The 72,089-nt window shown below is 39.6% G+C and overlaps 3 protein-coding genes across 3 annotated transcripts in view; all 3 read left to right on the top strand.

Moving 5' to 3' along the window:
• Positions 1–8,176, top strand: part of TNFSF13B (TNF superfamily member 13b) — an 11,981-nt gene extending 3,805 nt beyond the window's left edge. The window contains exons 3-6 of the mRNA XM_036384579.1: positions 4,356–4,412; positions 4,776–4,888; positions 4,986–5,136; positions 6,831–8,176. Coding sequence (XP_036240472.1) covers positions 4,356–4,412; positions 4,776–4,888; positions 4,986–5,136; positions 6,831–6,943 — 434 coding nt within the window. The 3' untranslated portion in view covers positions 6,944–8,176. The remainder of the gene's footprint in view (positions 1–4,355; positions 4,413–4,775; positions 4,889–4,985; positions 5,137–6,830) is intronic.
• Positions 8,177–23,990: 15,814 nt separating this feature from the next.
• On the top strand, positions 23,991–38,501 carry LOC118686826 (arylsulfatase D-like). The gene is made up of 11 exons (XM_036383236.2): positions 23,991–24,115; positions 25,937–25,986; positions 26,523–26,672; positions 28,587–28,708; positions 30,133–30,255; positions 33,375–33,798; positions 34,534–34,670; positions 35,894–36,028; positions 36,406–36,568; positions 36,860–36,981; positions 37,660–38,501. Exons 2-11 carry the CDS (start codon positions 25,961–25,963, stop codon positions 38,028–38,030), a joined length of 1,773 nt encoding a protein of 590 aa, XP_036239129.1. The 5' UTR covers positions 23,991–24,115; positions 25,937–25,960; the 3' UTR covers positions 38,031–38,501.
• A 13,381-nt stretch (positions 38,502–51,882) lies between these two features.
• LOC118701030 (arylsulfatase D-like) lies at positions 51,883–66,703 on the top strand. The gene is made up of 10 exons (XM_036405947.2): positions 51,883–51,925; positions 52,869–53,009; positions 53,761–53,882; positions 54,790–54,912; positions 55,737–56,160; positions 57,023–57,159; positions 58,971–59,105; positions 60,509–60,671; positions 61,469–61,590; positions 66,030–66,703. Exons 1-10 carry the CDS (start codon positions 51,891–51,893, stop codon positions 66,383–66,385), a joined length of 1,758 nt encoding a protein of 585 aa, XP_036261840.1. The 5' UTR covers positions 51,883–51,890; the 3' UTR covers positions 66,386–66,703.
• Positions 66,704–72,089: the final 5,386 nt, after the last annotated feature.

Here is a 72,089-nt window from a genome sequence, read left to right as displayed (position 1 = left end):
CTGTGGTGTACAGAGGTTGCCCAACTCCTTGCATGTATGAAGGAGCTGAGGAGCTATTCTATGTAATTCTATAAATCAGTGGGGCTGGGTCACCTGGCGTGTGATTTGGCAATTTATTTTTTTACTAGCAATTTTCAGGTTCTACTCCAATAGCAGTCGTGTCCATGGGAAGTAACTCTTATCTTCCAAGCATGGTGATGGAATTTTGCCTTTGCTCTCAATAAAGTTACTGTACTGGAAAATTGATACATTTGTTGGTTGGAAGTGTTTTGACTGTGTATGTTGTTACTTTAGATATCTGTGAGAAAGGGATGGCAAGAGGTTTTACAAGTGGTACTTGACTTTAGTAATCTTTGAATTGAGATGTAAGCTTTTTTTACTAGCTTAAACAAATGCCACATATAAAATTCCCTTACCAATTATTCACAATACTTCATATTGTATTGTTTGAAGAGGTCAAAGAAAGGCCTACTTCTTGAAAATATATGTTATCCTTATTTGTTTCTGCTGGCAAAAGTGTAACTCAAAAGGAAATAGACCCTTCTATGAAAAAGGAGAGAAAATTACTTGATGCAATTCCTGCAATTTTACATGAAGAATTTCACTGAATGAATGAGTGAATAAATCAGTGCTGTGTATTATGCAGAACATTATACAGTCAAAAATACACCAAATATGCTCTAATTTTTAAACCCAACATTCTGCTATATTCTGTATAATAGAAGTCTTAATTCCTAGTAAACAATTCCTTTGTTTTTCTAAAGGTAACGTGTTATTGGCAATTCTGTGAAGGCCAAAATAATGCTATTAATTCTTTGAAGATGTTTGTTAGCTCTTAGTCGTACATGCAACTATAATCAAGGAATTTTAATGCAGGGACAGACTGAATCCATAATTAATGCCATACAAAGACATCTCTATTAAAAAATTCCAGATTAACCAGTTGTCCAGGTTTCTACTGTGATAGAGTTCATGAAAACCAGTTTATAAATATGCACAAAAAAAAACTAGAAGACGTCTTGTGATGAGAAATCAAGAAGTTAAGGGAAGAAAAACTGCAAATGCTTCAAGAAAATGCTTGTCATTATAAATTAAATTGTCTGGTGTTTAAATGTGCTTTGGGAAACCTATAGAGAACAGATCTAGACAAAAAAGGAACCTGTATAAGGAGGTCTGGGTTTGTTAGTTTTTTTTTCAAGATTAGGGTTTTTCCTAGGTTTTATTTCAGCAAAAATGAGCACAAATGTCTCAGACCTCAGATATCAAAACTTAACATTTTATACATGAGCTTACAAATATTAAACTTGAAATTTTGTTTGGATGGATCATTAAGTGAGATTGCAAAATACTAAAATTATTATGCAATTTAAAAAATAACAAAGTTTGCATGTGAGGGAAAATTTTATTTTACCAATATAAGTTCTTAAAGCATGGAGATATGCTGTCCTTCAGCAAAAGATAGTAGAGATTCTTTAAAATTGTGACTACATTGCTCAACCAGTAGAGAACACATCATTGCATATGCTGGCTGTGGTTTATAAAGGCATCTGGACTGTCTAATATCTTCAAGACACTTTTATACAGATAGATCTCATGGTGACATTCAGTTTAGGTATTTTTACACATTTTCAAGTTGTATTGCATTAATCCTGCATTTTGCTTTCATTATTAATCAAAAATCCTCTAGACTACAAAGATGTTGCTCAGGTTTGACTTACTCTGGGCTAAAAGACATTAAATAGCAACTATTCAATGTGTATTTTGTAATACATGTAATCTTCATCTTGTACTTAAGATTAGGATACTTCTTGGAATACAATTGCTGGTGTTTTTTAGCAACATTTACTTTTTACTGAAAATTCCTGTTAATTTACGCAGAAAATGTACTTTGTATATCCATATATTCTCCTTCTTAGTAGTAGTGTTTACTTGGAATTTTTTCAACAAATTACTTAATTTTAGGCATGTAAATAGTTCCACTGAAGTCAAAGTACTTGTATATACTGGAAATAGTTATGTGTCAATTTTGGCTTCTGAACATATTTTTGAAGCACGTTGTTGTTCAGTCCTTCAAGCACTTTTTTAGATATTGTCTTTTGTAGCTTTAGGGAAAATGGCCACTGTGCTAGTTTCTATTGTCATGAAGGACACAATTGCATGCATTTTCTCCAAAAACAAGCTTACTATATTCTGTGGGGGCTTGTTGCTATCTGCATATATTAAAAGAAAAGAGACAGATCTTTTTTTAGAGATTAAGTGCAGATCTGATGTCTTTAGAATGAAGTAGAGTTGCTATGTTTTTTAAAAAAGATGGAGATGATCTCAAACTGTACTGATCTTGCAGATTTTAATTACTATGAGCAGTTCTCAGCAATGCTGACTAGAATTTCAGTGCTGCAACCAGCTGAAACAGAAATCCACACTTGCAAACTGAGAATTAGGATAGCTTGAAGAATGCCCACCAAGTTTGCAGGCAAGTTTAACAAGAGTTGCTAAAGCAGCCATAGCTTTCACTGCTTGTATACACTGCTCACTGGCATACAGCTGGATAGCAGCTGGTTAGTGGGAATCATCACAAATCTTGTTTGGTTAGTGAAAAATTTGGTGTCCACATTAGTGAGTTCTTTTAAAAGCAAGAATTAAAATTTTGTTTTAGCTTACTGAAATACTAGGTGATCACCAAATTCCATTCACTATGAAGACATCTTGTTCCAAAATGAATTAAAAATTTTGAAACTTATTTCCTGATGTGCTGTGTTGTGTGTCTCCATAAAATCATATTTTCATTTTATTTAGAAGTTTATTTTCCAGAAAATTATTTTGCTCACAAGTGTGATAGAAAAATGTATGAAGTATAATACCTTTATTAATTTTGTGGTTTTTATTTCTTACCAGAAGGTAGATAATTCAGATGCCTTCAAATTCTTGGTTTGAAAAATCTATAAATTGTAGCACATCATTGATGTATATTGATAAGACTCGAGGACACATTTCAGTGTAGGAGACAGGAGTTTGGATGACAGAATTCCTATTACCATGAGGGCTTGCAGGTTGTGTGATCATTCTGGAGTTGGTTCATTCCCAGATGTGCACTTGAATCCTTCTGTGCTGCCAGTTGGCTCTGCTGAGTGCTGGTGAGCATCCAGCCCTCCTCTGCTGTTTTCAAGAAGGACTCCTTAAAAAGGAGATTTAGAAACATCAAGAGACTTCTTTATACCCAAATCCTTTGGCTACCTGCTGTGCACAAAGAGGTTTGTGTCACTGGACACTTGGTTACATGTGGGTACCACTGACAGATGCAGAAACAGGATCCCACATATCCATGGCATTCCCCATTATAGCCAAATCTGTGTGGCCAAATCTAACCCACAGCCTTCTTGTTTGAAAAGTGGCAAACAAAATGGAGCAATCCATAGCAGAATTTTCTTCTCTTGACTCTTAATAAATTCATTTGGTCTCTGTCATGTGGAGTAAGTATTACTACTTGGTTTTCCATCCTTCAGAGTAACATAACAACCAGATGTTTTGATTAAAATCTGCTTCAAGCAAATGCAGCTATTTTTTTTCCTTTTATCCTGTTGCCTGACAATGCTTAGCAGGTTTTTTTTTACAAGATCTTTTTTTCACTTGCAAATCTATATTTTAACATTCTGCAGTATTTTTTCTGAACAAATAACTTATTTCTCATTAGTGTCACCAATCTCTACAGTTTTGAGCCACACACTTTGATGGATACCAAGTTATTTGTTATGTGTGCATTAATTTGCTAAGGATGCATTAATTTGCCAACTTTCTCTATTTTCCCTCTTAGTATAGGTTGATCTAATGTAGGTATCTGAAAACATATTGAAAGTACGTATATATGGACTTTGAGAATTTATTATGAAACTATGTATGACTAATATTTTACAGCAACTATAAATAGAAAGTAATTTCTCTAAATAATATGTCAAACATAGTAGAAAATCTGCTGTCTATTAGTGGGGTTGGGGCTTTTTTCAAGCTTTTGTTTAGAAAATTATTAAGCCTAATTGACCTAATGATTCTAGCTCATTTGACTTAATGTACATAGTTACATAAGGACCAGATATGGAAACAAGCAAGTGTTACTTGTGCTGTTACCTGAGGTCTCCCACTTGACTCCCTGAAAGTCATCTAGTATATGTTGGGACAGGAATTTTCATTTTGTACATATGAGTAAAATCTGTGTTAAAACTAATATGTTCTGGTTTAAAATAAGTGGTGAGACTGAGAGATTTCTTCCATGACCTTTTTTTTTTTCTTAAAGTAGTTTCATAAGTTTATTTTATTACTGACTTATGTTTCTTTGATTTCAAAATGCTTTCACTTTGCAGTGCTGCAGGCCTGCTTGCAACTGATTGCTGACAGCAAAAGTGATATCCAACAGAAAGGTAAGAATGTGTGCCATGGTTTATAGTTAACTATTCCATGGGATAACTGTTTCAACAAATTTTACCTAACTTCAAAGCAGTAACTGAGTTTTAACAGCAAATTTAAAAATAAAATAAACAAATAATTTTTTTAAAAACCCAACAACAACAAACAAAAAAAAAAATTCAAAAAAACAACAAGGAGGTCCCTGAATCTGGAAGGTCCCTGTATCTGGATGGCTCTTGCAAATATCATCTTTCCAGTGGGGAAATCCACCTAGGGAGACTGGAATTTCTTTCTAGAAGTCAGCCTTTGTCATTTCTCAACAGGTGAAAATGAAGAAAATAACATTTCCAATCACCCAAAATTATTTTGTCTTTTAGATGATTCAAGCATTGTCCCTTGGCTCCTGAGCTTTAAACGCGGAACAGCTCTGGAAGAACAAGGAAATAAAATAGTGATCAAAGAAACAGGTTATTTTTTCATATATGGCCAGGTGAGAAAGCTCAATTCACTTCAGCACTTGACTTTTGTCATGATTTTTTAATGCTTCCATACAATAAGTTTAAAGTTTCCACCTCTTCTTTCTGTAGGTTTTATATACAGATACAACATTTGCTATGGGACACCTAATACAGAGGAAGAAGGCTCATGTGTTTGGTGATGATCTCAGCCTAGTGACATTGTTTCGCTGCATCCAAAATATGCCACAGTCTTATCCAAATAATTCTTGCTATACTGCTGGTAAATATCTGCATTTTCCTTTTCTTTGTTTGCAAATAATAAGCTGTATCAAATAGAATCTGTGGTGAAGGGCAATTGTATTGTAGGAGTCATAAAGAACAGTGTCTGCATTCATGGATCTGGCTCACTGAAAAATTACAGAATACTTTCAGAAAATACAGTTTTATATGAAATATCAGCAATTGGAGATTATGCATCTAGCTTGGTGATCTGAACAATTTTGCTCTCTTCATTGCCTCTGTAATGTGGTTAGACATTTTGGTGCTTTCAGTTAGATGCCTGAGGCAGGCAAGAGGAATATTTACTGTCCTCACTGAAGAGCTCAGTTTAACTTAGGAGTTGAATTCCACATTTAGTCATCCCAAGAAAATATTAAATTGCTATATTCTCCTTTGAAATATCATGTATGGATTTTAGCCATCCAATACTTGCATACTTAACTGTGAAATTTCTACTCCTTATAAAGACTACTGGATTTTTAGTCTTTGATTTGATGAAAAACAGTTAATTCCTATAAGGTGGTCTTTATGACTGCACAAATTAGAAACATCACAAGAAAGACAAATTAAAATATTTAATGCAAGTCCAGCAGGCTCAATGGTCAATATATGTGTATATTCCTGCAGTAGCATTTAAGGAGTTAGTGTCAAGGCCTATAAAACCCCATATATCATCTCTTACCTGTCTGTCTTTCCACCTTAATGGTGGATTTGAGGGTTTTCTCTTTGGTTATTTTCCAGCAAGATTTTTTTTCAATGCCTTATGAAAAAGTGGATGACACTGAGGGATGGAGTTGGCTGTCAGCAAGTAATGACATTAAACAAATGGGATGTGGCAGGCAGCTATTTTTTTCCCAATAAAAAAATTTCCAACTAACTAACTAACTAACTAACTAACTAACTAACTAGATACTTTGTCCTGGCAATTGAGGATGTCCAAACACTTCCTTTGATTTTTTTGCCCCTTTTTTGAAGGTGGTTATGTTGCTAGTTACACATTCATCTATATTCTGATTTTACCCTTGTACTACTGGTCCCCTTTCCTAACTGGGATCTCTGTCTTGCCACTTCATGATTCCTGCTTCCCAAATTCCTACTGTTCTGTTTTCACCTGAAAAAAAGTTCTGACTTCTCTCTCTCATGCTGCTGGGTTGTGTCACAGCAGGTATTAGATGTGTTCTCAGCTCAGCAGCTGCAGCTTGAAGGCGATATGCTCTTGGTTATCATATCAGCTGATGTGTGTCTGGCAGGAGGCAAACTTGTGCTTTGCAGTTGTAGTGGATCAGCTGATGTGTGGTAACTTCATTAGGTTGGTAAAGCTCATAAGACCTCCTCCAGAAGTGTGGGAACAGAGTAGTCTGGGGCCAGTAATACTCAATGCTGATTGTGACTGTCTCATCACCATAACATGAGGAAACTGGGTACACCACTGTTAGAAATTTTTGCTGTGTTTGCTGAAGTGAATTCTGCTATCCTGAGTGCAGTGTGGAAATTAAGTCCATCTTCACAGACAATGTTAAGTGTCAGCTTTGGATAGGCTGTAAACTCTAAGATTGTACCTAAAGATAAAAACACTCCTTACAAGTAACAAGCTGTGCTTACATTTGGAAGATGACACATAATGACTTTTGAGTACCATTTATAAAGTAGTGTGTTTGAGATATTAACTTAAAGATACTCCAAATCTTTTGCCAGGCATTGCAAAATTAGAAGAAGGGGATGAACTTCAACTTACAATACCACGGAGAAGGGCGAAAATATCCTTGGATGGAGACGGTACTTTTTTTGGTGCAGTAAGACTCCTCTGAAGCCCTTCATTTCTGTTTTTATGCTTAATGCTATTTTCTTCTCTACCTATGCCTTTGTCAGAAAAAATATTGAATTGTAATAAAGCTGCCAATTCAACCTCTCCCAGTCCACCACAGGCTTCTAAGAATTTTGTTCACTTTAACATGCAAACCCAAAACAGGAAACATACCAGACATACTTGTGAAATAACCACCATGTGATTACCAGAAAGCCAATTTATTTTAGACAATGGGACACTCTAGATAACAACTATAAAACAATGAGGTTTTGGCTTTGAAATAATTTGTTATCCATATGGTAAACCAAAGGAGGAGTTGCCCAAAACTAACAACATGACCGGGACCACAGACTATCAAATTGTTATCAATTGAAAAGAAAATCTAAAATTAAAGTGGGTCCTAGATTTGCATTTTTTTATCAGTAAAGTATTTAATATATAAAGTGTGGAGAAAAGACATTGAACAATAGACTCCTCACAACAAAATGAAATTGTTAGTTGCTGTGTTCTGAGTATTGGTGGTTTTTTTTCTTTTCCCAGAGATACTGGGAAGGATACAGGGAAGGAAAATTCTAAGTGACTGAGATACTTAAAAAAATATACAGAACTGCAGCCACTGTCTTGCTTCTTCTCTGTAAACAAAAAGTGAATAAATTACAACAATCTATTAGCATTTACTAATTAGAATTAATTTTACTGGAAAAAGGACATGTAAAACACTTCAATAGCTCAATCTTCAAAGCATCGCTACTTGTCAAGGAATATGTGTACACTTCTATGTAAACAAGGCTGGCACAGGAAGAAGCACAGTGAGATTAGACACAACACCGTGGTTGGAATTGGATTTCTGGCTCCATAATTTCTGCAGTCATATATATAGATATGCGTGTAGATATATACAGTATGTAGACAAATCTGTATATATTTGAGAGTATGTATACACACATTGGTCTTGGGCATTTAGGAATAGAATTTTATCTTCTTTTGAGTGGTTTAGCCAATGGAAATACCACTTCATACATATCTGTCATATTTCTCTTGCTTCTTGCCATGATCCATTCTATGGAATACAGTAAAAAAAAAAATCCAATAGATCTGGAACCAGACATTCAACTAAGAAAATACACTTGTATCTCAGAGGCTTTTTCTGCGGTTTTGAATATAATGCTTAACTCTGTTTTACAAAAAAAATTCACATCTGTAGAAAAAATAAACAGATGTCCTTTTTCCTTTTCTTTTGTCTGGCTGATTTGTTCAGTAGGTAGTATTTATACCGGTTTTTAGTCCCAAATATTTTATGGTCAAAGGAGCTATTCTACTTTTTGCCCTGCTCTTAAAGAAGCATTGAAGTGCTATAGGAATAGATAAAAAGTAAAACCCCAAATAATGCATTGTACTTTATTTGAAAAATATTTTTTAGGACCTGAGAATTGTGTTATATAAGCTCACTTAGTAAAGAAAAGATGCTCTGCATATTGCAGTTTCCTTGTCTGTTTTTATGAATTGTGTTTTGATTGATTTCTCATGGTGATAGGTAATAAATAAAAGCGATTTGGAGCTCAGAATTATAAAGCATGGTAAACTAATGAAGCAATTATTTCATCTTCTCTGGGCTTTGGGAAGACATTTCAGCAATAAGGGTATGTGTATTGGATTTTTACACTGGGATTTTTGAGGTCATTAAACATTTGTGAGGTTTAATGACCATTTCAAAATATCTGCAAGTCCTCCTTTTTTAAAATGTCTTTATTTATGTGTTGTGGAGCTGAAGCTGCTGCTGCTTTTTTATCTTTTTTTTTTGTCTTCATATTATTATTATTATTATTGTTATTATTATGATTAAACTTTGATGTGCTGAATTTGCCAAAAAGGCATTTTAAATCCTATAAAGGAGCCCTCCATTTAACCAAGGTTGTATAATGCTGCATATAGGTAAAACAACTGTTAGCATGCAGTAAGTTGTTTGTTATTACTAAAGTACATTAATTATGCCCAGAATCTCTCATCAGAAGTTTGTTGATTTTAGCATTGTCTGATTATAGGAAAAATGATGTCGTTACTGTTGCTTTCCCAGAGACTTGGTAGCTAAACTTGCAAATCTTAACTTTTATTGTGTAAGCTTCCCCAGTGGTTTTGGTGGGCTTGTCTGCACTTAGCTTAAGCCATTTCCCAGGCTGTATTTCTTCCTTCTGCTGCTGAAAAATGTGCAAAGTGCAGACATTTGGAAAGGGTCTGGTGCATGATTTGGCTTGGAGGTAAACGTCTGTCTTCTGAAAGAAAAGCTTTCAAAGGTGTTCCCTTCCTTAGAAGGTTGAAACTGAACTTCAATTTCTTCACAAAAAGCATGAAGCATGTTTCTGTGAACCATGAGAACTCCCACGTGTGCAGACTGCAAGCTGACAGCCTGTTCAGATATTTCTACTGGCAAATCCAGCAATTTTGTTGCTGTCAGATTAGCTTTTCACTGGCTTCATGAGAAAACTTGTGTTTTCAAAATTAACCTGCTTCTGCACAAAGCTGAGTTTTAACAGATCAGCATTTTCTGATCAAAGCATAAAGAAAGAAAAGGAGAATAGTTCATCCCTGATCATTCTGCTAACAAGCTGGTGATACAGAAGGTAGCAAAGTGCATCCAGACCCCCATCACACACATACTTCTGTGAGTGGGAGTTAGTGAAGCATCCTGCATTTGGGAGATATTTAAATAAGTGTGATAGGCAATAATTAGTATCTAGTTGGTTCATACAATATTCTACATTTTTATCAAGGATATCTTGCATTTAAGAGAGGTTTCTGCAGATGCAACAAACTTTGTGCATATTCTGGTTCTTTTTCACATGGTGTTAAGTAGCACAATGAGGGACTTTTTCTTTCCAGTACATTTTAACAGAAAGTGTGAAGTTGTATCATTCTTTCCTTTTTAATAATGTGCAGTTGACAGATGTATAGCTGCTTTGAATGTAATGTATTTAATGTAATGTGCATCTCATCTCTTTTATATGATGTACAGTCACACACCCTGCCAACATACAGAGTATATTCATTATGTGACCTTTCTATATCTGACTATTTCTCAAATTGCTCAGCATTTGCCAATTTAAGACTCATTTCAGAGGTCCCACAATTTTGCCAAGCTTATAGTGCTGGAGCTGACAGTTTCTGTATCTCTGGTTTATGTCTTAGGTTGAATTATCTTGGGTTGTCTTTAGCCCTCAAAGTTCTACTCTTCTAAAGATGCAGTTAGGAAAAATGTGTTCTTTGGAATTTATTTTAAAACTTTGGCTACCTTTTCTTTGGAAAGGACTAGAGATTTTGCTTTGAAAGAAGAAATGTGTATAATGTGGGTTTTTCTTTGTTTTCAAAAGAGTTTTCTTTCTTCCTTCCTCCCTTTCTTCTAGACTATCACATGGTATATGCTTTTGAACAATATTTTATGCTCTCATGTTAAGCATATTCTATCTCTATGGAACTTTCAAAAAGAAGATGAAAATGTTCCCAGCAGTTTTGTGTCTGGATTACATCAGTAAAGTCTAAGCTTTTTTTTAAGATCAGTCCAAACAGGAGTGAGAAGGAAGCTCATGCAAATACAGGGAAGAGGGAAGCTAAATATTTGATGTAAAAAGACTCTCATGGAGTTTGCAGGTTACACAGATCCCAGCAGTGATGGGGAAAACAAAATAGACTTGGAGCTGGATGGCAGGAACAGGAGAGACCTTAGCTAGGATTTAATTTATTGATTTCTAATTCACAAGCTCTCTTATTCACAGCTCACAACTCATAACTCATGCACCTATGAGCAAAACATAGCTGCTGGGGAGAGCTCTGGCTCTTCCTCCTCTGCCATGGCACAGGTGTCACACTGTGAGGCATGAAAGCCTCAGCAATCCAGCTGCTGCTGCTGCAGCCACTTCAAAAACTGTTTGGGTAAGCTGACACCTTCCAGCTTGGACATTTGGTCTACACCATCTCCAGGAGCCAGCAGGTTTTGCCAGACAAGCAACAGGCAGAGATGATGGTTGCAGGAGACATCAAGCTGCAGGTGGCAATGGCTACATAAGGACCTTTAGTCCTTTCTGGCCACTGTGTCCAGCACAAGTGTTGCCTTCACTTTGGCAGAACAGCAGTGACCCCAGATACATCAGGGAATAACACAGAGCATGAGCCATGTGTCAGCCAAAATCTGAGCAGGAAGTGAGTGAAGAGCCACACCATGGGGAGTGCAGTCAGCCATTGATGCAGGTTGTTCACAGATTTCCAGCACTTTTTTGGATAAATCCCTGAGCAACATCATCTGAATTCAGTGTTGATCCTTCTTTGAGCAGGATGAAGTCCAGGCCTCCTAAATGATCCCTTTGCCCTGCCTGATTCTCTGATAAGAAAGCAGGAGATGTGAGAGGCAGAGAAAGGACTGAGTGGTGGGTCAGAAAAGGTCCTGCTGGGGAAGGAAGGGTGTTCATTTCCCGAGTGCTAATGAAACACAGGGTCCTCAGTGTGTGCTTCAACAGGATCAGCAAACATTAATGTGCTGAGCAGGGCAGGTTCCAGTTCAGCACAGCAAGCTGCTAGAAGTCATCAGGTACTGCATGACCTCAAACCTAAGAGTGTAAATTGAATCAAACCATGTGGCCAAGTAATAATCTTCATTCACTCTCTTGCAAGTTTCCTTTGACTTCTTTTCCTGCCCCCCTCCCCAGTTCACTAAGTAGATAGAAAGAAGATACTTCATCCTGTGGAAAATAGGATATTGATGGAAAGTGTTTTAAGCTGGAGGCCAGAAATATATGTCAGAAATGTTGAAAGGAAGTAGTAAATGAGGCATAACATGCAAGAAGAGACATTACAGTGTCCTTTTTAAATAAGAATTGCATTCCCTTTCTGTCAGTGAGAGCTGGCTGAAAAGTCATGTTTTCTTTCCACAGAGTTGATTTTTTTTCTTCTTTTAAGGCTAGAGCTGTTTCAGTTTTGACGTAAAACCACTTCTACTAAAACATTTTGGCCAATCTACAGATCCTATCTCTAGTCCTGATGAATGTCAGTCATTCCAATGGCTGTGAGAAGTCCTGTATCACAACATGTATGTGAATTCCCCCGACTGTGCTTAGTCTACTTGCTTCCCAAAGCTTCTCAGCCTAGGGAGGAGTCTTGATGAGCTCCTTTAAATCTAGGGACTTCCACTTTCAATTTCCCTGGCTCAGAAGCCAACAGCCCTTTTGGAAGTCTAAGCTCAGTTCCCCCTAGGCATAATTTTCAGTTTCATAACAGTTTGTTCAGTCCAAAATATTTTAAGGAGAACATGCTGGGCTCTACAAACTGTGGTTTTGACAAAGCTCTGTTTGGTCCGAAAATTTCCAGACTGCCCTAGCCTTTGCTGTAGAGTTCCTTAAACAAGACTTTTGACAGGTGGTCACCGAGTGAATGTTCCTCATTCTCTGTCTGACTGACTGATGCCCTTGTGGTCTCATTTGCAGAAGTGTTGAAACACACAGCTGCAACTGAAATTAGCAGGAGCATGCTTTGAATACATGGAGGGCTGTATATTTCTGCTAGAATCCTCCTGTGGAAATATTACAGCAACAAATATTGTGAAAAAGCCCCAGGGGAAATAAATTCTGATCTGGAGACAAACATAGTTAGAAGTGTGCAGTCAGCCAAGAGGCATGTTTTGGGAAAAGTGTGAGGAAAAAGTTCTTAAATTATTGCTTGGGTACTGGACATTGTGTGCTTTGAACGTGATGGGGATCTCAATGGGAAGGGCGATGTGAGAGCATTGTAAGTAACTTCTGCTACTGAGAAAACTTTGTCCCATCCTCACTATGAGCATTTAACATTGCATTTGGTGGAGGTTGGAGACAGAATATCCAGGGGTCTGTTTCTATTTACTCCACCAAAAAGGGAAGCTCCACTCCCCACAAACCTAATAGAAACTACTTCATGTAGCTGTGGAAGGGTTAGTGACAGTTCTACCTGTGCTTAGAAAGTGTTTGTCTCGACATTAAGGGAAGTTGAAAACAGCCACTTCATAATTTCTGGCACCACTGGAGAGCATTTTTAAAGGGAGAAGAAAAAGGGGGAAAGTTTTGCCAGAGGACAGCAGATAAGCACTGTTTGGTGGCAAACTGCTGTCTCAGGATTTCTGACCTAGCTTTGTCTTCAGAACAGAAAAGTTACAAGAATGGCAGGGATTTGAAAAGCTAAATGAGTCTGCAATAGACACTGTTGATTTTTTTTCTTTCATTCAAATAGTAGATTTTCCATCTCCCCACCAGCCCAAGAAGGGGAAAATAAGAGCAAAGTGAGTGGATGGGATGAAGTGCATGTCTGATGCAATGGTAAGTTGGAGAGGACGCAGAGATGTAGTTCTGTGGAAGGAGTGAGTGAAGTTGAGACAACAGCAAGAAAACTGTCATGGTAGGCAGCTGCTGCTGCCTACCTTCCCCCAGTGACTCCATTGCCCCATGCAACCTTTCAGTCCTGTGTTAGTCTGGCATTTAATCACAACTGATAATTTTTTTGAGAGGAAGTTCATGATGGGTCACACTTACATCTCTATCCAATTATCAGTTGCAGATACCAGCCAAATTTACCAGTGCTCAACCTGCAAAATAATACTGGTGATGCTGTGTTGGGCTGCTATGCTGGAAGTGAGTCAGGGCTGATGCAAACAAGTAGAGCAGGCTGATGAGAAATGAGGTTGAGTCTGACAATCTTTGTCTGTAAAAGGATGATGGTACACTTCCCTACCTCTTAGGCTGCCAGAAATACATCTCCCACCATCAGTGTATCCAATGAGCAGTGGAAGCATGTAGTCTGCGACTTTTTCCATCACTTATTTTATTTCTTTCTTTACTTGTTCTTTCCAAAATCCCTTTGTCCAGCTTTATTTATCTCTGTACTCTCTTGCACTCATCACTACTATACTCAGAACATACCAAAAAAAAGTGTTTGTGGGGGAAGCAGGTAATTTCACTGTCTCCGCTGTTAGTTTTCGTTGGATAACCTCGCACAGCCAGCAGCAGCAGCGGCAGCAGCCCTCGGAGGGAGCTGGGGTGATGCGCAGACGCTCGGTGCGGCCGCTCCGTCCCCACCGGAGGGCAGCAGCGCCGCAGCCGCCGTCGCTTCCCGTCCCGGCGCAGGGCAAACTGCTCAGGAAAACTCCTCTGCTCTGCCTTTTAAACGCCGTGTATCACCTCCGACACTGCAAATGGGAAACGAGAAAAGCAGAAAGGAAAAAAGAGAAAGAAAGAAAAAGCTGCTGGAGCACCAGTGCCAGTGAAGTAAGCTTTTCTGCCAGATTCTATGATTAGTTATGAGTTAGTTCTATGAATAATCATAGAATATCCTGAGTTCAAAGGGACTTACAAGGATCATTAAGTCCAACTCCTGGTCCTGCTCGGGACAGCCCCAAGAATCACACCAACACACAAAAACATTTTAAGAATTTTGGTCACTATTCTAATTGGACTAGGCCCACCTTGTTATTAATTCTCTTTTCCCTCTATTGGCATACCTCAGTCTACACACTCTCAATGTATATGTAAGATCAGCCTGGTATGAGAAATTATAATTTATTCATCCACAATTTCCCACCATGAATGGATCCTTCTCCAACCTCTGAACAGCCAAATTTGTTTTGGTTTGATTTTTTTTTTGCCAACCAGGTTGAAAAAAAAAGGTGGAAAGAAGAATATTTTTTCTGTAATTTAGAAGCTAATGCTTTGAGAAATTTTCTATAAATCTATTCTCTCACCTTGATTTAATATCATAGAGGCAAGAAGAAAAAGGAGTCCTTGTATTGCCATAAGTATCTTACCTCTTTGAAGGCATTACTTGAGTGCCTGTAGCTATCTTCACATTTTCATTAGTTTCCAATACACCTTTCATTTTAGCTGAAAGCCTCTTTTCTGTTAAACTGGGAATAATGCAAACCCCATCCCTTTTGATCCTACTCTCTAATTCACAACTTTAGAGCTTATATGTTGTTTTAGTCTGCTCAAATACTTGCTTCTTTGGAGATGGTGATTGCTTATATATAGTCATTAGTTCTCTTCACAAAGGAATGTACTAAAACTGATCCCTTGGGATGCACAAACTTCTTGTCTGTGCAGAGGAGCCAGGCAGAATGGCAACATTACATACCATTGTGGCTAAACAGTGCCATATTGCTCAATTTTCTTACCCTAATGGTTATGAATATAGGAGATCAGATTGATTTTCTTTAAACACTCAGGGAAAGGTGCTTCTGACTTCATGAAGACATCAGCATCTGCCACGAGGAGGCCTCCATGTTTTGAGGTAACTATCTGGTACCTGACCTTAGCCCATGGGGAGAAAAAGGCACTTCTATGTCAGTTTGACTTTTACTTATGTAAATGATTCATGGCTGAGGTGAATCATACTGAAAATTACCTTTTTTTTTTTCCTCTATGACTGAAAGACACTCAAGTTAACACCTCACACAATGTAGCTATCCAAATTGAATAAGCAGATATGGCATATAAAAACAAATAAAAGAGTCTTCATGGCATGTTTTGCAACTTGGCATTTAAGGGAATAAACAGATCAAGAGCAGCCTGGCTGAAAAGGACTTGGGAGTGGTGGTGGGTGGGAGGCTGGACTTGACCCATCACTGTGGTATGGAACCAGTCCACATATGGGGCCCTCAGTTCCCCTCAGAAGGGAGTCAGTGCTTATCTCAAGCTGAAACCTCTTTGACATTCACAGCCTAGTCACCCCTGCTGATGAAAGCCCAGAGCATGACACAGTTTCATTCCAAAACCTGGCCCACAAGAGGAGGAAGTGGTGTCCTGACCTTGTTTCAGATAATAGCTGGTGGTTAGTGCACTTGCTGAAGAAGTAGGGCACTGTCCTGAGCCTGGGAGGGGAATCAAATGTGAGCCTCAGCTCTCCCCTCTCATCACTCCAGCCCTGCAGATCAAGCCCAAGACAGTCCCTCAAAGCTGAAGGAAAGATTTAGCTGTGCATGTGAGGACAGAGGTTGCAATGGTGAAACTTGGCCTTATTTGAATTCCAAAAGCAATGATACAGATAAGTGTCAAAACCCTGTCTGAGAGTTCCCAAATTTATGGTAATGGCAATGAGAAAGCTGAATGTTTACTGCTGCCTGCTGTGAACCTCACTCTGCTCTGCCTACGTGTGTCTGTCCTAGCTCTTTGCTGTGGTGATTCTGAACCTCTCTCAGTTCCAGATGGTGAGGGGTTAAGATACTTTTGGTATGAGTTGTTTTATCTTTAAACGTTATAATAAAAACTTTTCCTACAATTTATTCATTCAACCAAAATAAAATCCAAAAAAAATGTTTATTTCAAGGAAATTCACAGATCTCTCAATCTCTAAATGCTTGTACTGGTACAGCTACCAGTGGCTAACAGAGGAAATTAGGAGAGAATGTTTACACTATGTAGATGAGAAACAACTCATATCTGGTAGTAGAGACATATCTTTTTTTCTCATTGGGAATCATGGTTTCTTAAGTAGGTTGCATTTGTGATGAGCTTTGTTTCTCTCAAAACTGATCATCTTGTCCTTAGATAGTAAAACATCAGAGGAAGAGTATTTCCCAGCAAAATCTGTCTCATGTAAATTCCAGAAACCCTTTTCACTGTAACTATGTTCATTATTTTGTTTATATTGGAACCCACACATTCTCACTCAGACAGAGAATCACATGATTTTTTAGGCTGGAAAAGACCTCTAGGATCATCTGAGTCTAACCATTAACCCAGCCTGCCAAGTCCACCACATGTCCCCAAGTGCCACATCTACATGTCTTCTAAATACCTCCAGATGTGGTGACCCAACCCTGGGCAGCCTGCTCCAATGCTTGACAACTCTTGCAAAGAAGAAATTTTTCCTCATATTTAATTTAAACATCCCTTGGCACAACTTGAAGAATTTTCAACATCTTCTCTGATTATTTAGCTTGCTACCTGGGAGAAGACCAAGTCCTCTTGCCTTGCTACAGCCTCCTGTCAGGTAGTTGTAGAGAGCAATGAGGTCTTCCCAGAGCCTCCTTTTCTTCAGACTAGATAAACACCCCGAGCTCCTGAGCAGTTTCTCATCAGACTTTGCTCCAGATCCACCACCAGCATTGTTGCCCTCCTCTGGTCATGGTCCAACACCTCAATCTCTGTCTTGTCATGAGGGGCCCAAAACTGAACACAGGACTCGAGGTGAGGCCTCATCAGTGATGCAGAAAAAACAGGGAGGTTTCTCAAAGTACTCACATGGGGCTTCCTTGATCTCATGTATGCTAACATGTATGTGTCACTGCCTTTTTATGCCTTGAAGCTGGATGTTTTGAGAAATACACACCAAGAATGCAATACAGAGTATATCTTCCTCCAAATGTTAGCTTTCTAGTCTTCTGGAATTTTAAGTTATGCTTTTTTCCATTACAGTTCAAAATATAACTAAATACTTCACTTTTAACAACTTCAATACCAAGAGAATAAGAAATATACAGGTTTTAGAAATTAAACCAGCTAGGGGTGGAGCTTCCTGTGTTGCTGCTGAGTGGCTCTCAGCAGCAGAGAGGGCCAATAGAGCCTGAGGCCAATAGAGGGCCTCTATTGCCTGAGCCTGGCGCTCTCAGGCAATAGAAGGCCACCCTGGTAGATGAAGAGGCGTGGAAATGGGTCCCTATTCGGGGAGGTAATAACAAAAACTCCTCCCTATCCCCATCATCCAGCCAGGTACCACTTCCGAATAGGTATGAGGTCCTGGATCTAGAGACCCAACTAGATGATTTAGGAGAATGTTGTCTGCCCTGTGAACCCCCCAATTATGATTCATCTGTAAGATGGATCACTACCTCTAGCATCAAGAAGAAAAGAAGGGTAATCGTAGTAGGTGATTCCCTTCTGAAGGGACCTGAGGGCCCCATATGTCGACCAGGCCCATCCTACAGGGAGGTCTGTTGCCTCCCTGGGGCCTGGGTACAAAATATCACTGAGAGACTTCCTGGGCTGATTCTGCCCTCTGATTATTACCCACTGCTGATACTCCAGGCTGGCAGTGATGAGACTGAAAAGAGGAGTGTCAAGGCAATTAGAAAGGACTTCAGGGTACTGGGTTAGGTATTTGATAGGGCAGGAGCACAGGTAGTGTTCTGCTCAGTCCCTTTGGTGGCACAGGAAAATGAAGAAAGAAACAGGAAAATCCACATCATCAACAAGTGGCTTAAGGGTTGGTGTCATCGGCAAAATTTTGGATTCTTGATCATGGGGAAACTTTTACAGCATCTGCTCTGCTAGAACCAGATGGGGTACATCTCTCTGTTAAGGGCAAAAGGTTTTTAGCTCATGAACTGGCAGACCTCATTGAGAGGGCTTTAAACTAGGTTTGAAGGGGGAAGGGGGAGCAGCTGAGCTATCTGGAAGCAGACCCAAGAGTTGCAAGGCTAAGTCAGGGGTGAAGTCAGTAGCCCAGCTGAGGTGCATGTATACCAATGCACACAGCTTGAGCAACAAACAAGAAGAGCTGGAGGCCATGGTGCAACTGCAGAGCTATGATGTAGTTGCCATCACAGAAACATGGTGGGATGACTCACATAGCTGGAGTACTGCACTGGATGGATACAAGCTCCTCAGAAGAGACAGGAAAGGAAGAAGAGGAGGAGGGGTGCCCCTTTATATTAAGCAGACTCTCAATGCCGTAGAAATTGAAACTAAGGAAGATGGAGTTGAATGTCTATGGGTAAGAATTAAGGGGAAGGCCAACAAGGCTGACACCCTACTGGGAGTCTGTTATCATCCACCCAACCAGGAAGAAGAGGTAGATGACTTATTCTATAAGCAGCTAAGTAATGTTTCAAGATCATTAGCCCTTGTTCTTGTGGGTGACTTCAACCTACCAGACATCTGCTGGGAACTTTATACAGCAGTAAAGAGGCAGTGCAGGAAATTCTTAGAATGTATGGAGGACAACTTTCTGTCGCAGCTGGTGGGTGAACCCACCAGGGGAGGGACTATGTTAGATCTGCTGTTTGCAAATAGAGATGGGCTGGTGGGAGATGTGGTGGTTGGAGGTCGCTTGGGGCAGAGTGATCATGAAATAATAGAGTTCTCAATATTTGGTGAAGTCAGGAGGAGCACCAGTAAGACTCTTACACTGAACTTCCAGAGGGCAGACTTTGGCCTGTTTAGGAGACTTATTCAGAGCGTCCCTTGGGAAACAGCCCTTAAAAACAAAGGAGTTCAGGAAAGGTGGGCATGCCTCAAAACAGAGATCTTGAGGGCAGAGGAACAGACTGTCCCTGTGTGCCGAAAGATCAGTCAACGGGGTAAACGTCCAGCCTGGCTGGGCAAGGAGGTCTTGGAGGAACTTGGGAATAAAAAGAGGATGTATCAACGTTGGAAGGAGGGTCAGGTCTCTAAGGAAGTATTCAAGAAGGCTGCTGGAGCATGCAGAAAAAAAAAATAGGGAGGCCAAAGCTCATTTTGAACTTAGAATGGCGACTTCTGTAAAGGATAATAAAAATGTTTTTACAAATACCTTAATGCTAGAAGGAAGGGTAAGACCAGCCTTTGTTCTTTATTGGACAGGGGAGGGAAGTTAGCATCTGCAGATGAGGAGAAGGCAGAAGTGCTTAATGCCTACTTTGCCTCAGTTTTTAGTGGGAAGATGACTTGCCCTCAAAACACCTGCCCACCTGGAATGGTTGATGGTGTCAGGGAGCTGAATGGTCCCCCCATTATCCAAGAAGAGGCAGTCAGAGAACTACTGAAATGCTTGGATGTTCATAAATCTATGGGACCAGACAGGATCCACCCCAGGGTAATGACAGAGCTGGCAAATGAGCTTGCAAAGCCACTCTCCATCATTTACCAACAGTCCTGGCTCACTGGTGAGGTTCTGGTTGACTGGAAGCTGGCCAATGTGATACCCATTCACAAAAAGGGTGCAAAGGAGGATCCTAGTGATTATAGACCAGTCAGCCTGACCTCAGTACCTGGCAAGATAATGGACCAGTTTATATTAAGTGCCATCACACAGAATTTACAGGATGGCCAGGGTATCAGACCCAGTCAGCATGGGTTTAGGAGGGGTAGGTCATGTTTGACCAACCTGGTCACCTTTTATGGCCAGGTAACCCGCCTAGTGGATGCAGGGAAGGCTGTAGATGTTGTTTATTTGGATTTCAGCAAGGCCTTTGGCACTGTCTCCCACAGCACACTCCAGACAAGCTGGCAGCCCGTGGCTTGGACAGGAGCACTCTTTGCTGGGTTAGGAACTGGCTGGATGGCCGGGCCCAGAGAGTGTTGGTGAATGGTGCTGCATCCAGCTGGGGCCGGTCACCAGTGGTGTCCCTCAGGGGTCTGTGCTGGGCCAGTTCTGTTTAATATTTTTATTGATGACATGGATGAGGGTTTAGAGTCTTTCATTAGCAAATTTGCAGATGGCACTAAGCTGGGAGCGTGTGTCAATCTGTCAGAGGGACGGAGGGCTTTGCAGAGGGACTTGGAACAGTTGGATGGATGGGCAGAATCTAATGGGATGAAGTTCAATAAGTCCAAGTGCCGAGTCCTGCACTTTGGCCACAATAACCCCCTGCAACGTTATAGGCTGGGGACAGTGTGGCTGGACAGTGCTCAGGAGGAAAGGGACCTGGGGGTGCTGGTTGACAGCCGGCTGAACATGAGCCAGCAGTGTGCCCAGGTGGCCAAGAAGGCCAATGGCATCCTGGCCAGTATCATGAATGGTGTGGCCAGCAGGAGCAGGGAGGTCATTCTCCCTTGTACTCGGCACTGGTGAGGCCACACCTTGAGTATTGAGTCCAGTTCTGGGCCCTCAGTTTGGGAAGGACGTTGAGATGCTTGAGCGTGTCCAAAGAGAGCAACGAGGCTGGTGAGGGGCTGGAACACAAACCCTGTGAGGAATGACTGAGGGAGCTGGGCTTGTTCAGCCTGGAGAAAAGGAGACTCAGGGGTGACCTTATCACTCTCTTCAATTTCCTGAAGGGTGACTGTGGTGAGCTGGGGGTCGGTCTGTTTCTCCAGGCAACAACAGACAGAACAAGAGGACACAGTTTCAAAGAGCGCCAAGGGAGATACAGGCTGGAATTAAGGAGGAAGTTTTTCACAGAAAGAGTGGTCAAATACTGGAATCATCTACCCAGGGAGGTGGTGGAGTCACCATCCCTTGATGTGTTTAAAAAAAGACTGGATGTGGCACTTGGTGCCATGATATAGCTGAGGTGTTAGAACATGGGTTCGGACTCGATGATCTGGAAGGTCTTTTCCAACCTAGAAATTCTGTGATACTGTAATTAAAGACATCTCCATTGTTCAAATAGTAGGATTGTTTAATTCATATCAGATGGTTTTCCTTAAACTTAAAAAAATAAAAACTCACCTTTCAGAACATTATTGGAAATGTTGTAACAAAAATAGCTTTCTTTTTTTTTTTTTTTTTTTTGTATGGTAGTATTCATTTGTTTGCTTTCTTACTAGAATGACTAACAGTATGGTTTGGTATCACTTTAACCAATTCCAATCTAACTTGAATATAGAGCCATACAAATTCTCTCTGTACAGACATTAAAGATAGACTGGAACCTTCAAAGGATGTTTCATCTAATCCTAGAATAGCATTATTATAGGACAGCTGGGCTGCCCTCAATGTGACTGTCTTTCACATTGATCAGAGAGTCTGGAGGGCAGGCTTAGATGTGAACAGTTAATTTTTTTTGTAGCGAAACCCAGGTGATCTGAACCATTCTGTGGTGCAGGAGGAAAGAGCACTGGATTATGTCTCCTGTTAGAAACCATGTGGACAATTAATTGCAATACAGCCTTCTAAGTACATTAGTTGCATTACTCCCCAGCTATGAGATAAGTCGACCCTTGGACAGGAATTGGGGCATCTGAATTTTACCCCAGCCCAGGAGAGCACTTTTGAAGCAGCTGTCCATTCACCCCACCTCCTCCAGTTTGGCTCACGTGTCAGAGCAGTCCTGGAATACATGAGCCAGGCTTCTTCCCAGGGTTGCAAACCCAAATTGCATGCTCCAGGATCACAGGAAAGGATCTGCAATTGCTCCTGGGCATCCAGGCCTTGAAGACTTAGTGTAAATCAGAGTTCCAAGAAGTAACATCACATCATCGTTGTGCAATGACTTTTAGAAAGGTGAGTGTGGATTCACTGTGCTCTGAAACACACAGAAGGCAGTAGTCGCTAGAGGGAGCCCCTAAATCATCATATCCTACACCAAACCCCGCTTCAGCTCTTAAAAGTTGAAGCACTTCAATAGTGCCACGGAGTGTTACTGCCTCCAGTACTCGGTAAAGAAAACGAGGGAAAGAGACAGGAATATGCAAGGCTTCTGCAAAATTCGACATTCATTCCACCTTCTGAAAAAAATGCAGACTTTTTAAAGATTTCCTCACAGAAAACCAGCTATTGCAAATTCAGTGCATTGGTTGGGAACAGAATTAGCTTTGCCCTAGACCTTTTAAAAATGTCAGCACTTTTTCAAAAAGTAGCATCAGTGAGAGTGCATTCACCTCTCCCTCCTTCAAAGATCAAACACCAAAACGGGCACAAATTGTCACTCTGAAAATCTTTAGACCACAAGCACAGCCCACCTTCCTTTAACTTCATAACACCATAGGTGTGCCCAGTGGCAATTCCCAGCAGCCAGACTTCAACAAGTGCTACTTAGAGCAGCAAACTGGTCTGGCTCTCTCTGTGCTTGAAGAGGGCTGTGTAAAAGACAGCAAAAGCATGTTCCTGTTGTGTAACTGCAGGCATGCATTCAATTTTCTGCTGTATTCTAAATTTAGTAAATAACATAGCAGTTACAGTTTGTGGTTCTCTGTTACAGACTCTACAGAATTTGCAAGAAGTCCTGGAAAAACACAACAAGGATATGAGAGCTGTGGAGATGGCCCCAGCTGCAAAAGAAGCTCTCTCAGTCAGCAGGGATTGATTGTAACCTGGGCAGAAAAACCCAGAAACAGCTCAGAAGGTGTTTCTTTTTAGAAAATATGCAGCAGTAGAGGGCATCAGACAACAAGAAATCTGTAGACCTTAATGTATGCTTGAAGTGCTGAAGGCCCAGTGAAGGGAATGGGAACTAGAGAGGTACAGATTGGGATTCTGCAATGCAGGTGAGCATCAGAGAGCAGACTCTGAGAGAAGTCAAGCCAGACACATCACTCCTTCTGTGCATGTTGGCTGTAACCATTCCAGCATGTTAATGCTGTGGTGGGAGGGAAAAGGGAAGGGATCACCTTTGCTACTCAAACTTGCCTCAGAGGTGCTCCACTAACAATCCAGCCTCAGCACTGCAATTTATACCACCAACTCACCACAACATCTCCCTTCTCTCAGAAGATACAAAAATGCAGGAAACTGTTAGTAAAGCAAGATTGCTCTTGGGTAATGCCTCATGCTGTCCCAAAACACTCAGTACAAGAGGACTCACATAAGAAAAACCAATAAATTAAGCACTAGCCAGCATGTAACCTTAATTTGTCCATTTGAGCGATGGCTAGGAAACAGGCAGCACTCAGAAGTGAAGCTGAATGACTCATTTTCTGTAAAAGAAAATCCAGGCCACTTAACCAGTATTTCCTCCCCACTCTAGAACTATTTGTCCCAGCATGTGCAGAGACAACCACCTCACTGCAGCATGCACTCAGGGTGACCATAAAGTGAAGAAATTAGCTCAATTTCTATTTCTACAACAACGGGCTGCCCTGTAAGTACAGCAATTTTCTCTTTTCCTTGGTGGAAGTGAGGAAACGTTCATTGGGAACTATTACTCATAGTGCCTTTAACAGGAATGTCTCAGACTTGAAGGAGATCCTTCCCATCCCTTGAGAGACTGGTGGTTAGGCAGAAAACATTTTAGCTGCATCTGTGGCGTTCCCCAGCCCGACCCTCACGCCCTGTGTGAATGTCAGAGTTGTGCAAACAGCAGGGGGAAGTGCAGCTTGAGGCTCCATGAGAAGCCAGAGCATGCAGCTGCTTGGAAGTTCTGGCACAACATGCTTTTCCTGCGGTGAGCTGTGGGACGCGCAGCTAGGGCACATTTCGGGACTGCCTTCAGAAACGCTGCACAGTAGCAGCACTCCTCGTGCTGGAAAAATTTGGAATCATTTTAAGTCACCAGTCTGTCAGCTGCCTGCTTTGAACACAACTCGACCAGGTACTGTATCCCTCCCTTACTATGTTGGGAAATACACAGCAAAATGTTAATGGCTATTTGGAATATTTTTTTTCCTTCTGTAGATAAAAATATCTCAAGGGAGTTTTTAAAATACTTTTCCCTTTAGAACAACATTCTTTTCATACAAGGCTATGTACAAAGTGAGAGCTGCAGGCTATGTGTTTACAAGTCTGGGTTTCCTTTTATCTATGTCAAGTCTACAAAATAGGAATCTTTAAAAGAAATTTTCACAGACTGAACAGCACTGAATTCAAGTGGTATTAATTATGTGACTTTTCACTGAGTGTTGCCAAGCTGATGTCACAAATATGTACTGTTTTCAAGAAAACTGCATATGAGTATGTCTAAAACAACAAGTATTTCCTCTGATGAGGTTTTAGTATCTTGTAAGTATTTTGTTAGAAAGGTAAAGACTGATTATAAACTTTGAATCCTTACAGAAAACAATTGATAAAATATGAAAGATATGCAAGCTATTCCCCCCTGCATTATTAAAACAGATGAAGAAAAGAACAAAAACTAAATTACTTTAGGGGAGGGATTAACAATGGGAAAGGGAAGAAGGCATTTTGCTTTAAGCTGAATTCAGTTTAGATAGCAGAGGGGAATGCTTGCTTGTGATTTCTCTGCCTGGGCTCCCATCACCTTTCACTGAGGAAATGGCTTGACAGCGATAACACCAGTCAGTACAATAAATCAATAGCTGTTTTCTGTGTATTGCCTGCTATTTTACAGGCAGCTTCTGGGGAGGTTCAGCCTTGAGCTCCAGCTGCACTTTAAATCTGAGTCTCTCTACTGTGTGGCAGCCAACTGCACAATTAAATCTGATTACGTCCAACTCCCTTTTACTTCAATTCTTTTGGAGGCTTATCGGATATAAATGGTAAAGATGGCTGAGGTGTTCTCTTGTACTTTTCCTATAACTGCTTAGGACGCAGCAAAGGCACAAACTCACATGCAGGAAACTGAGTGTCTCTAGATAGCAGCGCTGCCTCAGCTTTGGTGCTTGTAAGCAAGTGTTTGGATGCCAGTTTTCTAAGCACAGAAATTTAATTTTTCCCACTGAAGCTTGTAGTATTGATGGATAATCTGCTTAATATATAATTTCTGGGAAACAAAAATAAATATGAAACAAACATGATTCATACAACTGAGGTGCTCGGGACACTTGAGCCAGGTGTGGGATATATTTCAAAGAAGTGTATTTTAAAGCTTTAGAATGAAGCTCACTCAGCCCCTACTTCAAAGTCTTTAAATAGTTTAATCTCACTGTCCTGACAGTGAAAGAAAAGCCCCAGAGAAACCTCTTCATTCTCAGAGTTAAGTAACAAGAGGTCATGAATTCTTCCAAGAAATTATAATTTTTGGAAAAAGATTACTAGAATTTCTACAACTAAAAATTCTTCTTACAAGCCTGAAAAGAAACTTAGCATATTATGTGAAAAAGCACAATGCTGCAACTGTCTGTAGTTATAGAAATGTAAATTATATTGAAGACTGGATTTTAAAGCTCTATTTTTTCATTTCTGAACATTAAGTATTTTTTGTATAGATGATTCATGTAAGAAAATGGAATTATTTTGCTATTTTGAAATATTTCGCTATTGGGCTAGCAATAAAAATAACATTAATGCTTTTACTCTTCTTTATTTAGGGTCTGATCTGAGGTGCACTGGAGTAATAAAACAGATTTTAAAAGGCTTTAAGTTTTTAATCTATTTTTATTGCAGAATATGAAAGATATGCAAGCTATTGCTACTAGGAAGGTGTAACTATGACAGAGTACTCTTGGTTTTGCAGGATTTGAACACTCCAAATGCAGAAATGATTTGGCAACTAACATCTCATTGGTAAGAAAAAAATCATGAGTTACTGTTGTATCATACTTAGATCTAAAGTGAGTGAAGCTTAATAATGATGCAATACTGTGTTATAAAAGAGTAGCATTGTTTCTCTCACAATGTGATTTTTAGTTTTTTTTCTTGTTATTTACTTTTTCACTACTCAAAAGTCCCAGTCCAGGCAAAAATCATGTCAGAGGAAGTTGATCCCATTCTCAGCTTCCCAGAACAACCCTTTATAAACATCCAAAGCCATCCAAAGCAAAATTACTTGTATTCCATCTACTGCCTGTAAATTCCCATGTGAGACTGCTCACAGGAAACTTGGAAACAATCAGGAAAGGAGATTTTTTTAAAGTTATGGTACTGACATTTTCCTCTTCATTACCTCAGTTTGGGTAAATGATAAACACTTAGCACACCCTGTGTGTCTGGACAGAGTGGTCTTGTCTGCAGCCAAGCTCACGATGGAGAGTGTCTGGCCATGTGCAGGGGGAGTGATGAATGGCCAGGTCACTGGCTTCTTTTACTCTTCTGTGTTTCAGGTCACCCCTGGTTACAGCCCTGATTTTTGGTCTGCTTCTGCAAGCACCATTCACACAGCCTTCCACCATCACACAGCCAAACTTTGTCCTGCTGCTGGCTGATGATCTCGGCATAGGGGATGTAGGTTGCTATGGGAATGATACTATCAGGTAAGGAAACTGACCCTAAGGGTGAACAGAGCTGGTGGAATATTTAATGTAAACCTGAAACCCTCTGCCCAGCATTGTCTCACAGCCTGGAGGGCATTCTCAGGGCCAGCTCTGCTGTGAGGTGCTGCTTTACTGTGGGAATATGACAAACATTCTTGTGTATTCCTTAACTGTCTAACACTTTAAAAACAGCATACCCAAAGGTAAAAACATTGTCCCCTCTTCCAACACACAGGCCTCATTACCTCATTATAATTCTGTTACTATTTTCTCCCAGTCTCACCTCAAAATATAGTTAAATGACTGCAATGAGCAATGTTACCAGGAAATATTTCTCTTTTCAGCTTCAAGGACATAGAATTTGCCTTCTCTTTAAAAATTGTGCCACGGTATTGCCTGATGGCCTGTAACACGTATGAACAAAATGAAATTTGCTACAATCCCTCCCCTCATCCAGCAAAGTTCTTGGAATCTTACCCTGAAAGGCTTCAGTCAGCAAGTTCCTGACAGGAGCTGGTGATCACAGGTAGCTGATAGGGTTCAGCAAAGCCAGGCCTCCACAGCATCATCCCCAAGGCATGCATTTCTTTTTACATTCAGGGTGTTACTACTAGCAGGGTGACAAGCATCTGGGCTCTCTTAGCAACTGGTTCTCTGCAATGCAAAGAATGGCAGGATTTTGAAACAGCAGTTTGGGAGCACCTAGTGCTCCTTTGAGGAGAAATGCTTATCAGCTAACTGAGATGGCAAGTGTGCTGAAGGGTGGAACTAGACCAACTGCTTTGCCAAGTTACCTTGGACTGCACCTCTGGTGAAAGGCTGTAGAAAATAAGAAATGCTGCAGATGTTATTTCCTGGCAGCTGTCTTTGAGGGAGAAATCCATAACACTTCAAGTACAAAGCAATCTTTCAAAATTCTACTGAAGGTTTTGCCTTCTTGTGAACACCATTGAACTGATAATTGCAAAAACAAAATTGTAAAACTGAAGCTCAATCTAATCTAAAATAGAAGTAGGCACACCTTGAATTGGAAGAGGGGGATATTGTATTCTGAAATGTAAGATATTGCCTTGTCTGTAACTAGTGTGCTAGGCAAGCTTGTTTTTGTTGGTTGCCAGTTGTTGGCAAAATACCCTCTTCTCACCTACTTACTGATGTGTGGCTTAATTCATGTTGCTGTGAGAGATTGCCACTACAGTGTGAAAACATGCACGATTTCTTTCCCTTTTTCTCCTTCTCCCTTGCTACAAATGTCATGAGAAGCACCTTGCTAGCTTCCTTATCAGTACCGTAAGTCATGGAGCATCTTGTCTAGTCAAGCACTGTCACTCTGTGGCAACCAAATTACCATTACACTGATACACTGAGGCTGATACACAGCTCTGTAAGAAGCTAGTGAAGGAAAGGCAGCTCTGGGGGAATGAAAGGTCTTTGCTGTGAGGGTGGTGAGGCACTGGAACTGGTGGTGAGGCACTGTGTTGTCTGGAGAAGCTCTGTGGATACCCCATCCTTGGAAGTGTTCAAAGCCAGGTTGGATAGGGCTCTGAGCAACCTCATCTAGTGGAAAGTGTTCCTGCCTATGGCAGGAGGGTTGGAATTTTGTGATTTTTAAGGTCCCTTTCAGCCCAAACCATTCTACAGTTCTATGATTTCTGCAAGACTCTTCATAGGACAAGGGGAAAAGAAAAAAAAAGAAAAAGGTTATCTCGAAATTGATCCAGATACTGATTTTTAATGAAGAAAGAAAAATAGAAATATTTCCTATCACTTGAGAAAATTTAAATAAATTACAAAAATATTTCCTGGCCATCTTCAAATAGAACAAACTTCTGAAAATAAAGATAAGTCTATAATTTCTTATTCCCCTGAAAGACGCTCTGGATGATTATCTGGTGGCATTGGTTGCATTTTTAGGACCCCGAACATTGATGGCCTGGCCAAGGAAGGAGTGAAGCTGACCCAGCACATCGCTGCAGCCCCGCTCTGCACGCCCAGCAGAGCAGCTTTCCTCACTGGCAGATACCCCCTCCGATCAGGTTTGCCTTGCAAAGCCTCACACCCTTCAAACATTGCTCTACTGCTAGAGAGAACAGTGTCATACAAGGGGCACAGAAGAAACGAGGGTGTGCAAACAGAGGTTTTGCTCCATCCTCACTGAGACACACGAGGTGTCAGACAGGCTTTGAGGTGGCTTCTCTATTTGTAAAGTATTTGTGAACTGGTCTGGAGGGAAGCAGAGCAGAGAAGAATCAGCTTTGCAGAGCTTGGTCTCCCCCAAAGCACAATTCTGGCTACCTTTTGGCACTCTTTGGTACAGATTGCAGCCAGAATGAAGTTAGAGCAAACTGTTACATTCAAAAAAGTCATTATGTAAAACAGGAAGAATAGTAACAACATGCTTAGAAAGCACTACTTAAATTAATTTCTGTCAGAGGTGACTCATCATCAGATGTCAGAAGCAGCTCAGCCCTGCAGGGAGCAGAGTAGACCTGTGCAGATGTGTGTCCATTCCTTCCAGTCAAGGTGCAGAACAAGTAATTCATGGGAAAGCTTCTTTACGTATCTGTCAAAATTAATCTGTCCTAGGAGATAACAGTTTGACACCAATATTATTTTTCCCAATTGTGTTTTTGAAGAAAAAACAATATCCTGTCAAACTGCATCCCGAGATGAAGAGGTATGAAAAACAAATCGCTCTACATGTTTCTAACAGCAACCCTCAAATGCTTGTTCTATTGCAAATTATCTTCGGAGCCTTCATTCCTGAGGCATTTTGAAGCTGATATGTCATCCTTCTTCTATCATGACAGCTCCCACTGAGACTGGTAGTTTGAAGAAAGTAGTAGTTTGAAAGGGCTTGTACAGACCCTTTCCCTCTGTAACAGCAGGGCCAGAGATGTTCGGGGCTACAATGACAGATTGACCTTTACATAGCGCTGTATGATGGGGTTATGCCAGGTTAAAATACTAAATAATAGGGAGTAAACCTGCAGGTGAAGAGGAGATAGCTACTCTGTGGGGCTCAGAGATCAGATACCAGCCATGCCACTGTGCAAGGATGCCCTGAGCTCCCTGGCAGCCCTCAGTGAGCTGGAGACCGAGACTGACAGGGGGCTGAAGTCTCCTTGCCCTCTCCCTACCCTCACATTCACACTAAGGAAGGGCATTTCATACAGCCCAGGTGCCACTGTGACATAGAAAATCTCCTACACAACCATTTAATTACAAATGAAATTAAATTAAAGAAAAAAAGTGTTGATATGAGATACAAAGATGAAAGAATAGGCACTATGGTGAGTCTTAGCTCTTTCTTAATATCATCTAGGGTCTTACCAAACAAACAGCATTAGGAAAAATGTTTAACACTACCATTTCAATGAAATCAGGAAACAAAAACGTATGTTGGATAAAAGACCTCAACCCTTCATACTGACTCAGATTGTTTTTATTGCATTTTTAGGGATGGATGCTATAAATGATTACCGTGTTATTTTTTGGAACGCCGGCTCAGGAGGGCTTCCTCCAAATGAAACCACTTTTGCCAAAATACTGCAGCACCAAGGCTACAGCACAGGACTGATAGGTATGGAGGCACTCCTCTCCTAAATATGCTCTTGCATGTGTTTCACCTGCACATCTCACTCAAACCATTTGTTTTAGTTAGTAACTGCTTGTACTTCAGTTGTAATATTTTTATTTTCTGATTAAGAATAATATATAAATAGAAACTCTGACCAAAAAGTACCTCTCTTAAAAGAACAAGCATATGATAAAGAGGGCAATTTTACCACTGACCCAGTTTCAAGCACAGCTGTGGTTGTTAAAATACATAACAGAAAATTTTATTAATTCATGAATATTATTATGCCAGGTATAAAATACTTATTCCAATACTATTTCATTTTAAAAAAGTGAAAATATGAGTGTCATTTAAATATGCATGATGATGTTTTATACACTTCAGAGCAGATTCACACAAAAGGGAACAGCTGCTACTTAAAACATCAGAGACAGTTAATAGTGTCACAAGATTGGGCCTTTCAGAAACAGAAACAAAGCAATTATTTTTTTCTTCAGTCACAGCATGCCACCGCAGTTCACCAAGATTTCAGTACACCCCAAAAACACTGACTTCTTCAGCATCAATGTGAATTTCATTTTACTTTCTATTTTATAGCTCTATTTTTTTTTTTGTACAGTTGTAACTTTTGGTCATGATCTTCTTCCAAATAATTATTTATCTTAGATGTGTCACATAGTTCCACAGACTGATAGAGTACAAACAGAGTACAAACATTCCTGGCTGATTTTTCAGCTATTTGCCCTACTTCAACCAAGCATGTAAAATGGCAAAATCTGAAATCTGTATCTGGCACATAAAATAGCTGCACAAACCAACTGAATTTATTAATAAAACTTCCTGCAAAAATAGATTTGTATTCATTCAACAGAATAAATCTAAACCACACCAGACAAAACTAAAAGAAGCCTTCCGAGCAATTACAAATCTACATTACTGACGTTCCATCTCCTGTTAGTTTGGTAGCAATATTATTTTAGTTGTTTAAATCAGCTCATAGAACAGACTGTGCACGCTTCAGCTTCATCTTGGTTTCAGCATGTTATCACTAGCAAAACAATCAGTTTTGTCTCCCCTCTCCCCAGGGAATTGCCCTGCAGCGGAGTCCTGCTGCTTGCCTCCCAGAAGCAAACGGGGAGGCATTTTCCCTGTGGGCATCTCAGCTAAAATCACACCACAGGTGCCAAAAGCATCACTTAGATTAACCAGATTGACAGATCCTCATTAATTGCACCATGGGGATGATGGAAAGCACCAGTGATAGGTGACACACAGAATAACACAAGAATTTTACATTCAAGTCATGAAGCAAAAAATCTTAACATCTACTCATGTCACTACAGCTGAATGAGCACTAAGTAGTCTCACCTGAATTGTTTGTGATTGTTTTGCCCTGAGCACAACCAGTTTAATTGCAAAGTTAAATCCTATTAATAACCTGCAGCCTGAGGTGATAATGAGATTTTTTGTTGGGAAATGCTTTGAAGGTTCTTTGCAGTCAGAAAACCAATGCTGTATAAGTAATGCCCTCAGAGATTAATTTATCTTAATTATGCACTTAGTTTAGCTTCTGCAGATTTGATTCTTTTCTAGCATGTCAGAAACATTTATTGACCTCAGCTGGAGATTTGGGTGTTGAAGTGCTTCTGAATTCCAACAATACTTTAGCTGCACCTGTATTTATGACCTATGCATTTATGTATTGATTACAAACCTGTTTCATTCTACAGCTAGCTCTAAATATGCCAGGAGGTAAACTGAGTAGAGATTTCAGCTGAAAGCAATTCATCCACTTACTCTAGAACTTCCATTCTTCCTTTATATTTACAGCCGAGAAACAGCATTTTTTTCTCCTCTGGGGCAGTTTTTCTGCTCCTATTGTAATGCACTGCAATTCTATTGAAACCCACTCAGAGCTGGCTGCTATTACATGTACTGATAACATACTGAACCATTTATTGAGGATAACTTCATCCTGGAAGTGCACAGTTCCTCTCTCTACAATAAGAATTAGTTTCAAATTAGTTTTCAAGTAAAGTTCTTAATGTCCATTATACTCTGACATCCAAGACCTGCAAAAAATGCCATTAAGCCTCTGATGAGTGGTAGATTTTATTCACTCAATTCAGATGTTGTCAAACCTCAATGTTTGAACCAAACAAGCCAACTTACTATATCCCCACGTAAGTGCCTAACCAGGCTGTTTGAGTAAGCTGGAGGGGAAGCAAAAGCATGGTTTAGATGTGCCATTCATGAAAGTAGTTGGTATATTCATAATGAAGAACTGTGAAGATAATGATGTGAAGACATAATGAAGAATTGTGTTTCAAAAGGTCAAGAGGTGTTCTTTCTGATAGATGAAGACTTCAGTATTTAAAAGAAGTAGGCTTTAACTTTTTAAAATTTGATTAAATCAAAATAAATGGCAAAAATATTTATAAAACAAAGTTTTTTTATTCTCAGTCAGTATGTGGAGATATAATGATCATCAACGTTACTTAGAAATGTACAGCTTCATGAGAAATCCTGATCTCCTGAGCTCAAGTTTTTCTGGATCCAGTGTTTTTTCTGGCAAACAGTTGGATGAGCTGCTAGTTCAACTACTCTTTCCATATCTCCCCTTATCAATCTGGCACCAACACAAAGTGTTGCCATAGTCCTGACACCAAGCACTTCAAAACCTCCCAGGAACAAGTCTGCATAGCACTCTGAAGGTAAAGGGACAACAAAAGAAGATTATTTCCCCCTATGCTTACAAAAGGAGAGCTTCCTTCTGTTTGATACTTGACAGGTCTCCAGGAAGGCCATACATTTTTGTTCAGTTTGAAACTTTTCTCAATTTCCAGTTGTTATTATATGTTGGGGTTTTTTTTCAATGTTTGATAGAAGCTACAGGGCATGAATATATACAGAGCGCCAAAAAATGTGTTGAAAATTTATAAACTGTAGAGGTTTACTTTAGTCAATCCCATTATATAACTATATACTTGGTATATTTCTGTGTAGGATGAAGCAGATATCACAAGCAGAAAACAACCACTTTTCGAGAAATGTTTTGTGTAAGGAAAAGTCCATTCTTTTAAAATATTGTCCCTTCATATTTTAATAACCTCTATTTTCAGGGAAGTGGCATCAAGGTGTGAACTGTGAGTCCCGCAATGACCACTGCCATCACCCTTTAAAACATGGATTTGACTACTTCTATGGGATGCCTTTTACACTTATAAGTGACTGTCAGCCAACAGAAACACCAGAGATGGACAGAGCCTTCAGGAGGAAACTCTGGCTTTCCACTCAGATGATTGGCCTCATTACACTCACTGCTGTCCTTGGGAGACTGACTGGCCTGATTTCAGTCCACTGGAGAACGCTGACCTGCCTTGCTGTGTTCAGTCTCCTGTTCTTCATATCCTGGTTCTCAAGTTATGGATTTGTGCGGTACTGGAACTGCATTATGATGAGAAACCATGGAATTACTGAGCAGCCAATGGTGACAGACAGAACTACGTCCCTTATCTTGAGAGAGTCCATTTCATTTATTGAAAGGTAAAGACTTCCTTTGTCCACAAATTTTCTGGTTCTTTCACATTTTGCAACCTGTAAACAGCACTTTCCTCCTTCATGTCTTCATAAGTTTTTATAATTTTTACAGTATTATATAGTATTTTAAGTACTATTATTTTTATTCATTTTAAATAACATCAATAGTTACATCATGTAATTAAAAAAGAAAAAAAAGCTGCTGCTTAAGGATGCCCCTTATTCCTAACTTCACTAAAGCTGATTAATACTTCCCAACTTCCATGGGTTGTATTGAATATTTCTAGGCCATATTTAAGAAATATGTATACCTATCAATGAGAGCAGCATTGCAGCCTTAAGGAATAGCAGGTGATTTCAGAAATGTGTGTGTGGGCCAGGGAAGGAGAAGCAGAGCTGTGATGTGGCCTTATCATATGGACTGATAAGTGAGCAACAGCTGGCAGGGGATGAAGCTGCTGCCTTCAGTAGCATAGTGGTGCTTTGCAATAGCAGGAACTGGATCACAGACAGAAATCTGGAAGTTTTCTATCTATGATTCAGAGTAGAAAAAGGATATTTTATATAGACCCAAAATTATTCTAAGGGATCCTCATCACTGGGTTATAGTATCTTACAAAATAAGGTGTTTCTGAAGGGACTGTTGAAATAGCTGTACAAAAATAATACCATTTTCACTACAACTGATCTGCATTGAGGGCCTTCCTCCCTAATAACACAGTGTTGATTTATGTTTTGTAGAAATAAGCACAGGCCATTCCTCCTCTTTCTTTCCTTTTTGCATTCCCACACCCCTCTCCTCACCACAGAGAAGTTTCTTGGGAGAAGCAGACACGGTTTATATGGAGACAATGTAGAGGAGATGGACTGGATGGTGGGTAAGTCAACAAGGCAAGTAGCTATGTCTCCAGCTATCAAATACCTAGGTCTAAATAAACAGATTTTATTAAAAGAACAAGGAAGATGAATAAAAGCATATACAAAAAATCATAAGCATTTAACGAACATCTGTCAATCTTGTGTGAGCACTGATGATTTCTAGTGTTGGGTTTTTACTTTCTCCAGTCTTGGGCCAAATGTTCACTCTTTTTTTTTTTTTTGGTCAAATGTTTACCAGTTTTAACCATGTTCCCTTAGCTCCTGTCAAGGAGCTCTCCTGTTCCTCTTACTAAATATGTGATAATTATTTCATTTTCTATGATTAGTAAAGACCAGGTCATTTCAGCCTCTTATGGTCATTTCTAAGCAGGACATGTCAGAAAGTGATAAAATCAATAAGCAAATAATTTCAGATGAAAAACAGCAGGTTGTTTATTTTTGACTGCTGCACTAAGCAGAATACTGGAAATTTTTCAGCCATGATCATAAATTCAGAAATGTTCATCAGTGTTCTCCAGTATGCCCCCCCCAATAAGATTCATGTTATTTTTCAGGCTGTTTTTCTGGAGGGGAAGGAGAATTATTTATCATTCAGTCTGATGGACAAAAAGTATCCACATTTGCAAAAGAGAGAAAAGTCAGGTACACATACAAGGAGAATTTGGTTTCAAACCTGTCAAACATTTACGTACTGCAAATGTAATTAAGGATGTCAAAAACAGTTCAAGAATTACTTTTAAATTTAAAGGCATTTCATTATTAATGCATATTATATCCATGCAGTAATGTAATGCAAATCTTAACTGTGATCTAGACAGATAAAATAAGGGTAACATTATGTTTTTCCATATTTTTCATAATGGCCACCACTGATGCAGACACTAACTTTTAGATCATCATTTCTTTCCATATTTTTACAGTACATGGTATTTTTTTTGCCCTTGACCATACAGGCTTTTTATCTGTGACTTTTGTCTATGGTTCTTGCACTCCCTGTTAAAATACCAATAATAAAGTAGTGGTGACAACGCAGCAAATTTTCTGTGTTTTTAGAGACAATGAAATCATAACAGAAAATATCAATCTTAAAAATATTAAACAATGAGCAACCTTATGTAGGTAAGAAATTACACTGGTAAATGTTCACAAGTCAGAGGTTAAAATTTATGTAGTATGAGGGATATTTTTGCTTTTTAATATACACATATTCTTGCGTTTACAGGCCAGGTTCTTGATGCTATTGACAAGGAGGGCTTGAGAGAAACTACACTAGTTTATTTTGCCTCTGATCATGGTGGATGGCTGGAAAGACAAGAAGGTGAAAGGCAGCTGGGTGGCTGGAATGGAATATACAAAGGTAAGAGCTGTCAGGCACAGTGACAACCTAGCAACAACTAGTAAAGAAATTAAGGCACCCCTAAGGCTTAAGTAAGATTATATACTCAAGGAGTAACACTGGTTTATTATCAAGAAGCAAATATGTGTCGTTCTAATAAGGCATGTAACAATGTAGTAAATTCTAACCTGGGCAGGTGTCCTTTGTAAGCATGAATTCTCAGATTGTTGGGTTCTAGTCTACTGAACATATTTTCACTACTGCTCAGTAGGAGCTTAGCAGCAAAAACAAGAGAGTAAAGAAGGCTCATCAAGGTAACATGATAATACAATAAAATTTGTGCAAAAATTATTTTAAATCAAACTTATTTTTTTATTTTTCTTTTTATTTAATGAAAGGTGGAAAAGCTATGGGAGGCTGGGAAGGAGGAATCCGTGTCCCAGGGATATTTAGATGGCCAGGAGTGTTACCTGCAGGCACAGTTATTGATGAACCTACAAGTCTTATGGATATTTATCCTACTGTAGTTCATTTGGCTGGAGGGGAAGTTCCTCAGGACAGGTACAAACAAAAGCATCTTTATTCCTCCTTCTTTCCCAAAACTAAGGAAAATCTAGCTTGGGAACACATTCTAAGAGCTTGATGCTTTCTTTTTCAGTCCTGTTCATTTTTTAGACAGATCAATATCTATGAGTTCAATCACCTCTTTTCTACCTCAGAGATTCAGCCCCTACCTGCCATCATCTGCAATCCCCTTCCTTGTCCAGAGCTGCCAGTTCCAGGGAGAGGTGTGCAGAGGGAGCAGAGTCCTGCGCAGCTCACCTCAGCCCTGTGGTGTGTTTCTCGTGCCAGGGTGATGGACGGCCGGGACCTGCTGCCTTTGCTGCGTGGAGCAGCGGCACACTCGGAGCACGAGTTCCTGTTCCATTACTGCGGCGTGCACTTACACGCCGCGCGCTGGCACCAGAAGGACAGTGAGTACACAGCTTTGTCACAGACGTCTTTCATGAAAAATCCTTTTGATAGGATATTTTTCTCTTGAGAAGCTGCGAGGCCTCAGAAATGACATGTAAACAATAATTATCTGCTGTTGTGGAATGCAACAGGTGCACCTTTGATTGGTCTCATGTGATAGTTTTAATTAATGGCCAATCACAGTCCAGCTGTCTCAGACTCTCTGGGTCAGTCGCAAGATTTTATTATCATTCCATTCCTTTCCTTGCTAGCCTTCTGATGAAATATTTTCTTCTATTCTTTTAGTATAGTTTTAATATATCATTTTCTTTTAATATAATATATATCATAAAATAATCAATCAGCCTTTTGAAACATGGAGTCAAGATTCTCGTCTCTTCCCTCGTCCTGGGATCCCTGCGAACACCACCACACAGCTTCTCTCAAAGAATGATGTTCACTCTACAGGAGGGCACATTGTTCTAACACATTATTGTTCTGGGATTCCGTCTTCCCAAGTACTTCGGGTGTAACGTGGCAAAGAACTTATTGGCATTACCTGTACTGTACAGCACCAGGAGAAATTACTGCATTAGCTAATAAGTGTAGAGCTGAAGTGCATCCAGAAATGAACTCTAGAAAAACATTCACTCTTTCTTGTTGTAACCAGCCTTCTGTGATCCTTTCTTTCCTGCCAGCTGGAGCTGTTTGGAAGGCTCATTACATGACTCCCATTTTCAGTCCTCCTGGAGCTGGGGCTTGTTATGACAGAGGATTTTGCCAATGCTTTGGGGAAGGAGTGACCCATCATGAGCCTCCATTGCTGTTTGAGCTCTCACAAGACCCTTCTGAAGCCAAACCTCTCTCGGCTGACACGGAGCCCCTCTTTGACACTGTCATAAGGAAGATCGGCAGGGCCGTAGAGGAGCATCGCAGGACCCTGACTCCAGTGCCAGAGCAGCTCTCTGTGTCCAACGTGGTGTGGAAACCGTGGCTGCAGCCGTGCTGTGGGACCTTCCCCTTCTGTTGGTGTGATAAGGAAGGTGATAATAAACTTGCTGACCTATAAAGGAGAGAACCTGATACTTTCTCAAAAATGTATTTAGATTAAGAGTGTTTCCTTTGGGGGTGTTGACCCCATGGGTCATTTTTTTCCCTAAATTGAGCCTTTATAAAATAATTGTTCCAGTCAATGGCACAGTATTTAGTAGAGGTAGCTTTAAGCTGGACACTTTCAGAGAGGGCTCAAGACAGATGATCCAAAGACCATGTTTTAACTAGCATCTGCTGACAAGTGAATGAATAGTTCAAATGCACTGAAGCAGGCCAAGATTAGAGCTGTACAAGTAATGATTCTGAATGTATATTCAGAAGCTTTCCTTTGGGTTTTTGCACTGAATTTCTACGTGATCCCTGGACTGAGGTCTCCCTTAATTTTGTTATCCTTATCTTCCTTTTATTATCCTGGCAATGCATAAGGTGACCCTATAATAAATTTTTGCAGTCTACTGCTTCCAAAATCATTAGAAAATAGTCTTGCCTGCAGTTCCTCAGAAAATCTTTCTTAGGAGAGGCTTTCTTCTTCCCTTGTAGCAAGAGACTCCAGGAGCAGTGATGATGACAGCTGATTGTCCTAGGCAAGGTGTAGAGCCTGGAAACGTGACAACCTAGGCAGCGCCTGTCTGAGCTCTGTGAGAAGGGTGGGACTCCTCCAGTTGGAGTCAGCCTCTTTTCATGGAGAGGAAATAAAGGAAAGCATTGTCCTTTTCCAAAGGTCCCTTTGCCTCCAGCTCCCCCAACAGCACTGGCAAGGGCCTTTTGCCATCGATGGCCACAGCAGTGCCACACTGATAACCAGTTCAGTGATTTGGGCACAGGACTGCTCAAGATACCCTGCTGCCCAGATCTCAGTCATAAGTGTTTCCTGCTGACAAGTAGTATGTTCAGAAAGATGGCAAACAGTAATTATGAAAACAAGCAATAATTTGATATGGAAAAAAAGAAATGGAGAATTAAGGTATTTTTTTTGCTTCACAAGTTACATTTTCACTCCAAAGAGCTAGAATTACTTGGGTCTATCTCTTTGCTTTCATGCTTTTTTTTTTTTGCTGCAGTTCTTTTCTTCTTTGTGCTAAAATATTTGTTTCTAATTAAGCGGCCTTGCAGGTAATGCTTTTCTTTGTAGGGCTGTAAATACATCTGTTCAAATAGACATGTTTACACTGGTATATCAGAATAGTTACACATCTGAGAAAATAATTTGCCCATTTGTTTTACTTCACTGTTTTTAATTATTCTTTAATTTCTGTGCTAGGACCAATTTATCTTATTCATCTTACTTGGTAAACATTTGGTTTATTTTGGTTTTATTTCCTCTCTTGTTTCCTACAATTCAGTCACCAGGAAATCTGCAGGTAAACAAAGCCCTGCAGCTTAAAAGCAAAATTTTATTTTATGCTGTGACTTCATGCATTTCATATTTATAATTCAATCAGATGCTCCATCAGTGTTATTGATGAGAAACTTGCTTAGTCTTACTGTGAAAAATTCAAGACATTTGCTAAATCCATCACTTTCACATGTTCTGATTGCTGCTACTTCCTCCATTGTCAGAAATGTCTGGGTTTTTTCCTCATTTGAGTGTATTCTGTTTAACTGGTTCTTTCTTGGAGAGATTTAAAGGTCTTTTCATATTCAAAATGAATTGTTTTCTTTAGCTGAAGTTACTGCAATCAGACTGAAATTTTTCAATTTTCTCAGTCATTTTCCAGGATATCACTTCCATTCTCAAACCAGTTTAGTATGTGGGATTTTATTATATATTATGTCCTCTCGATTTTTCAACACTTTTAGGAATGTACAGGTGTAATATCTGTGAATATGAGTGAACCAGTTTTTCTTGTGCTGAAATACTTCACAGCACTGTAGGATATGTATATCCATTGGGACCAGGGTATAGTGGAAAACATCTGAGCTAGGATTTGTCCTGGACACTGGTGCCAGCACATGAAAGCACAGTGATCATCCCCTGCTGATCTCCAGAGTGCCATGGGATCAACAACCATTCAGGGTGAAAAGGACATTACACTTGGAGTGATGTCAGGCAATGATAATATTATCACTGCCTTGACAATAACATATTTGGAAACACTCTAACTAGCAAAGACTAATCAGCTTGCTCATATACTTGCTCACATTTCTTTTTCTTTTTCCTACAAGACTCTATGGGCTACTATTTCAATGCAAATAATTTGGTTAGACTGACTTTTTCTCCTTAGTCACAACAGGGTTTTCACCTCATTGATTTATGCTGGTTATAGACTAAGGTGACGTAGATAGTGTTCAACAGGATTTCAAGAGCATCTTACAAAACTCCTAAGATCTGAATCTGGATACTGAAAATGTTTTCAAACACAGTAGAAAGAAATATTTGAGCATGAAAATCAAGCTGTTAAAAACATAATTATCTCTTTTCATTTGAAAATTGGACATAAAATATTTGTCTGTTTTACTGAAAGGAGATCTTTGAAGAAGAAGAAGAAAAAAAGAAATCATTCTATAAGTAGTATTGTAGTATTTGATCTTTTATGGTTTGCTTGTTTGTTTGCTTTTACATTAGAAAAGAGCAATATTTTAAAGCTGGTTTTGAACTCTCCTGGACCCACATTGGTCAAGTGCTTCAGCTTGACTTCAGCACTTAATCATCAAAAAGATCACAGTTTTCAGTATTTCAAGCTAAGCCTCTGTGGACACCATGATAGAATATTCTGCTAATTTGTCAGGCTTTATTAATAGTTTTGTCCCTGGACATGCAAGTTGGTATCAGTGATGTCTACACTTGAACACTATCTCAAACAAGACTGCCTGTGCTGCAAACCAAAATATCAGAAATCAATGGCAGTACCTGGAAATGTCAAAATCAGGATTATAAATTTCAAAACTCACACAGCATGTGTCAGGACCATGAAACTGAAGGGACACAAAGTTGCCTCATAATTTCCACTACGTGTCATAACATCACATGTGTTTTACAAAGAAGCAATTAAAGTTATTATTGTAAATTACTAGTAATATATAAAGAACAAGCTCTTACTTGTCCTGCTTTTCAGGATTTCACTTCAGTTTGCATTGTTTTGTCACTGGGGCTTCACTGTTTTGTTCTTGTACACTTTAGCATCCTTCACAGTTTGCTGATAGTTTTTGTTATAAAGGAATTTACTAATCTCAGTAGAAGACTGGGATACTTGCAAAATTCAAACACGAGCCAGTTACAGAATTGACTTTCTACTATTAAGCAGTTCCTTTATTTCTTACTAGTCATGGCTACAATTAATGAATTATTTGTAACACAAATTTGCAAGTAGTTTTTAAAATAGATGTTCAATCTATATGAAAGAAGTTCAGAAATCAAGAAAAACTGTTAATAACCAGGAGATGATACACAAGTTGATACACAAGTTGATTTACCCTTTTGCATTCTTTCTCTGGAGGCCAAACTAAAGATCTGGTAACAAAGAGTGCTTTATAAGCATCACATCACCTTACTATGCTTCTGGTTATGGTAGATGGTCACAGACACAAGATGGAGGAGCCTTTCTAGCAGGACAGAGTGAATTTCCACAGATGTGAGAAATGGAAATGGTGTGATCAGATCTGCCCTGGAGTAAAAGGGCGAAAGCCAAACCCCTACTTTGTTCACAGAGTCTTGGCAGAGTGGATCCTTCCTTTGAGTCTTGGTTTGTAATCCAGGAATTTTCTGCTGCGTCCTGAATTGTACCATTTCTACCTAGTTTTTCCAAGACCCTCAAAAAAAAAAAATTGTCTTCATATTTCTGAAGCTTTCCTTTAATATGTTCTCCTTAATGCATGCAAGCATCCTACAGTGGATGCCTCATTCTTGGCACTCTCATTTTTTTGCCCCTTTTCCCAGGTACCAATTACTTTTTTGGGCAGAAGTTTTTAGTGAAAATATTGCAGTAACTACTGCTATATCCTGATACCATTTAAGACCCAAATTCTCCCCTTGATTTCTGTACACCACACCCACTGACTATGCTATGAACACCATTGTAATTATCAAGGGGTAGTTAGTAAATTCTGTTTTCTCCTTCTTGCCATAGTGTTTTTTATTAATATTAATTTTGGTCTTTGAACAAGAATATGTCTACATCAAGAATCTTTCTCCTGTTTTCTGCCTTTCTTTGAATAAAGCCCTTATTCAGTGTATTACAGCATAACACCTTTAAACCCTCTCCTTAAACCAGTATAAGCATACACAGCCAGTAAAAAGAGGGGTCCAGTACCCCCATGGGACTGAGAAGATATATGGCAAGCCAGACTGTGCAACCACATGTGTATTAGTGCTGGCACAGGAGAGAGCTCACAAAGAGAGGAACTATAATAACATCAGAGGGAATTAGCCCAGCTGCCAGGACTGGTGTGTGCACACCAACGTGACAATACAATGGTGGATTTTCTTTGATCCCAAGGGAGCTGGTTGGCTCATTCTGCATTAGGCTGGGCTCTTCCACTTCCCTCCACAGGATGGTTCTCCACGCAGTGTGCTGTGGCCGACAGCCTCACTGCCTGAGATTTAAGAGCTTTCCCTCAGTCGCTGCTCAAGCTCTCGTTTGCCTTGGCATTTACAGCAGCTGGATGTCTAGCATCTGCTTTAGAACAATTCTTCCTTACTCAACACGTGCTGCCAGGAGAAGGCAGGGAAGCCCTCCCTTGCAGCAGGCAGGATGAAGTAAATGCCTTTGCCCACTTTTTTAAACGAGACTGACACCTGCCAATTATTCTGATACAACGATTTCGTGGTTTTGATAATCCTTCCTTGGAAGCAAAGATCAGAAAGCCTGAGGTGAAGAGGGAAGTGACAACAAAGCTCTTAAGCATGGAGTGAGTATGAAGTAAGTAAAAGTTTGGGGGGTTCTTTGAATTTTGGGATGTTTGTGTTTATTTTTTTTTCTCTTTTTGGTTGGGTTGTTTTGTTCTGTTAAAAAAATCCCAAACCAAAAAAATACCCCCTCCCCCCAAAAACCCCACCCTCGCCTATGTTTTTGGAGACAACTTCTTTTTTTCCTTCTTTCAACAGAGCTGAGCCATCTTTGGCAAAAGGGGAATTTGCCAATAATTGCCGCCGAGCCCTGGGCCCCTGGGGCTTGGGGTGGGAGTGGCCACCAAAGCTTCCCGAGGCAAATTCCATTCCCCTTCCCATGGGACAGTGCTGGGAAATTGAGCTGGAACAGTGAACTCTGCCCTACAGAGCTGTGGTGTTTTTGGGGGCGGACTCCAACCTCTTAGTGCCATCCTCCTCTGCCAAGCTCTCAGCCTCCACCTGCCGGTGGAGCTGGTCCAGCAGGTCGAAAAAAGTGAAAAAAAGTGTGTGGTGGGGGTTGCAGCAGTGAGCAATAGGGAGAATCAACAGAGTACAATAATTAACAAGCTGTGCTTTCCTTCTAAGTGTTTCAAACCAAACTCCAGTTTTTGGAGGCTATTATTATTATTACTATTATTATTATTTCATAGGGATAGACACAAAGCATGATTTACCTCCAGTTTGCTTCCCTGTGTTGTTCACTCTTCCTCTAGCAGCCCTGCCCCTAGTTGCTGCTCTTTTAATCTCATTCCTCTCCCCTCTTTCTTTCTCTGATTTTCCAGTTGTGCCCTGCTCTTGTCCTGGCTGGAAGGAAAGTTCTGTGTTCCTGGGTGAGTAGCTTGAAGCCAAAAGGCACAATGAGATAATTTAGACCAGGGACTGCTAATAATAATGTGAAAATACTTGAGGTAATTTACAGCCTGGGCCAGACCATCCCTTACTGCTGTTGCTCTGAGGGGAGGGTGCTGCCATAATAAATTAAAAAATTTGGTAACTTGCCACGAGAATATTACTAACTGAAAATGCACAAAGCAAAGTAGTAATAAACTCAATACAAGAGAGCAAGGATTGATATTTTCCAGGCCACTAAAAACTATATCCCCCCTAGTCAGCACTATTGAAGCTGGTTCCCTGAGGCTGCACAATAGAAAGGGGGGAAAAAAAGAGAGGCTACTGATGATCTCCTGCTTTTAGCATCCTTGTAAGGACATCCCTTGTATTTTGGTTGATGAGCAGCACCTGTCTCTGGCTCACCAGCTGCAAGCACTGAGAAACTGGCTGTGCTCACACCAGCTGGGAGTTTTTAATTTCTTCTCTCTGTCTTTCCCCGCTTGTTGCCTCTCCTGTTCTGAACATCTGTATACCTAGAAGCTATGGAAGAAAAAGCGTCGGCAGGGTGGAATAGTATGTGGCATATGGTATGCTGGATGTGATTACTTCAGAGCCATAATGTAATATGAAATCAACATTTGTAGTTGCATTTTAATATACTGTTTACTGAGCTGAAGCTGTTCTGTAGCATGTTTTTGTACAAGGTGGAAAGCAAGCATCTATTTTCAGCCAACAGCTAAGCAGAGAGAGACTTTTGTGCATCACCAGTAAATATTCCTATATATGTAATATATAGGAATGTCTATATGCAATTCACTTTTTTATGTATATATGCACTTCACTTTTTTAATACTTAAATAAATGTTAAACAATTTGGAGTTTTGCTCTGGTTTTGCAGCAGTGTGCAAATTATTTCTTCCACCATCTGAAGTTAGACAAAGAAAACTAGAAGGCAAATTATTTTCCTGTGTGTAAATATAGTCTTTTAACTTAATTAACAAGGATTTATTTCTAATTTTTCTGCTGGAGTTGGATCTCTCTTAGCATTTTTAAGAATGAGGAGTTCCTTTCACTCTGGTGGATTCTCAGTGAGTGGTGGCAGTGCCAGGCTTTTGGGGATGATGGTGAAACAGGGGATATGCCTGGCTTCAATAAATATTTTGCTAATGAGGAGATATTTTTAAAGTAGAGGTTTGGGTTTTTTCTTCTCTGTAAATTTATCTCTATTTTTTTTCTTCAATTCAACACATCAAGAATGATTAATTCTAATCAAGGAATACATTCAACAAGTGCCATAGAGGATGGGGGAACTACCCAATGCTAAGCTACTGTTGGGGAAGAAGCGACTATTTTTTTAGTAGTTTCAGGCTTGAACCTTGCTTTCTGTAAATAAAAGCTGAAAAAAGAAGCCCAAACCAGGGCCTAGACAAGGCTGCTGGCTAGAGAAAGTTGTCACTAATCCATGTTGAGTTAGGTCCACCTGCTTAAGCCCCGTAAGAAAATAAGCAAAATTTTTTGGCTAAATCTCTTCAAGTGACTGTTGAGGCAGCTGCAGACTTTGTGGCATTACTGGCAACTGGAATGAATTCTGTTGGAAGTCGATTCATTTATGGTTTACAAGTTTGGAGAAAGAAATGGTAGAGCACTCATAAGAAGTAACAGCTGCTGAAAAGAATAAGTTTTGGATAAGGCTTGCAGATAAAATTATTTAAAGCCAGTGTGTCCACACAAAATTTGCTGGCCAGTTTCTGCTGTTTGGGCCTCTGTGGTATTTGGTCTCATTTCACAGAAATGTTTAGACTGGATTGTTAGAGTCGTCTGATCTCTTATGTGGAGGTGTCAGATTTAATAACTGATGCTCTGCACTTCTGGCTGTACCTTTAAAATACTTTCCTGGACAGCCTGTTTCAATGCTTTAGAACCCTTTCTCTGAAGAAATTTTTCCTAATATCCTGTCTAAACCTCCACTGGCACAACTTGAAGTCATTTCCCCTTGTTCTGTCACTTGTTATTTGGGAAAAGAGACTGACTACTCCTCACTTCAACCTCCTTTCAGGTAGCTGTAGAAAGCAATAAGGTCTCCCTTGTAAAAAGTTAGAAGGATTGATTGAATTTCTTTTTTACCTCTTACATCATGCTGGTGACTCTTTCCAATCTGTTTCTTTCAAAAGTTTAATTATTTTCAGGATTGCATTGCTACATTGCAAAGCCATTGCTGCCATTCTCTTCACGTTGGCAAGTTTCTGGCTCCTTCCTGAATGAATTTGTTAGTACTTGGACAAATTAAAATTGTGTTGTTTGAATTGGCCCGCCTGGGTTTTTTTTCCCAAGAACCCTGGACTCAGACAAATCAGTATTCCTGATGCTTCATTTGCTTTAAGTTTTTGTTGTTCCTTTCTTTACCATCATTTATGAAATTAAACTGTATTAAAAATTGTCTCATTATTTCCCCCACCCTTTTTTTTGATCATACCCTGACTGTGAGCACCACAGAACTAAAATTGTCTTTTCCTTTGTACAAGCCCTCACAGAAGTAGTCTGAGGTGTAAGGCTCTTGCACAGGTACAGCTTCCGTGTGAAATCTTGAAGGATCAGATTTCTTGACCAGAAAGATGCTATAATTTATAATGCTGTCATTCTCTAGATGCACATTGAACACAGCAGTGTCAACTTAGAGCATAATTATAAGGAAAGCATAAGCACCAATTTTTATAGCTTAGTAGGGTTTCTTCAATGTCTGATTGCCTGTGCCAATGGCTTCTGATCTGTGCTCCAGATCATTGTTAATAAAGCTCTGTGAGCTCAGTTATTGTGTAAGTCCATATTGAGTCTTGTAAACAGAAATTACATAATAGTTGCCTGTATTTTTCTGATGTTTTGCAGTTATCTGCTTCATTAAGCAGATGTTGTACAATCCCTCAGTAATACTAGCTGCCAATTTTCTTTTTCTTTGAATGTTTTCATGTTTTTAAGCAATGAGATCTGTTTCTTGAGCAGAAGTCTCTGGCTATGCCTCTATCATAATTTCCAGAAATATGGAAATTCTAGGGAATTTTGAAAAGGTTTGCACGTGTATCTATCATTTCTATGTTTTAAACTCTTTCTTTCCCTGTTGCTTTCAAAGTTTACTGGTGTTTAGTAACTGAACATACTCACAGTTATTCTCCATAAATTGCTGAAAAATACTCAGTTGGAGCTCTAAGTATGGTTATTTTATGGTGCACAATACTGCTACATAACAACTCAGAATATGGACTTGGAACAGTAAGCAGTATGTCACCTCAGATGGAATTTGTCCTTGACCCTATCTTAATCCACAAGCAGGATCACCCCAGGGATCAGCGAACACACAGCATTTAATACCATGAGAAAATAAATGCTGGGATGGGGCTGAAGACATAGGTGCAAGCAGATTTCATAATTTGCACCTTTTTTTCTTTTAAATATGAGACAGGCAGGAGTGGAGAGCATTCCTCTTGTCCTCATCTTGGAAAGAAGAATGCCTGAGTGACTCAAAGGGGCTTTCAGGGACTGCTTATTTCCAAGCTCCTTTTAGAGACCTTCCCCCTGCAACTCCACCTAAATGTATTAGTGCTCTGAAAGGATTCATTGTGCCACTGTAATTCCCTGCTACTCTTAAGAGATACAAGACTGGCAAACAGGTTATTTTTTCCTCAATGTCTGAGATAGAAGTGATCTTATGAAATTTTATGTGTGTCCTATCAGTATTTAAGTTCACTACTCTACGTTCACTCAGATTGTCAAAGGGAGAAGGAGCTGAATGAATGCTAGTGCTTGATTTATTACTCAGACATCTGTAAAAAGCCAGAAAAGAAACAGCAGTGTAAAACACGCAGTGACTCAAAAAAAAAAAGTTTTTCCTGGCAGAGAATTTGTTGCCTTTTTACAGCAGGGAGTAAACAGCAGTGTTCTGTGCTCAGATGCAGTGAAAATTGGTTAGCTGGAGAGGAGGAAATACTGCTTGGCTGAAGCTGCAGAGATAAAAATCATCTCCCTTCTCCTTTGGTGTTACTGATTTACTTTACTTTTTTGTTAGAAAAAGTGTTTTTTACTTATTGTATTCCACAGAATTAAATTTTAATCATGGCTGTTAACTCTGTGTTAGGTCAGTAACCTAGTGGTGAGAAACAGAATATGAGGTCTTTGCTTCCAGATAGTTTTGCTAGCAGGGAAAAATGTGAAGGTGTGGGATTTTTTTTACTTTCTTTTTGGGTGGGTGAGGGTGGCAGGGGCAGCGCAGTTTGTTTCAGTTTGCATTTTTAAGTCATGCCAGCAGCAGTATGGGCCCACCTTCAGTAATGAACACATGGTGTGAAAGATGTAAATAGTCAAAGAAAAGTTCAGTCATGATTTGGATGAAAGCCAGTGAAAGTTAAAACTTGTATTATTGGCAGTTTTCAAACGTCTGCCATTCCCAAAGCATGATGTAATTTTTGAGAAATACTACTCTTTTAAGTCTGCACTAGAAGCATCACAAACTGTTAAGCAGTTATACAAAATAAGTATTACAGTCAAATAGATGTGAATAACAGCAGCCCAATGTCACAACATAAAAATAACTGTGCATAGTTATAAGTGCAAGGAGGTAAAAAAATAAAAACAGTCTCCAACCCTGCTTATCCCTGCCAGTAGATTATATGAATCTGATAGTTTTAGCTTCTTCATCTTTCCATTTCACCAATTCCTAATGATTTCTCTAGAACACAGTCTTAAATTCAGCAATTGCTGTATTCAAGTAGCAGAGAACCAAAATGTCAGCAAATAAATAAAGCTGCTCCAAGTAATTGCTCAAGACCTTCTGAATTGTAAAATGTATTCAGCAGAGCTAAGATCTGAAAGAAGGGGATGGATAGTTAACACTAGAAATAAACACATCTTCAGCACAGGTATGCCTGCCTTTCTAGAAAATGCAACGAAATCAGAAAAACAATGTGACAGAAGGAGGAGAAGCTAGTCCTTTTATTTCATCTGGAAGGCTGGAAAAGCTGTGTGGGAGAAACAAAACCATTTGTAGCATATTTTGTTATTATATCATATCTTCTGAAGCGCTGAAATAGAGCAGTGACAGACTTTATACAGATGTTCTCAGAATTAACCAGATAGGAAATGGAGAACAGGCAGTAGCCATGTTGTGCTAGTGTTTGAACAATAAGGACTTTGTACTTTGCCTGGAATTCATGAAAACCTGCATAGCTGTTCCCATCTGATGGCTGTTCCAGTTTACTGGCTGTTGCTGGCAGGGATCCCAGTATGTCCATGCTGGAGAGAGGGGAAGGGAGAGCAAGAAGATCAGGAGCCAGTTCCTGCCCACTTTCACCCCCACACCTTTTAGAGAATCTGGACTGCTCAGCACATCCAGGAGCAAGAGGGATTTCGGAACAAGAATAACTGACAAGAGGGTTTGTTTTCCACATTGTTAAAAGAGGCTGGCCTTTTTTATTAGTCCTGATGATCATTTTATTTTGGCTTACTGGCTTACAGAGGGAATTGCTGTCTGATGTATTATTGGATTTCTGTAAGAGATTGCTGATTTTTAGAGGCTACTGTTAGATTTATAAATTATGTTGGGTTTTCTCATTTAATAGCTAATGAAACTGGACAAGCCCTAGGGCCCAGTAGTGAGTTCCTCACACCCTAGTGCTGTCAGTGAGAGCTCTGCTTTCAGAGGGAATCAAACCCTAACAGAGAAATGTGAATATGCACATTTAAATACTGGTGAGTTTTTTTAGTAATGTGGTCATTCTTGTAGTCCTCAGTTAGAGAAGTGCTCCTAAAATGGCTTGCAGTAAATCAGATGGTGCCACATCCAATGGTACTTAGATCTTTTTAATACCTCCAGTACTCAGTTCAAGTTTATGGTTTTTCTGAGGGACTCTTCATAAGTTTCTGTCTAAACACTGATGTGCCTGCTGTGACCAGCTGGCTGTGATGCAAGAACCTGTGGGGAGAAAGTAGAAGAACAGCAGAGCTGTTGTAAGAGCTTGGAAAGCTGAACACCACCCTTAGTGAAGTCAAGGGGTTTCTTAGATGTTCAGATCTGTCTCGTTCTTTTGCTCCACGACACCTCACAGGGGCTTATCCTCAGCTACTTGGTGTAGACTGAAGATTTTCATTGTAATAGTTTTGGCTTAATCCTGTACCACAAGCTCCTTAAATTTAATGCTGCCTAACAGTGGCTGGGAAGGCAGAGCTCTGCCTGTTGTTAATGCACCATGAAGATATTGCCATTATAGGGGATGACCAGAGCCATCAGTCATCCTTTGTTGTCACAGATTAATGGCTTCAGCACTTGCCTCATCATTGTCCCAGCTCACGGGGGCCTCGGGGGAGCCATCTCAAAAACATTTGAGATCCCAGTAGCAAGTCCTTTGCTTCATATCAACACAGCCTGTTTTTTGGATAGTGGGGTCCTGGCATCTGCATTCACAGCAAGGTCTTGCTTCAAACAGCCCCTGCACTGAGTCAGAGAGGCTTTGCTGCCTTCCCATTAATCTCTGACCCATGCACTGGGCAGGGAGGATGAACTTTCAGTTCTGCCTTGTGGGATCCTGCCAAGAGCAAAGGGAAAAATCAACACTGTAGAAAATGCCATAACTAACAGTGATCAAGTTTGTTAGGTTTTTTGTTGCTTTGTGGTTATTCTTGGGGGTTTTGTTGTTTGATTGAGGGGCTTATTTTTGTTTTGCTGGGGCATTTGTTTATTTGTTTTTGTGGTGGTGGGTTTTGGGGTTTTTTCAGGTTTTTTATTTCCCTTATTGTCTCAGCCACAGCCAAAAAAGAATCTAGATATTGCCTGGAAAAATCATCAAAGGACCTCAAGTTCTGACTCTTTAAATACTATTTTCCTGATCAGAATAACAATATCTGCTTTTTTTTTTGTCGTATGGCTCATCCTCTGAAATGCATAAGGCAGGATTTATTCTGCTCTGGGCAGTTTAGTATTCCTCAGACATTCCAGGTGAACTCTTGTGTACCAAAAAGCAGAAAAAAAGCTCTCAGAAAATGCTGTATTTTTATTTTTGGAGGAAAAAAACAAGTCTTTCATTAGTCAAGATAGAACTTTTCAGTTCTCTGTGTTAAGAAGTGACTCTGTGTTTATACATATGTCTTGAGTTGTTATAGAAAGTAAATGTTCCTATTACTTTCAATCTGTTCCTTGGTACAACCAACAACATCTTTGTTCTTGTGCTGTTTTGAAATAGCAGGAGGTGTGGAAAAGTAGGGATATTGCATGGGTGGGATAGCTCCAATTTTTTTCTCTCTTCTCAGGAATGGAATGAATGGCATCTCTAATTTACCTCAGTGTACTCCCCAAAGCTGAGCATGTGCCAGTCCCCACAGGAGCCAGTTTACCTTGTACTTCTGCAGGACTGTTTGCACAATTCCAGTGCAACATTATCTGTAGATCACTTAGGTCATTCACAAGGAAAAGAAGTACTTTTCCAAGCCATTCTTTTTTCCAAAGTGACTCTATTTCAGCAAGCAGAGAAAACCACTTCCACTCATAAAATTTGCTTTGCCAGACAAAAACAAATATTTCACAAACAAAAAGATTATTTCTAGATTTTTAAAGTCCAGGTTGACTTCATAGAGTTGGCAGGTAGAAAAACTGGCCTGTTAAATTTACAAATGGCATTAAGACTTGGAGTCCTTTAAGGAAATAATCATAAAGGTATGTATGTTTCGAGTAACTTCTAGTTTCTAGAAGTTTTTAGTAACAATTCAGATAGAAACCCTGTCTTGAATGTACTAGATGGCATCTAAACCAAAGAACAATACAGCCCCTTTCCTAAGAATGACAGTGACAACATTAGTTTCCAGGATGGCTTTTATTTGATATATATTTTTTAGTCTATAAGCTCACAGTAAAGGTTAGATTCTTTTCCTAAAGTTCATCTGAGGTCAAGTAAAAAGTAAGATAATAGTTTTGTCTCATTTATAAAATGGTGAAAACATTCCTTTCAGTGAACACCAACAGTTCTGTGCATGTACTGAGTAATAGGCACCTCTAGCACTTTTTAAAAGCCATTAACATTTTGCCTTCTTTCCAAATTCTCACAAGTTCCCCTCGAGTTAGCAGCAGCTGTAAACAGACCAGACTTTGCATGCAAAATCAAAAGAACTTCTGAGTTTGGATTTCTTTCTTTTCCTTTTCCATCAGAATTTGTATGACTGACTATGTACTTGTTTCATAAAATGGAAAACCATGAAGTTTACTGGGAAAAACAACGGTAAGAAAGACATTCACTGAGGCCCTTCCCTGGATTTTAGGTGTTATGCTCAAGAAAATATAAGCAGATAATCTTGCATTTTCCCTGCTACCACCACCCCAATAGCAGCTAATACAGGTTTGGCTCTATTGGTATTCCAAAACCTATTAGCCTATTTTTATAAGGAGGTTTAGGACTATATAGTGTATGGTATAGTACACTCACTATAATTGATCATATTGTAGTATCTATTAATGACTAATGTAGTATCTGCCAAAGAACTAATGTGGTATCTGCTGATGAACTAGCAGTCAGAAGATGTGTTCTAGCACATGTATTTTACTTCAGGTGAGCATCTGTAAGCTTCCAATGGCAAACACTTTGAGCAACTAAAATGTGCAGAGATATTCTTAGGGTCTCCCAGGAAGAAAATCAAGTTAAAGCCTGTTGCTGCACCTTGATTTTGCAGGTGGTCCCGAGGCTTAAGGACACTTTCCAGACACTGTGTGGTAGCAGGGGATGCAGTAAATGCCACAATCAAGGCATTGCCATAATGACCAGTCCAATCACCTTTGTGCTCCTGTCCCACTCATTCCAGGAGTCTTAACAGGAGCATCCTACAGCTCCATACAGGGGTGCCTCAGGACTCTTGTAATTATCCAACCAGTCATTCTGCTGGGAACTTCTGCAGAGATCAGTGCAAATGTCAATAAAGAAATTCAGACACAAAATTCCTGTGTGAAATTATAATAGTAATAAGACCAATAACCCCAGAAAATTATACTAATATTATAAAACTCAAGGACTTCTGTGCATATTCAGGAGCTCCATCTGCTGGCACTCTTTGATTGCTGTTTGCACCTATACTGAGTCCCCATAAAACTTTAAGAACAGTAGTTTAAAGTCTGTTGTAAACCTTACAACTGCTTTTTTTGTTATGTTACCTCTTTACTTTTGCTTTTAGGAGATACTTAAACATTTGGCTAATTTTATGCCTGTTTCCAAGAACCTGTGTATCAAATCCTTCAAAACCTAACTTTTTACTGATACTGGCAGATGACCTTGGTATTGGAGATGTGGGTTGCTATGGCAATGATACAATAAGGTATGAAATAAATTCTCCCTTCCTGGTGAACTTCATTGGAAAAAAACCTACTGATGATACTTAGCATTAAAATTCATAATTAATTTATTCATTTATCTAGATACACTTCTTTTCAAACTATGTTCAAAATGCATGCTCTACAGTAATTCCTAGTCATAATTATGGAGTCATAATTATTACAGGGATGCTTGAGAAACTTTCTGAGGCTTAGAACTTTGCAAATGTATCTGTGCACAGTACTTGTCAGGCATGAGCATAATACATAAATTCCCATAATTCCAGAGTTGAAATATGAAGGAATGAGAATTTATTATCAGTTAACAACTCTAGTAGACTTATTATGAAATGACAGGTCAGTCTATGCAATATATTTATCCCTAGTGCAGTTATCAATCTGTATATAGATTTATTGAGAGAATCATGTGTCCTTGTTCTAGCCTATTATTTTCTTGGATGTTGTGTTGTGAACAGACTCTTGTTCCCTCTGCTGCATGGGATTTTGGTGTGGGACATACCTGAGATACTTTGTTTCTCCCCCCACAACTTGTTTTTTTTTAGTTATTAATAAAAGCACATAAACCCATGGAAACCTCATTTCTAAGGAGTCAAGGTATCTCAAAAATATATATAAAACACAGAACCTTTCTAGCTGAGATTTTTGTAAATTTGATGGTAATATGCTCAACAAAATCAGGATGAGTGGTATGCCATGAATTTCTGTGTAATAAAAATATGGGATCTTTCTCTTTAGGACCCCTAACATTGATGGCCTGGCAAAGGATGGAGTGAGACTCACTCAGCCCATTGCTGCAGCAGCTGTCTGTACTCCAAGCAGAGCTGCTTTCCTGACTGGCAGATACCCCATCAGATCAGGTTGGGCCTCTCTCCAATGGTTTGCTGCAGTTAGTCTAGTCAGTGTTGATATTAAAAATCCCCCTTAAACAAACCATGTTAAAGAACCATTAATCTTGGGATTTGGAGTCTCAGTAAAATGGGTAAAAGTTAGAGATGACTAATGATTGATTTCTATGGGAAAATCCCCATAGAAAACACATTATGTGTGGCTAAATGGCAACACAGAAATGGGCAAAAATCCAAACACTGTATAGCACCCAGGGACAGAAAAAGAAAGAAGAAAATTGTGTGATGTTATATGTTCAGTGGCACTAGGATTATATTAAATGTAATATTTTTAATATCCTGGCAAACATTTTCCCAGTGAAATGTGTCAGGCTGTAGAACAGTTCTCAGCAATAGTGTCTTAAAACAGATTTACTTCAGCCACGTTAATTTATGACAGAAGACTTCAGGCACTGCGTATGGCAGTAATAATCAGTGTAGCTTCTGATGTGAGTCTGACTTGCTGAAAGAGAAATGTAATCATGAACTGTACATTTCAGGAGTGTGTTCCCCTAGCCCTGTAAGCCTTTTGTTCTGGATAAAACTTATTTGCTTTTTTTGTTGTTTTTGTTAACATCATATTTTGATAGAACTTTGATTGTAAGAGGGTGCCTAATATCCAAATGTAGGTGTCTTCCTGTCATTTGTAGACGCTCCGGCATAGCTGAGGCATCTGCATTGGACTAGCATGTGATGACATGGAACTTGGAAAAGAGATCATTTTGAAGGTCAGGCAGAATATCCTAGTACATAGGAAATAGCTTATTAAAAGGCACTAGGCTTAGGCAACTGAGTCCCATTCATTAGAAAGCACAATCTGAGATAGCTGGAAATCTGAAGTCTGGCTTGTTTCATTCTAAAGACTGTTATTCCTCTCTAGGCATGGCATCCAGCACTCAGCAGCAGGTTCTCTTCTGGAATGGTGGTTCAGGGGGGCTCCCACCAAATGAAACTACTTTTGCCAGAATACTCTACCAGCAAGGTTATTCTACAGCAATTGTAGGTATGAAACAAAGTTGTTGCCTTTTCATTTTTTGTTATTCTAATTAGGTTACTTCTGTAAATACATTTTTGGTCAAAAATTCCAGGATCAGTTAAACTAGATTTTCTTGTATGCAGAACTTTCAAAATCAGCAGGGATTTAAAAACACTGTCCACAAGTCCAATGTGAGTACAGCATATCTGGTAAATCCAAAATGAGGTGTATGTAATACATAAATACACACTGCAAAGGGAAGTAAATTCAAAGGAAAGAATCTTGTTTGCCCAGTACAGATTGCTTTAGGATGAACCAGCAGAGATATTTACTGATGTATTAGAGCAGAAAAATGTCATCTGCCAGTTGGCACCAAGACACCACAGTGGTCTTAATTTTATCAATTTCAGCACAGTGATCTTAATGACACTGACTTCAGCAAGATTTTTTAAATTGTCTCTCACAACATAGGCAAACTCTGAAAGTGTGTACTGGATGAGTGGACAGGGAAATGGGTTGAGAGCTGGCTGAACAGCTGATCCCAGAGTGTTGTAATCAGTGACACAGGGAAAAGTTGTCACCAGTGGTGTCCCTGAGCACTGAGCCCAGTATTGTTTAACTTACTCATCAGTAATGAAGATAATTAGGGGACTGAAGTATCTCTCTTATGAGGAAAGGCTGAGGGAGATGGGCTGTTCAGATTTGAGAAGAGATGGCTGAGAGGGGACCTCATCAATGTCTGTCACTGCACTACTGCTCCCTGAGTCTGTCCCCATCCCACACCAGCTCCTCCCTTGGCTTCACCTTTACAGAGAATAACAGGATTTAAGATCTTTGCTTTTTATTTCTAGGGAAGTGGCATATGGGAGTGAACTGCAAAACCCGCCATGATCACTGCCACCATCCTTTAAATCATGGTTTTGACTATTTTTATGGCATGCCTTTTACCCTTCTCAATGAATGTCAAGGCACAGATGACCCTGAACTGGCCAAGTCTTTGCAAGATACATATTGGTTTTACACTGAAATGATCATCCTTGCAGTATTTACTCTTGTGATTGGAAAACTTGCCAATTTATTCCCAGTAAAATGGAAAATAATCATCTGCCTGGCCATCTGTGGTCTCCTTCATTTCATCTCCTGGTTCTCCAGCTATGGTTTCACCAAGTACTGGAACTGCATCCTGATGAGAAACCATGATATCACTGAACAACCAATGAACCTGCAAAAAACTACTTCTAATATGCTGAAGGAGGCAATTACATTCATTGAAAGGTAATCAGCAGAGGTGAGGAGCAGACTGGGGGGGGGGACAAACAACACAAAGGGTCCTGGCCAAATACTGTGCCTTCTGCCAGGTGGAACAGAAAAATTATCTTAGAGTGATAAATGTCATACAAAGTGTCATATGAAGTTAATGTTTTACAAACAGGAGAGTGATAGTGAGTTTGTTTAGTCTTGTGGTTTTTGTTTATTTTTTTTCCCAAAGGTGTCCTTCATTTATTATCAGTAACCTCAATTGGAATTGAAAAAACTGCTAAGTCTTTAAAAGTATTTGTGTCTTAAATCTGGGCATATCCATGTTTCTGCCAGGATTTAGGGGTAGTGTGTTTGTTTTTTAATGGAAATGTGAGGAAATATAAATTTTTCCTCTAAAACTTTGAGCATAGGTAATCTCAGGTTCCTAGGATACCCCACCTGGCTTGATGTTGAAGCAATACAGTTTCACTGTGGGTGATATCTGCCTCTTCCATGAGGACACCTCAGGTGCTCATGATGCACATCCATTGTTAAGTTTAGGCAAGTGAGTCCTGGTCTCATTGCTTCTAAGAATGTGTCAGTCATTTGGCTATGCCCTCTTCTAGTAGCTTATTTAATATTTTGCATGTCTAACTTGGAACTGGAAAAAAAAAATGCCCCATTACTGTTTTGATCTTAACATAGAAAAAACATTTTTGAGGGGTATGTTTTAATCCCCTCTGCTTCCCAAAACCTCAAAGCCAAAAAGATGTCAAAATAAAAATTGTTTAGATCTCAACAATGTAATATAAATTGAGGGAGTAACTGCAATACACTGTTATATTTTGGGTTGAGTGACAGTTTGAAGAGAAATGACTGTTGTTTTCTTTTATTTCAGAAACAAGCATAGACCATTTCTTCTCTTTGTTTCCCTTTTACATGTTCACACCCCTCTCGTTACCACAGAGAAGTTTCAGGGAAGAAGCAGGCATGGCCTGTATGGAGATAATGTAGAGGAGATGGACTGGATGGTGGGTAAGTACTGGCCTTGAAGAAAATTCTTCATTCACTTGGATGTGGAAAAGGCATTAAGGGGGTGATCACCAAACTCCCTTTTGGCATATGTAAAAATCAGTGAACTCACCTTGGTTACCTAGTTGATTTCAGAGATTGTCATACCACAACCATACAATACATCTTTCTTATTTTCTTAAAATGAAAGCTTAAACTTTCCTTGTAAGCATTAGTTCATTATCTTTTTTTAAAATTACATGTTTCTACTCTGAAGTGTTAAATGCAGTCAAATAACCAAATGTGTTCCTGATCACGTTGTTAATCAAAATGCAGTATAATTCTCCAGCTCTGGTCTTAGAAGATGTAAAGAGTTGCTGCTGAATATTACATTATGTCATGGTTGTTTTGTGTGCTAATGCGTTTTTATTAAAAAAAAAAAAAAATCAGAACTCTCTCCTAGCCAAAAGTCAGAAAGATATGGAGTTTCACTTAATAAATTGTGTGAAGTCGGTGATGACTCACTTTGCTGGTAGTCTAGGCTCTTGTGTACCAATCAGGTTAAATTTCTGATTAGTTAATTTGGTTTAAAAACCTAACATTTACTTAGTTTTTCTTTTCAATGAGAGAGAGATAGCTACTGTTTCTACTTTGTCAAAAATGAAGGCTCTACTAACAAAGTAATTGCCTACTGCCAAGGCCACAATTCAGTCCCTGAACCCTTTTTCCCCCAATAACCATGTCTGCAAATTCGTAATTTGAGAGGAACCTGATTGCTTTCAATGGACAGGCTGAAAACTTCTGCAAGACCCAGCTGAACCAGAAGACTCAGCCATGCTCCTCTTCCATCTTTTAGCACCAGCCACCTCCAAACATAGGCTCTGTAAGCAGAGATCGATAGCAGAAGTCAAGATATAAAGAACATGTAGTTGAAACAGGCTTGCAGCTAATGAGGACAAAGAGTTGGATAGCTCTTGATTTGGGGTCTAATTCAGAACCAATATGCCTAGATTCAATCTAAAGATTTTTTTGTGTTTGGTGAGGTCAGTAACTAGTTTAGGAAAGGAAAGGAAAGGAAAGGAAAGGAAAGGAAAGGAAAGGAAAGGAAAGGAAAGGAAAGGAAAGGAAAGGAAAGGAAAGGAAAGGAAAGGAAAGGAAAGGAAAGGAAAGGAAAGGAAAGGAAAGGAAAGGAAACTGAGCAAAAGTGGTGATCACTTGCTTGTGCTTTTTTCTTGTGCAGTTCAGCTTTTGCTGCTGCTTCTGCAGGTATGGAAGCTGTCCTTGGCAAATATATTTGATGCAGAAGATGATGAAGACAATTAATGGATGATAAATCACATTCTATATAAACATTTGATGGGATCAGTACAGAAAACATTCCCTATGAAGTTAGGTTTGGATTACAGTCTATGAAGTTTTTATTGTGGACATCAGGAAATTATTTTGGTTGATCGTATTCAGCCTGGTCTCGGAGTCCTTGTTAAGTCCCTGGTGAGACACAGCAGTTTTCTATGGTTAGTAATCAGAGCAGTGCTATTATTTAAGCTTTTCAAGATGTTTGAGGCTACATAGTGAAGAAAATTCTTGATGCAGAATCTACAGAACAAAGCTGACAGAGTATTTTGAGTAGTTTGAATAAAAGTATCACTAATTTATTTTCCTTTTATTTTTTTTTATTTTTCTGTTTTTATAGACACCAGACACAAATGTTATAAACATTCATCAGCTTTCTCTTGGGCTCTTATTGCCAAATGGAAAGACTCAGTCTTCACTGAATGTGGAGTCAAGACCTAAAAAATCTGACTGCATCTGCTGATGTTTTGCTTTGTTTATAGGCAGGCTTCTGGCTGTTATTGACAAAGAGGACTTGAAGAATACCACATTCATTTATTTTGCATCTGATCATGGAGGATTCTTAGAGGCTTATAGAGGAAATTCTCAGTTGGGTGGATGGAATGGGATATATAAAGGTAAAATTGTAGTAGTCTGTACATGCATAAGACTTCCTCTTAAAAAAAGAGTGATAGAAAAAATATACCCAAACAGAATACATTTAATAAACTATATGATGTGATTATAATCTAGGATTGTAGGGCTGAAAAAAAGAATGACATCTGCTATTAATAGGGCTGGGGCTGAGTAGAGGGGCAGGACCACTTCCCTCAGTCTGCTGGCAATGCTCTTCCTAGTGCACACCAGGACACCCTTGCTCTTCTTGGCCCCAGGGGCACACTGCTGGCTCAGGGAGCACTTGCTCTTCACCAGGACACCCAGATCCTTCTCTGCAGAGCTGCTTTCCAGCAGGTCAGCCCTGTAATGGGGCATGGGGTTATTTTTCCCAAGACACAGGACCTTGCATTTACCTGTGTTGAATTTCAAAAGGTTACTCTTGACTGATTATCAAGATATCATGATGCCTATTTTCTTACTATTGCTCTCCAGTTTCTCACCCATTCTATATAAGTTTCTTCTAGACTCTCTATGACTGTCTTGCAACACAGTGACAAAAGCTCTATGGTATCTCTTGTATGTGCTTCCTCCAGATTATTAAACCTTGAAAAGCCACCGTGACATCTTGGGCAGCTTGGCACTTACGTTATAATGAAGACTGAAAGCTGCCTCCATCACAAGTTTCCCTACAGAAGAAGAGCCATAGTCATATGCATGTTGACCTTGCTCAGCATCACAATGCACATTGTCTAGTGCTGAGTTACTTAATGAGCCATACAAGCAATATTTGATACAGCTGGGATCCACCCACACACAGTCCTAAATGTAAAATTAGCCTTTAGTTCTTGATATGACGATTCCATGCCAGTAACAGATGCAAAAGAGGCTAACTCAAATAGCTTACAAACTAATCTAAGGAATTAAATTCCACTAGCTGAATATAAGTATATTAGTAACAAGAGAGTCCAGAGAGGAAATGTGACTGGGGAGTTCAGGATGAGAGGACAATGATGAAGTCATGCCTGCTTAGAGAGAAGGCAAGAGGGGAATACAATGTCAATTTAGATATCAATAATAGAAAGACATTACTATTTATGTCCACATACAGCAAAACAGGGGATATTCCAGTGAGACAAACTGACAAAATTTAAAAATACAGTTTAGTTAATAAATATCTGTAAAACTCACTCTTGCTATTGGGAACTGCATATTAAAAACCAGCAGATAAATAAGACACGCATACAAATAATGAGAAGAGCCACTGCTGAATGACAGTCTACTCTCTTCCAGGATTTAGTGTGTTTTCATTAAAGGTGCATGAAATACCCTAAAAGTTTTAAAACGTTTTCCTATACATGCACAATAAACATCTGTTATCTTCTATTCTTTTATCTTTTTGATACTTCTCCCCCTTCTATAACAGGTGGAAAAGGAATGGGAGGCTGGGAAGGAGGAATCCGTGTTCCAGGTATAATTAGATGGCCAGGAGTGTTGCCTGCGGGGGCAGTTATCGATGAACCCACGAGCCTTATGGACATTTATCCTACAGTAGTTCAACTGGCTGGAGGGGCAGTGCCTCAGGACAGGTACAGAGGTGGCTTCATAAATCATATTGCTTCTCTTTCTTTATTCAGACTGAAGCTGACTGTGTCATGCATCCTAACAGCCACACGTTAAATTCTCTTTGTTGCTGAACCAGGCAATTCTCTAGTTTTGTTTCTTTTCTGCACAGCTTTCCCCATCTTGTCTGCTTATGTGAAAAAGGCAAAGAAAAAAAGCCATATGTTTTATCAAGGGTCATTTAGATAACTCAGTTCTGCTATCACTGAAAAGCAACTTGGTTGATTTGGGACACGAGGGTGACTGAAAAATAACAGACTTCTCTAAAGGGCATGTGAAAGTGTGGGTGGCTAAGCCATTTCAGCAAAAAGCACAGAAGTACTGGTAGATTGTAACTAAACCCAGTTACAACCCAGATTGTAACTGAATTGCTAGCAGTTCAGTAAGTGGCTTCTTTTTTTAAAATTATTTTTACAAAGCCTGGAGCTCACAGAGCTGTCAGCACTTTCTATTTCAGGTGGGAAAATTAAAACCTGTGAACCATGCCTTCACTATTGTTATCACTTCCAGGAAAACTACAATAATGGTGTCTGATCTCCTAGGCAGGATGTGTGAACCAACTGTAAATGCAAAAACTTCTAGTAACTGCTAATTACTGGTCTCCACACATTCATCCAATTAAAAATCTCAGGGCTCATTAGCTGAACAGTACCTTGGTTTAGTGATGACACTTGAAATCTTAATGCTGCACACAGAGAGGGAATACTGTTCATGCTTCAGCTGCAGACTTAAAATTCTGAACCTGTCTGGTGCTCTCCATCAGGGTCATGGATGGGCACACCTTGCTGCCCCTGCTGCGGGGGACAGAGCAGCACTCCAGGCACGAGTTCCTGTTCCACTACTGCGGGGTGTTCCTGCATGCAGTGCGCTGGCACCAGAAGGACAGTGAGTATAAACAACCTGTGGTGGTGTTCCCAAGGGTCCCAGGATGAGGGAAGAGATGAGGATCTTGACTCCATGTTTTAGAAGGCTGATTTATTATTTTATGATATATATTATATTAAAAGAAAAGTATTTACTAAAACTACACTAAAGAATAGAAAATATTTCAGAAGCCTAGCAAGGAATGGAATGATAATAAAATCTTGAGACTGACCGAGAGTCTGAGACAGCTGGACTGTGATTGGCCATTAATTAAAAAGCAACCACATGAGACCAATCAAGATGCACCTGTTGCATTCCACAGCAGCAGATAACCATTGTTTACATTTTGTTTCTGAGGCCTCTCAGCTTCTCAGGAGAAAAATCCTGTTAAAAGGATTTTTCATGAAATATGTCTGTGACAATATCCCCCTCTTGCAGGCCAGAAGTGATGTAACAGCCTCTAGCTTCCAATAGAATATAATGTAAACATGTACATATACATGTATATACACATATATATGTATGGACTTTGTTCATTGTCTCCACCTCTCAGTCCTTCTGCAAGGCCTCATTGTTCCTTATTGTAGTGGTTTAGGGCAAATTTGGAGGAGAATTTCCAAATTAGGGCTCCTCCCCCACGGTCCCTCCCCCCAACCGGTTCGGGAAGGATTCCTCGGAGAGGAGTGGAAAGAACCTGTTTATTTAACAGGCACAGCACCCCCAGCACACAGAATGAACAATACCGGATGACACTGCTTTGAAAGAGATGACAAATTCAGAAAGTCTCTCTTGGGGGTGGTCACTCTGTTCTCAGTCCCTCCGGCGCTGGGGCTGCTGCTGCAGCCACAAGGTGCAGGATCTTGGTGTTTCCCAGGTCCCAGTCCGGAGCAGGTTCAAAATGTTCAGAAAAAGGAAAGGAGAAACAGTCCAGGAAGAAATTGGACAGTTTAGCTAAACTAGCTAATGAGCAAAAGCAAGCAGAAGCGAAGCAAGCAAGAGCGAGAGAGCAAAGCAAAAAGCAAAAGCAGCAAAAGCAAAAGCTGCAGTCTCTGTGTCCCGCCAGGCTGATAAGAAAACCAAAACAAAACTTTCCCTCTTCAGAGCCGGTCTTAAAGGTAGAGAATATAATATCCAACATTAACAGAACACGTGAATGGGGATACAAGCATCATAACGTCACCCTAGGACACTTATCCTGCCTCGCCTGAGATGAAGGGGTTTGCTTCCTAAGAAGTAGAGCTTCACAAATCTCTTATTATTCTTAGAGATCTCTCTTTGTTTCTCTGTAATGCACACCATTTTTTGTGAGCACAGAATTTTTCTGGGTAGAGAAATCTGTCAGACTGCCCCAATTCCTGGATAATATTCCTGCCAGAAGAGTCATGCCACACTTCCTTAGGAGAGGCTAAATTCATACTCCAATCAAATGGGGCGTTTGAAGAATTGCTTTTCAGGTTATCCTGATGCTTTCCTTGCCTAAATTACATTGCCTGTTCTTCTAAATGATATAAGTTCTACTTAAGTAGCTATGCATATAACATGCAGATGCAAGGTGGATTTTGTGGCATTTCGTGTTCCTATGAAGCCATGTGCACATTTAGATTTCTTATGCATGCCTTTCCACAATTTCTCCCATTGAACTGTTTATGGCAAGGGGCCTAAAAACAATACCATGTTCTGCATATAAAACACCAGCTAATCAAATATGCAGCTCAGCTTTCAGCCAGGGCAAAAATTTTTGGTTTTTGCTGCAACTGCAGTTTCTTCTGATTGGGCTGAGAGACCAGACTGTTTTAGTTCATTTACAAGTATGTCACACTCACATTACTTATTTATTATCATCATTTATTATCACTACTTATTTATTAACATCTGTCTCTTGAGCAGCTTTGATACCTAGATATCAAGCCATTGTGTCTTGATGTCATCCAGGCAGGACCTATCCTTTAAGGCCTTCCCTGAAGCCAGAAGAATCCTTTGTTTCTATGTTAAAGAGTCCTTTCTTTTACTTCTGCACCATAAGTCTTATTAGTGACAGTCCATTTCTTTCTGCTCATTAAACTGATTGATTGTTACGAGATGGGTTTGAGACATGTTTGGATTGAAGCAGCAGGTTTCCTTTCCCTTGGATATATTAAATTAACACACTGCCCTAACATGCACATGCACCCTTCAGATTCTGTCAGAGCTACTTCAGTAGCAAATTGTATATCCCTCTTTGCCTCTTGGAGATGGGTGCAACCTCTACTGTTTTTATCAGCACTGATTTCTACGATCTTTTTTCTTTTCTTTTATCCTTCTGTAACCCAGCTATCTACTCAGCTCACCAATGCAGGTTAATTAGAATCAGCCTCTCTCTATCCTTATAAGTGAACTAACAAGGACTTGTCTGTCTCCCACTCTGCAACTCCAGTAATTATTTGCAGCTGTGAAAACTGAATGTTAAAATTTAGCAGAATCAGATCAGTTGTCTCCAGACACTCTACACTCACTACTCCAAATTGCCATACAGTGTATAGATTATAAAGAATTCATAATTTATGGAAAAGAAGGACTACTTAGTTCAGTTTTTCTGAACACTGATCACTAATTTCTATGTACATCTAGGTAAGTCCATGTGTCCATCTCACATAAAAAAGGTTATTTTAGTAATATCGTAAAAGCATTCCAACAAGAGCTAGATACTCAGAAAAAATGCATGTCCTAGGGAGTGCTTGTTTAACTCCTTGTTAGAAATATCTATGCTGCCTGACCAACAGACATAAGAAGCAAATCCCATGTTCTGGGCACCTTGATATCACAGAGGATGCTTGCACTTCTGTCACAAAACAAACATTATTGTGGTAACAAGACAGGAATAATAAGCTTGAGGATGCAGTGGACATCCAGCCAGCAGCAAAGCAAATACTCAGACAGACCTAAGGAGAATCTGTCTGCCCTCATAAGCTGTCAGAAGCTTGAAAGATTTCATCCTTATTTCCAGATCCATGATCGTCTGAGCTGGAAAGGACCCATAAGGATCATCAACTCCAACTCTTAAAGAAATTACCCATGTGGGGACTGAACCCACAACTTTAGCAATATCACCACCACATTCTAACCCTTTTTCTTTCAGAAAACATTTTTAATCCTTTCACAATTTCAGAAATGGAGATATCTAAAATTTATCTTCATTTTCTTACACATAAACATTTCAGAACCATTGAGACAGCATCCCTCCATAAAAGTGCAGAAGCAGAATGTGGAAACTCTGTGGTGAAAATAAAGAAATATACAGTGCCAGCCAGCTAGCCAGCAACTGGATATTTTAATCTAAAATATTACCTAAACCTTAATATGTCTTATTTGTTCCCCTTCACTTTTTAAGAAGTTTTAAAATTCTATTTATTCACAAGATATTGTTCTAGGGTAGTGACAAGAGAGAGACTGAGGAATAAAGCTGCAGGCTCCAGATATAAAGAACAGCTCTGGACACATGAGAAGAAAGGAAGAAAAGTTCAGTTGACTCTGTTGAACCAAGAAGAATATTCCATGTAGGGACAATGCAGTTGTCAGCTCTTTAATGCTTTGAGCACAGAAGTGACTCCAAGTGGTGAATGTCCCCTTTCTTCTTGTCTCTTTTTTCATAGTGTCTAATTGCTGTCTTCTTGCTGGGCACATCCTTGCCTCTGAGTTCAGTGTAGTGTTTTCTAAATGTGAGGTAAGGAATAGGAGAAAAAGGAGAAGGGAGGGAGAAGTAAAATATCCTGATGCAATGTAATGTAAGTCCTAGTAATGTACTAGGACTACATTCAGCTGTAGTCCTAGTAATTTACCACTTTCACCACAAGTTACAAAGCAGTGCTTATCCTATGGTCAGTAGAAGAGCTTGATGAAGTACAAGTTCTAAAGCTGTGAGCTATTCGCCTTCTTCATATTAAGTTAAAAACTACAAACTTCTTCATATTAACTACAAAACTCCAGTTGTTACTCTTTTAAAGGCTCAGACTTACCACCCTTTTTGGAAGTGTGTTGGATCATGAGGAGAGAAATAAATTGTGGTCAGTTTCTGCCTAAATGTACTTCTTCACTCAGATGTACAGAGCCAGAAGAAGAAACACTTATCAATATATACACCCAGAAACTGGGGACTACATTCTCCATTTTCCCACCTCCAAGAGGCATGAAAAGTTTTAAAGGGGAACAAGAAAGTGGCAGACTCCATCTGAAATACTGAAAATATTGGGATTGAAAATCCAAATACTGCACACAGTACCCAGAGCCCAGGTGTACCCATGAACCACAAAAAGCACTTGAATCCCTGCCAGCTTCCACAACACCTTTCCCCTGTATGCAACAACCATGACAAAGCTTCCCCTTGGAACAACAAATCAGATCACTTAAACATGAACCAGCCTTTCAGGGACCACCCCCAGCTCCTAATGACATTAAGCTCTTCAAATGTGCTTCTCCTGTGACAGGTGGCACCATATGGAAAGCTCATTATGCTACTCCAGTATTTCAGCCAGAAGCCTCTGGGGCCTGTTTCAGAAGAGGAATTTGTCAGTGTTTCGGGGATGGTGTAACCCATCATGACCCTCCACTGCTGTTCAACCTCTCACAAGACCCGTCTGAGGCAAATCCTCTTTCAGCCGACACTGAGCCCTTGTTTGACACTGTGGTGAGGAGAATGAGAAGAGCTGTGGAAGAGCATCACAAGACTCTGACTCCAGTCCCACAACAGCTCTCTCCTTACAATAATATATGGAAGCCATGGCTGCAGCCATGCTGTGGGATGTTCCCATTCTGTTGGTGTAATGAAAATAACAAAACATAGTCTAATACCAAAGTCAAAGTACGTCTAGCTTAAAAGAAATTGATAGTTTTTCACATTCACATGACTACAGACATAAAGAGATTAAAGATTAAATTATACTGGGATAACTAAAAGGGACATTAGTAATCACTTAGGTTTTTTTCAATCTTTTATCCATGGAAATTAAGTAAGGCTGTGGTTTAAGAAAAATAGGGGTCATCTGTATAATCTCTCAAGTGAATAATTCAGGATGAAATGCCAACTAAATGAATAAAAATTTATTTTCTTACTGACTTACAATTCAAGCAAATTATGACAGATAAAAAAGCAAATTTTCAATAGTAATTGTCTGTTGTGGTTCGTTTTCCGTTTGTTCTGTTCACCCCCCTTTGTTCATGTTAAAAGGTCCTGCCCCATCCCAGTTATCTGTCAATCCCCAAACCCCTCCCAAGTTTCTATGGTCACCACATGTATCTTTTTGTTCTCCACCCCTGATTGCCTGCCTGTCACTCGGCACCCCTGCCTCCTTTTCCAGAAGCTTCTGGCCAGGGTGTCGGGTGATTGGCTCAGGGGCCGGGGCCCGTCCCTTAGTTGTACATGATTCGTTTTACTGTTATGTCAATCCCCAATGTATCCTTCCCTTCCGTCTCCTGATTTGTTATCCCTCACTCCTCCCATCTCCTTTAAAACCCGAGGTTTTCCTCACCTCGGGGCTCTCAGCTCTCTGCTCCCGGCCCTCATCCCCTGGTTCCATTGGGAGTGTTTGGTCCCTTGGGACCTAATTAACCCAATCATACTGAGAGACGCCTCTTCATCTTGCGGCTCGGAGTTTCAGCGGCCAGTGTCCGGAAGGCAGTTTAGTGCCTTAGGCGCAATACCCGGCTTCATGTGGGGGAAGCGCCCCTTCGGCTGGAGGCGGGCTGGTCATTCTAGCCTGGGCGTGCTTTCCACCGGCCACACCGCTCCAATTGTCTATATAGGAAATATGCTTGTTGAGAGAACAGGACTGAGTCCAAGAGGGTATTCCTGTTCAGGCCTTACATTTTTAATGAAAATTAAATTTTTGCACAAAAATGAAAGGATTGACAATGAAAGATAAAATTGCACACTTTATTTGGTAATATGCCAAAATGCATTAGCCTCTGAGAAATAAGCACATATTAATTATAGCAATTTTTTGCCTCATCACCTATACATTGATTTGTCTGTCATGTAAGATTTCCCAGGGAAAAGTGAACTGACAAGGGTGTTTTAAAAATTAGATAGCTAAAGTTAGCATCTCAAGAGCAATAGCAAAGTACCTTGTTGTCATCTTATTGCAAAGCTCCTATACCCTCTCAGTGATTTCTCATGTGCAGCTCCTCACAGCACTGACTCCTTCTTCACAGCACAACCAACAAACTCCAATTCTCCCCTCAACCAGCTAACCCACTCTTTTCTAGCACTCATCTTTTTATTTGACACAGCTGTGGCCTGTTAAGGCCAGGCCTGTTCCTAATCTTTGTAATTAGTACACTTGCAACTCCTCAGGGGTGAGATTACCTTCTGTACTATTTTTATTTTCTTACATATTATCCCCTCACAGTACCTAGCTACTCTGAAATGTTAAACCACAGCAATTCTTACTGATATGTGTTTTCCATATAGTTAGGTAATCTCACTTGTGAGAGCATTAAAAATCATCACCCCGCTGCCTTGAGAAGATTGCAAAATTTGGGACCTATCTGTGAGACCACTTCATAAGCCTGCATGTCCTACTTGAGTAGGAATTTCATTCCTGATTTCATAGGAATGCCGTTATACCTCCGAAAAATATTCTTTTTTTAGTGAAAAAACACTATGTTTTCAGTAGGAGGTGTTGAAAAAAAATTCACCTCACAGTCTCATCACTTCTCTATACAGGTCATCTTCCCCAAGCCAAAGAAGTGTCAGCAGTCTGTACAGTCATTAGGGGAAAGGAGGGTATTAAAATACCTAATCCTCTCTTGCTGCCCTTAGGTTAAATAAATTCATCTCTCAAGACATAATCCTAACCATGCTCTTGCAGGGATTTTGTGTCAAATCAGATTTTCAAATGGAGGTTTCTGTATTTTTTCCTCCCCAAAAAAAGTAGATTGTGGGCAAGAGACTCAGATTCAAACTTCAAAGTCTTCCTGAACACTCTATATTCAGTTCCTGCTATACAGGTAATGGTAACCCAGGCTTTAAATAGTATCAAGGGATGGTAAGAGCTGCAGAGCAGGTACTTCAGGTGACATGTTTCCTTAAAGCCTGCTGTCTCAAAGAGCCACACCTGTGCAGCTCTGTTAAGGACCAAGGTTGCCTGTGTGTAATTTTCTGTCTTTTAGAAACAGAAGAGAAAAGAAGGCCCATAGCAAGTCTCTCTCTCAGCTCCTGAACTGCCCCAGCAGATCCCTTTCACCAGCTTTGGGACAAAAGAGTATGCATGTCTGGCTATGCACTCTGTGCAGTGTTTCAGGGAACCTCCTGACTTACACACCTTGGTGTGCTAGTTTGGGGTGTAGTGAGTCACTGCTGTTTAAACAGCATAGGTTGTAACCATGATGCAGCACCAAATGCAAGTCTCTAAACAGCTGACCAGGCAGTTCTCCAGGTTATTTGCCATTTCATCTTTTCTCTAAAAGGTCAACAAGAAAGTTACGTGGAGAACATTTCACATAAATCATGGAGCATGCATGAAAATTAACTGATTGGATGATCAATGTCACACTTAACAGAAGCATTCAAAAATATGTTTGTTCTCACTTCCTGATAGTGTTTAAATTTGCACCAGCATTGCTACACACTTGTCAGATTTGACACTTCTCTGTGGCTGACAGGGACTGAAACCAGAGCAGCTCCGTTTCACGCAGGGAGAAAAGATCATAAAAAGACCACACATTTTAAAGCCAGTTTGGCTGATTCAGAGATGGAGGACAAATCCTACTACTCAGTGGGGAACAAAGCCAAAAGCTCTCAAGACAGCCAGCTCAGTGGCAGCTACATTATCAGTTAAGTACAAGGATAAGTTTTTTCTCAGTTCACTTCACTGGCTTCCCCACAAACCCACTCCAATCATTAGGTTAAATATCAGGAAAAAGTTTTTCACACAGAAGTTGTTGAGCACTGGAACAGGTTCCCCATGCAAGTGGTCACAGCACAAAGCCTGCCTGAATTCAAAGAGCATTGGAACAATGCTCTTGGGGCCATGGTGTGACTCTTGGGATGTCCTGCACAGGGCCAGGAGGTAGACCCAGTGATCATGCTGGGTCCTTTCCAACTCAGCATGTTTTATGATTTACACACATGAACATGCCCAGTCCCACACAAAGCCATGATGAGAGCACTTACCGGGGGTGGGATGGTGTTCAAGCATCCACTCAGCAGGCAAGCATAGACCCAAACTTCAGGAAGCCAGACTATTTTCCCCCCTAAGTTCCTTTCACTGTCTAAAGCTAAATGTATCTTAAAATGTACAAATTTTGAGGAGACAGTGGTAAGCAGGAAAAGGAAGTTAATTATTTTATGTGTTGCATGCAGATCCTAGCCATGGATTAGTTGCAAATCTTTCTGTCTGTATACACTTTAACAAGGACATGTAAGCTCTGCAGAAGCTGTCTGTCTGATCTTCTGGCAAATGTATATTCCCCATAAAGCAGATGAGCCTAATATCACACTCAAGCTGTCCTCATAAGCCCTTTCATGTAAAATGCACTTATAGGCACAAACTCTGTCACAAAACCTTCTTGAATAACACTGGAACGAAGAAATTCTTAATTCAGTTCCGTGGGTTTTCTTGAAAAATCATCTATAATGATATTTTTCAAAATATATTAATATAAGAATAAAACCTAAATTGTATGTTTTCTCCCTTCTTTTCTCATGGTTTCTCCCTTTGTAGCAAAGCACAAGGACTACATAAAATGGCCTGCTAGGAAAACCTGAGACAACTGGCCAATATCCAAGCCATACAAGAATGTGCCTACACATGGTTTAATATAGACACTATAGAGAGGGAAGTATTACTTTGTAGCAAATGAAGTTTGTTTTACTGAAAGAGCTGTGGCTGTACTGTGTAAATGTTTGACATTCATGTTGTATGAAGCTGACTTCCACTTTACTCCTTTGATCATTATTAAATGACATTTGGAATTGTTGCATTAGACTGACTCAACAAAGTAATTGTCAAGTCTCACAAGAGTGAGACAATAAGCTTCTAAGAAGCCTCACTTCACCGTGTTTAAATATTAGACACATTGCTTTGCTCCCTGCTGGGACTCAAGGGAGTGCCAGCACACAGATCACAAGAGCCCATCCTCTAAGGATGCAAAATAGTTGTGTAACAAATAAACTGAGAAAAGCAATTTGAGCTCAAAATTTATCCAGCTTGAAATTCTCTCTGAGTATATTTGAGAGGCATTTACATAAATGACCAAGGAGTAACAAAAAACCTTTTGCTCATGACAGATTTTAGGTTAATATACACATATACAGGCATATATATAGTGTTGAACTCAATACAACACTGGAAGATTTTTGTAGGATGTTTTGATTGTAATGTTATATCTAATCAGCTCTATTAAAAAGACTCAGATTTATTCAAAATCTTGTTTCTCATTAATTACCCTACTACAGCATTACTAAGATTTTTTGAATGCCAGACTAGAAATGGCAACTCTCCATGTTGTGATAAATGGGATTAGTAGAGGATCCAAACAACCCTGGCTTCTCCTCTGCCATTTCTCTAAAAGCTGTAAGTAAAAGGTTTGGAAACAGAAAGAATTCATGGAGGATTGAAAAGAAAAAAAAAAGCCTCTAAACTAAACAAAACAAAACAGATACCCATCCGTGACATGCAATTAGTTCTGTTCCAAGTACTTAATCCTGTGAGAAGGCTCTGAAAATCTTATTGCTCTAAAATAAACAAATTATCTGGTTTATGTATTTGTCATTGTTCAGAATGATGCACAGTGCCATAAAATTGAACAAACACTTCTCCAAGGCAGTTAAATATTATGCCACCCTGAAAAGTATTAAAATAATCACAACTAAGAGACTGGCTGTCTTGGAATTTTAGGGTTTTTATACCTCCAGTTTGTTGAAGTTGAAAGGCTTCTCACAACAGAGTAAAATTCAAGAAAAAAAATTCTTGCAACTGTATTTTTTCCCCTTTATTAATATAACTCTCATTTCTCTAGAAATTACTATTTATAAGTTTAAGTCAATTATTATCACTGTATTTTTTTAGCTACCTTTGCTATAATTATGGTATGATGTTAATACAAAATGAAAGTATATACGAGAATGCAAAATATAACTTGAGTGTCACAGCTTTTAATTTTTAGCACAAAATAAACTATTTATGAGCCACTCATCTTAGGATGAACAGAATTTGAGCTGAAACATTTTGCAACCAATATGCTGACAATGCAGACTACTTCAGTGAGCAGACTTAACTGACACATATTTTTGGAGGCTATTTAAAAATTTACTACTATGCATTTAATCTCATTTATTCGGTTGATAAAAAAGCAACCAAACAAATCAAAAACCCCAAACCAACAAAAGTTCATACCACAGAAATAAAATCCCAAAATAATAAAAAAAAACTGGGGGGGGGGGAAACTGGAATGTGAGATTTGAATTAATGAGATATGAATTAAGAAAACAGGTCCATTTAATGTTATGTTCAAAGTCATGGAATTCAAAACAGTTTAGATTAGGA

This window comes from Molothrus ater, chromosome 2 (assembly GCF_012460135.2).
Source record: "Molothrus ater isolate BHLD 08-10-18 breed brown headed cowbird chromosome 2, BPBGC_Mater_1.1, whole genome shotgun sequence".
NCBI lineage: Eukaryota > Metazoa > Chordata > Aves > Passeriformes > Icteridae > Molothrus > Molothrus ater.
The sequence above is the reverse complement of the archived record's forward strand: the minus strand, read 5'-3'. Positions and strand labels throughout refer to the sequence as shown.

Coding starts and splice junctions, on each gene's coding strand:
- LOC118686826 (XM_036383236.2), top strand. CDS start 25,961: ATGATTTGGCAACTAACATCTCATTG. Junction 26,673..28,586: donor TATGGGAATGATACTATCAG/GTAAGGAAACTG, acceptor TTGCATTTTTAG/GACCCCGAACATTGATGGCC. Junction 36,029..36,405: donor CTGGAATGGAATATACAAAG/GTAAGAGCTGTC, acceptor ATTTAATGAAAG/GTGGAAAAGCTATGGGAGGC.
- LOC118701030 (XM_036405947.2), top strand. CDS start 51,891: ATGGAAAACCATGAAGTTTACTGGGAAAAACAACG. Junction 53,010..53,760: donor TATGGCAATGATACAATAAG/GTATGAAATAAA, acceptor CTTTCTCTTTAG/GACCCCTAACATTGATGGCC. Junction 59,106..60,508: donor ATGGAATGGGATATATAAAG/GTAAAATTGTAG, acceptor CTTCTATAACAG/GTGGAAAAGGAATGGGAGGC.